The sequence below is a fragment of the Trachymyrmex cornetzi genome, unplaced genomic scaffold (assembly GCF_001594075.2).
Source record: "Trachymyrmex cornetzi isolate Tcor2-1 unplaced genomic scaffold, Tcor1.1 scaffold434, whole genome shotgun sequence".
Classification (NCBI taxonomy): Eukaryota; Metazoa; Arthropoda; class Insecta; order Hymenoptera; family Formicidae; genus Trachymyrmex; species Trachymyrmex cornetzi.
Genome location: NW_017299113.1, coordinates 48937 through 104754, shown reverse-complemented (window position 1 = coordinate 104754; position 55818 = coordinate 48937). Strand labels below are relative to the sequence as shown.

General features: G+C 39.9%; 1 protein-coding gene across 1 annotated transcript; it reads left to right on the top strand.

The window, feature by feature from the left end:
- Positions 1–28614: 28614 nt before the first annotated feature.
- LOC108764533 (Zn finger homeodomain 2) lies at positions 28615–42438 on the top strand. Its single transcript, XM_018512818.1, has 4 exons — positions 28615–31491; positions 35200–38042; positions 39025–41745; positions 41883–42438. Exons 1-4 carry the CDS (start codon positions 28743–28745, stop codon positions 42387–42389), a joined length of 8820 nt encoding a protein of 2939 aa, XP_018368320.1. The 5' UTR covers positions 28615–28742; the 3' UTR covers positions 42390–42438.
- The last annotated feature ends 13380 nt before the right edge of the window (positions 42439–55818 follow it).

Below are 55818 nucleotides of genomic sequence, written 5' to 3'. Positions count from 1 at the left end.
GGGAAGGTATTATTGTATCGGATTTTAATTTCTAAACCATTAAATACATCAAATCGTTTTTCAGTTCTACCCCCGGCCATCTGGGGAAGTGTCAGCAGCACCGACTTTATTCGACTCTACTCGATTTTACTGCTGTACATACCTATGTATAATAATTCTGTGTGTTAATATTTGCGTAATTATCTTATCTCTTTACTGTATATATTCTTGTATCATAATTCTTTGCGCTTCCATTTCAGTGTAATTATCTCATTTATATTCTTTTACTCTTGTATATCTTTTCAGTTCTACCTCTTAAGCTCTTAATCATTATATCTACGAATTTATTCTAATTCTTATTATCGCGTCTCTTTTTTATTGCATATAATTTTTGTATCATATTTCTTAATTTCTGTAATTATCTTATTTTTATTCTTTTATCTTTGTATATCTCCTTAGTTCTACCTTTTATTTTTATCTCTACGAATGTATTCTAATTTTTGTAACAATTTGCGCATTTGTTTTCAGAATTGCCTGCTATGTATAGTACTCGTAAGTTGTATCTTTAGAGGGCATGTCATAGGATATTAATAAAGCTTATATCTATCTATCTCTCTTTCTCTCATGTTTGACATGATACAATCCAAATAGAAATAGATTTTTCTGTGGTCAAGGTTAAGATAGAGAGAAGATAGAGAAACACAGAATACCGTAGGAGAAGGAGTAATCTTCTCGGTCGTTCCACTCTTTTATTTTCTGGCCCAACGCGGTGTGCCCGTCGGAATTGACGCCCCGGCGACTCTCCGATGAACAGCCTTGAAATGTCTATCGGTGATTTAGAACAGGAGGAGCTTTGCGGTGCGCGGTGCGGCATATCGCGCGCTCCAAGTCGACCATGTACACCTGCATAGGTGTGCTTACGTTGCACGTATACGACCGGCCCTTGAGCGACTTTTTGCACGGCGCCCAGAGACCAGCGATAGCCAGCAAGACGAGGACCAAAATCGCCCATCAGCAGCGATCCTCAGCCTCCTTGTCCGGATCTGACGCGACTCATCTGCCGATCCTCATCGCATCGTGTTATCCGCGGCGCTTCCAATCACGAACCTTTCACAACATTTGTGATACAATTGTCGTAAACTCTTTCTCAAAACTGGCTCAATTTTCACTCTTCAAATTCCACTTCAAAGAATTTGATAAATATATTTTTATATTAATTTTAATCAGAATTGAATGACGTTCGAAATTGTACCATCTTACAGGTCTTATTCTATAAAATATTCCAGCACAAGTATATATATATATATATTCTGTTTTGAGAAAAATATAAATCGTTGATTTATTTTCTAGTATTATAATACTGTTTTATTTGAACGTTCTTTTGTAACATCTTCAACTTTGAATATCATTCCACTTCGGACAATCCTCGAATTGTCGTAGAATCGTACTACGAATCGTTCTTGGCACACGTCCTGCACGAGGACGTGTGTCGTGCTTCCCTATTGTAACTCTTTGCGATAATAGTTACACACCCGGCAGTACAACGCATTGACGTTGTTTATCATATAAATTACTTGTCTAAGCGTATCTTTACTCTCTCTGCAAGTAGCAAAGCGTGAACGAACTGTACTAACACGCGAGTCGATATCGGCATGTGAGAATTTTGCATTTCAAAAACGTTTGCGGCAACTTTGGCATCAGAATCGACTCTTTAGTGTGAAATTTCCGCTTCTATTTCTTGTACCCACGTATTCGCTGTAGACTCACGTCAAAACATTGAAATGTCTTCTTTAGAATTACGTGCCGCGGAACATGGCAGGTTCATTCAATATCGAGACAAGTTTATTCTAATGCAATTACCTTACCTAACATGGAGGATAATAACTTTCATATATATTTTTTAATTTTTTAAATTGTTTTTATACCTTAAATAAAAAATAATAAACTAATTTTTGTTAACTAGCTAATATTGTTTATTAGCTTCATAATAAATTTAATATAAATTGTGACATTGCTGGAATGTCGCAATTTATATTAAATCATATTTACAAAAAGTATTGTTATTTATTATGACCACATTGTGGGCAGAACAGTTTTACGTATATTTTTTAAGTATATAAAAATTTAGCTAAATACAAATTTGAAAATAATTTGGTCGAACTATTACATAATTTTGCTCAAGCTATTGATGGACATCAAAATGTTTCGCTGCATTATGCTTGAGTTTCTTACATAATTACTTTGATGATTCAACACAATTATTTTTAGATCTATATCTATAACTAAGATCTTAAATAATTCCGTATACAGATATAAATAAACGTATATTTCGTTTTGCAAAATATTAATGCGTAATCTACATTTTTTCGGTAAAAATGGTTTTTCATTTCCTCGATACGTGTAATAAAGCCATCATGTTGGAATTTATTCAGAAGTTAATCGTCGTCGGATCGCGTCTTCAATAGCGCGGGATTTAAGGACCCTTCCCATCCGTCCAATCCGGCGTCCCTCTCTTCCTCGTTTCTTCATCCTGTGATCACGTCCTCGTTACCGGCGCTTGCAGATTTAACCGTCCACGTATCGTCTAGTGCGCGCATCACTCCGCCGATCGCGCCTCTTCAATCGAGTCCTTTCGATAGGCGCCAAACGCCGTGTCATTCCACTTAATTCCGTGTAAATTTTAGGCGACTCATTAAGTAACTAGAATGAAGCGCCGTGAATGCGCGGACAAACGGGGAGAAGTAACAAACGACACAATTAAATAGCAATCGTCGTTGCGACGCTCGTTAATGGCCGACACGTCGGCCGACGCGCGAAGTTAAAGCTGTTTCACTCCGTCATTATTTGTTTGTACCAATTAAGTAGTACCTTCGGCTGGAACCGGAACGCCGCGTCATTCCGTTTAATTCAAGTCGAAAATTTCAACCGGTTCTGGTGCTGACGAAGGTCGAGACAATAAAAATAGCGAGTACGCTGTTAACGGTGTAATTAAGAATAAATAACGTATTTTCACAAAAGCTGTCCAATATCCATAAGAAACGACAAAAGGCTCGATTTTTCAATATCTTTTCCAAAAAAGGAAGCTCTTAAAACGCTTTTTGAAATGTGCATTTTATGATCATCGCGATATATATCACAATTCAAGCGCGCCTTCAGCTTTGTGAAACGAATATTATCGTCGTATGTTGATTCGAATGGTACTCGTGTACTCATGTACGAGATCGATAAAAATATGCTTCTTTTTGCCATTGCTGCAATTGAACATGTTATTGATGGACATCCGGTAAATTCAGTCGCTTTATTTCTCGTAGAAAGATCTTAAAGAGTAGGCAGAAATTATGCTCTTGTCGTATAAATTCACGTTTTATGCATTCGCGACGCAGTCATAGCAATCAAGCAGCGATTACAATTCCGGTCGTAAAATAAACCGGCGATGATTGGGAGATAGTGAGAGCTCTCGCTTATCGAGGATTTAAAAGAAAAAAAGGAACATAAAAAAAATAATGTTCGATTACCGTGAGATTAGACGGCAGTGATTAACGTAATAGGCGTCATTCATGCTTCCGTTACGCTTTCCGATACTAATCGGGACGACTAGTTCCTCGGAAGGTGACGATAACATAGTTGTAATCAGAACTAATAGGCGATAAGGCAATCTTGACCGCATCGCGGATCATGATGTAATATATTTACAATCTCCACTGAGAAACTATAACGCATAGGTGGACGGTAGTAATAATATTAAAAATTCATTGGAACATGATCAAAATATTTCATAATATCGAAATATTATATATAATCATACAAATATTGAAACACAAATAGATCGAAGCACAAGATTACTCAGAAATGTCAATTTAAGATGTATATCAACAATCATAAATATTTGAAGATAAATTGACAATACACGATGCTTGTCAACTTAACAAATCGTATATATACATCAAATTTTATTGTTTTATCAATCTTTAAACCAAGAATGTAAGAAATCAATAATCATCCATTATTTACAATTTTCACTGACCAACGCGTAAATAGACAGTTGTAATAATATTGAAAATTCGATGAAACAGGATCAAAATATTTCAGGACATTTAAATATTATATTTGTACATACAGATATTGAGACAAATAGATCAAAGCACAAGAAATTCAAAAATAAATGTCTTTAGGATTATGTCTAGTTATATCTAGTATCAATAACTATATGTATATATTGACAATACGTGATGCTTGTTAATTTAATAAACCATCCAGACATAAATTTTCTTCGATTTCTCAATCTTAAAGCCAAGAAAATAACGAACCAACAGACAACCATGATATTTGCTTTGTTTTAATTTAAAGCGATAAAAGAGGTGGTTATTCTCTCGGCATCCGGACCTTGTTAATCTGTTCTCTGAGCACTATACAATTTTCTTGCCTTTGCCACTATGTGTAAATTGCGTACAAAGTACACATGATATACGAAAAAAAAAAAGAAGGAAAGGAAAACGTCGGCAAAGCAGTAGAAGAAGAATAAGAATCAGACGAGAATTACAAATTACAATGGTCGGTGGATCGACGCGGAGAAAACGAATGACTTCTTGCTGTATGCAGACGCGGCGGCGGCGGTGGCAGTGGCGAAACATGAAGAATTTGAACGATTAGTACACGGTGCGACCTTCCTTTCACGAGACGAATACAAATCAACAAGTCGACAACTGCCATGCTACGCACAAAAGTATCCTGCTCACTGTTTAACCAGCCACAAGATATTCACACTTCGGTGTTTTCCTTCTATATTGCCTGTCTGTCTAGGTATCTGTCGGTGCCGGCCGGTGTCTGTAGCCGGGCAGACGCGTGCTATCGAATGAAGCGTCCCGAGTCAAGTCAGCGATACTACTCGCTAGTACCCACCGGTTACCGCTTCGCAGTGAAGTCCGCTTGTCCAGGTGGAACGCGAACGCGATCGAACACCGAGAAGAATACGCTATCGCGAAATTTGCCGTGACGAATTCGCGATGGGCGTCGCGATCATTATCGCGGCTGCTGTTGATTTTCGCGCCCGCGATAATCGATCAGACGTGCTGAAAACACCTCATTTTTTAGCGTTGGTTGTAAAACCAACTAACCTAATTGACTGATACATCGATGAAATTTGTCATCACTGATAGAGCCACGTAAATTATCCAGATGGTCGAAACTACAATCGTACGTGTTCTTTTTACAATTTATATACATGTATACAATTGGAAAATTTCTGTTAAATTTAATTCATTTGTATATTAATTTAAGACGAATATATTAGAAATAAACACAAATTATGTATAACACGTTACGAAAAAATTAACATTTTTATGTTCAGTTAACATATTTTATTCATTTATCTTAGAATTTATATTTTGAAATATATTACTTTTATATTATTTGTTCACTTATTTATAAATTGTATTATTTTAACACTAAAAAATATTAAATATCAATTCAAATAAACATAATCATAAAATATTAAATTATTACTCGGGCATGTTAAAAATTCAACTCAGAAATTTTAACAAAGGAAAGTTTTAACATAAGTACAAAATGTTGTACTATGTAAATATGTCACGTAAGTGACGTAAGTTTAAATTCATTCTCTTAATTTTGTCGAGTTAAGAAAGCGATTTATATGTCACTATGAACAGCAACGTCTGACAGACAGACTTTTTTAATCATTGGATCAGAAATTGTAAGCTTTTATAGAAACAAAACGACCGGTTATAACTACACCGAGAATATCCGCATTGGTTTACACGCACGTTCCTTTGTCGACGCACAATATATAATAGCGAGTAGTTGTGTTCATTATTGCAATCATATCTTTCAGTAGCGAGGCTGCGCTTCCGACTTAGTGGATAAATAACACGCGTGTCAAAGCGCGTGAGACAGGTTGCTCATACGTCACGTCAGGCAAATTAACCGCTAACGATACGCGCTGCATGTCTCGGAAAACGCGAAAAGACCGCGAGAGCACCTTGGAGATGCAACGGTAATGACAAAGCCGCTATATTGTCAATTTGTTTGCAGAACGATCGAGCAACGACATGCACGACGCGTGATTGAATATAATTTCCTCGATAATTTCGCTGGTTTCAATTTGTTACCTCGCTATCTATCCGCGAAACGGTTTTATAATAATTCTGCAAATATTAAATGTTTGCCAATTCCACTCAACACGTAAAACTATGAGACAGAGAAAAAGAAAAGAGCGTATGTTTGTGTGTGTGTGTTGTGTCTAGAATTATAAAAATCAATATCTAGATTTGCGTAGTTTGAAGAACTGGAATATGTATTTTAATAGTTCTCACATGGATATTGTTATTGGACGAGGTTCAACTTCGACCATATTTGGCGTTCCTCTATTTATTTGTATTATTCAATATCTAGAAATAAAGAAATTGATAATCGATGTTTTGAAACGAGAAAGAGTCACATGGCACTCGTTAATCATACGTACAACATAAAACAATAGCGAGAGTACGTTGTTATGTATTCTGGTTACGTTGAAAAAATGTCGAAGGACTCGATCTTATCGCGACAGAATACAATTAATCGCACGAATAAATTAATGGGTTCGTAAGGAATATAGTATGTCCCGAGCAGGAAGTTTCCTTCGTCGGCGTGGGCGACCCTAACTATGTGATTCTACCTTCCGATAAGAGTACTCCACGACTAGGAGAGCGTAACCCTACGACGCGCCACAGGAAACAGGGACATTCCTCACGTCCCGCCTTCGAAATAGGATTACTTTGCTCCATTCATCCCTTTGAGAGTCGTAGAACGTGTCACGTGGGCGACGCGTATTATGCTGGGGATTCTCCTTCGCGTTGAGATCGGAACCTCGTGTCATGGATCGACTCGATTCTTGCTGCTTCAATTCTGAAAAAGTCGTGAGGATTTTCTTGACTTCAATATTTGCAGTACAGAGATGTCCATGCTTCACGGTAATGTAATTGACGCAAGATATCCTGAAGTACATATGGAAATGGATTGCATTTAAGAGATAATTGCACGCAATAAAATACATTTTGTACTTATATTAAAATTGGTCCTTGTAAAAATTTTTGTGTTGAATTTTCAACATATCTAAATGTTAATTTAACATAATGTGATTATATTATCTGAATATTTTATGTTAAATTGATATTTAAAATTTTTAGTGTTAAAATAAAACAGTTGAATGAATGACAAAAATAATAATTTTAAAACGTAAATTCTAAGATAAATAAATAAGAGATGAATGTACATGTCAAGTCAATATATAAATGTTGATTTTACGGAAGAAATACGTTCCATAATTTATTTCCAATGTCTCTAAAGTGTTACAGTTTCTGTGTTAATTTTTACCTAATGTTTGTGTTACATTCTAATATACTTACTTTGTTAAATTTACCACAAATTTTTCAATTGTCTCTATTGGTGTTATTAAATCATTAATGTAAAAAACGTAACTTTCATTTAACTGCCCTTTTTTTTATCTCCGCATATTCGTTCCCATATTATTTTAATTTTCTATATTTTTCTTGAAATTTGCTACTCACGATTAACCGTGCTAATAGACTTACACGATCATAGAAATCGATATATCTATTTCGCTACAGATCCAAGCGTAATTACGTTTACCGCAACAATTATTTCTTATGAAACCGCATATCTTCTTCGAGCGGTAATGGACTCGAATCGAAATTTGCTCTTTCTTCTCCTCGCGCGCGCTCGCACGCTCATCTCGTCTGCGAGTCCTGCGACCTCCGCCGACGATTAAAATCAGCATGATCGTCCAGAATGACGTAAAGATTCCTTGACGCGCACCCGCGTACTGACTCACTAGTCATCCAATCAATCATTCACCGCGTGACTCATTGTACGAGGCGCGGATCATCGACGCCGCTGAGACCGCTATCGATACACCTTTATCGACGGCCACATTACGCTCTTTTCTCCCTCCTTCCTCTCTCCTTCTCCACCTCGTCTCTCTCCCTCTTTCTCTCCTCTTTCCCTGCTTTATGTCTATTTCCTTTCTCATCTTGCTCTCTCCCCCTCTCGCTCTCGGCTTCCCCCGACTCCCCAATAATGACACGTTGTTGGCCGAGGAAATTACACCAGTACTTACGAAACGAGTTGCGCGCGAATCCCTTCGTGTCGCGCACACCCGGTATACGTGCGTCGGCTAATGGTATATGAATAATTGAATATCCGCCTTATCCGGCTCGTATCTGCGAGCCGCGTGAGTACATCGTTCTGCTAGAGCACGGCTAACGGGTGTCCGACAGCGATTCAGATAGCCGAGAGACGCGACGGTGGTTCCTCGTCACCTTATCTCTTCCCCCCTGTAAAATAATACCTTTTACATTCAGCCGCCGAGACCGAGATATGACCCCCGGCCGATCGACTGATCGATCGCAACGAAACGCCGCAAAACCAGCATCGACATGCTCCATGGATTTTAGTCTTCAATTTTGTATTTTTCTTGAACTAGATTTGCAAGTGTAGGTGACAACGAGAAAAATATTCGAATGCTCCTAGGCACTGTCTCGACTTGAATTTAGACTTTTTCTCGTCTTAGGCTGCCACAAAGCCATAATTTATCTTTTTAGATATTTCTGTGTTTAATAATAATAATATCAATCTTATTTATTGCTATAACACAATATTGCTAAGATACAAAAAATGATAAGAGGATAAAATAAATACAGGAAACAGGTAGTGCAATCAAAATGTTTCGCCTTATCTTATTTTTAACACCTGTACTGTTAATTTCAATATTATACCCAATTTCAGTTATTTTTAATCATTTCTATAGGTCGCCACTACTCAATGTGTCATTAATTTGACTAAAACAATGGAGTTAAACCATTTAACTCAAGAAAATGTATTAAATTTGATTTAATATCTATTATAAGTGCATACGTTATAATACATATTTACTTTGATAAACGTTGTTTACTTTGAAATCACAAAAATCGATTGATTTAACATTTTGACATGACAGTTAAAAATAACAAAATGTTATTTAACTCAAAAAATTGGGTTGCTGTTACTCCTTTAATATTTAACAGCGTGAGAAAACGCTATCCTAAAGCATTCAATAAGTAGCAATATCTATCTACTTATCTTACATAAGTTTACTTTTTTTATATTTTTCCAAACTTGTAAAAGTGCATTGCAACACTTTCGAATATTAAACAGTTATTCCAAGAGATTTCAAATAGCGAGCATAAGTAGTCTTCCCACGCGAAGCTAATATCTTCGATAAAAAAAAAACCTGCTAAATTATTTTGAGAATATAGAATCTGTTGATTCTAGATATTTTGCCATCGACTCTCCTTTATGTTATTCATTCCATAAATTGTAATGTGGACAGAAGAACGTGGTACCTAAGAATAGAAGGCACTTGGCAGTTTTCGTACGTTGGAGAGGTAACTGTGACACATCCACGCCAAGCACAGTGATTAGGTATTGATGCGACGTAGATAAACGCGCGTCGTGCCCACGTAATTTTGTGCCTTAATGATTGCGTGTCAGTGGATAATCCTCGTAGGGGACAGTTCCCTAATTCGGGCCCTGCATGGTGACGTACCTTTGCTCGTAACAATCGCGGGGTATCATTGTACGTCTCCGAAAGAGATAGGTCGAAATACAGCGCGATGGACATTCGAATGTTTGCCTTACATATGCAAGATGGGAGACAAATTATCATGGAAATAAATTCGTCGGAATGCCTACCATAAACACGTAAAACAATCATACAGAATTCTATTTAGATATGACTCCTTAAATTAGATTTTTTGATCCTTGAAAATAATTTTTGACTTCAGTATTAAATTTTACTCGTATTTTTACATTATTTTGTTTCATTAAATTCGAATAGTAAAACGATACGCTATGTTGCGAAACGATTTTACGGACGAGTGATTGAGAAATGCCGTAAATAATTACTAAGTATACAATAATTTTTCATTTGAGAATTCGTTCCCTTTAACGTCTATGTCTCAAATGAAAATTCGAGAATTTTTCCCGCGATCACAACTATATAATAAAACTTTCAGATAAATATAACCCAAGCGTAACACGCATTCCCTGGAATAGCGTGTTTCAGCCCTTCAGTCCGTTTCAAGCACATAGCTAGTATAATACGTCTAATATTATGCTATAATACTCCACCATAGTTTCTCCTAACAATTTAACCACCATAATTCATACTGCTTCAGGTTAAATTAATAAATTATGATTGGCGTCTGCTTCTCTCTCTTCCTCTCTCTTTCTCACTATCAATTTTATTTCTTCACATGAATCATTTTGTTTCATTCAATAGGATATGATTCCGACGATTGTTTTTCGAAATAATGCGCCTGTCCCTCGAGTAAGAATGCTCGTAGACAGAGCGGTCGAAGGACGACCGGCAATTAGTAATAATTCCAGCAGACAATGCGCCCGCATATCTCATTCGCGAGCAGGACAATAAAGAGGCGCACACGCGACACTTAATGGGCGCGCAATGACGACGTACCCGCCATTGGACCGTCGTCTTTGCGTATGTACAAAAGACCTCCTCCAATTCGTTCGATGCCTCAAGAGCAAGCCATGTTAGTGTTATCTGCACTTGGCGAACCCCGCAACAATTCTTCTCCGTTGTCGAATTATTTTTGATTTGAGAACGCGCTTGCCTTCTTGCATCATGAAAGAAAATTGTGTAAACCTATTTTATCGATACGACGGATTTACTTCGTGATCGTTCACTTTCCCCGACGCGTCCTTTTTTGGTCCTATGAGAAGCAAGATTAAACATTGTATTTTCACTCTGAATCGCACGAGGGACCATCGTAATGATTTCCTCGCTTGAGAGATGATGCGCGACGCGGTGAGTCGCGTCGCGTTGCGCAGCATCTGCCGATCGTCTCCTAACAGGTGTCATCGACACTTCTGCGGCCCCAGATTGACGGCTTGTTAACGGTGATCGTCCTCCTGTCCATCCTCCTGCACTCTTCTTTCGCTACTTGCGCTCGCCGTGACACGGCGACGCACCGTGGGATTCCTTAACGACGCTTCCCCGTCGAATAATGAACGCGTTCCGATCGATGGAAACGAATGCGGCGACTCAACACGTACGGCTTTCTTGTCCATTCATCTCGACAGCCTCTCTAATGATCTCGTTCGCACACAGGAATTTGATAATTCCTCGCCTAGCAGCGGTCAGTTTTTCGAAGAACCTTGGCGTGGTGTTTTTCAATTGCATCGCATTTTAACGATATCATGGAAAGACAACTTTCTCGATCCTTATCGATTTTAAATGTACTAATAAAAACATCCAGTAGATCGAACAATATATCGAAAGACGCGTTAAAATATTTTAATTATTATCGATGTATTTATTGTCCTTACTCTCTCTCTCTCTCATAGAAGATATATTAATCTTTAATTAAGAGTAATATAAATTTTTAATTAAGTAGTTTAAAGATATATGCAATTTGAGTGGAGTGCTCCCCGAAAAGAGAATACCCTGAAAAGTTTTTAATTTTATAAATTTACGTTAGTTACGTTAGACACTTATGAGATAGAAGACCGTAAAAATAATGAACTTCGAAACTTCTGGACAACACTTTTATTGTCCTTTTTCAGAATAAAGTATTTTACTAGAGATGTTGTGGCCATCCCATTTATCCACTTAGAAGCTAAATATAAATAAATACGATAAATTACAATAAGGAATAAAAAAAATTATTTGTGTGTCTATTTATTGTTACTGCTTCAATCTGTCATGACCAAAAATAAAAGCACTATTAAAAATTAAAGTATTTTTCATCGATTTGTATCCAAGTTATATTTTTGAAAGTTATTTGAGCTCTTAAGGGATTTCAATGAAATGTTCCTAGTTATTATACGTCATGTAAAATATTAGCGAAATTACATCCACCATTTTGCGAAAGCAATAAACTCAAAATTGAAATATTGTTAGTCGCACATCTTTTCACTCCTTTCTACGAAATGCAATCGAACCTTTGCTTCACAATGTTTCTGTGCGACTTGTTTACTTTTAGATTTGCTGAGGATATACTTTTAGGTGAAAAGACGCCAGCAGGATTAATGATACAATGTAGAAGTTACCGAGAATAATAAAGATTTTTGCGGCTTGTAATGTATACAGAGTCGGCGGACATAATTGGGGACGTAATCATCGAAAGGTGAAATCTAGCCATTCGCTTAACTCGATGTGCAACCGAAGTCGATTAGCCCTGACATATGGCCGCTCGATTAATTGCGATTAAGTAGGACGATTAAGTATCGCTAGGAAACCAAGTCGCACAAGCATCGTCTTTAACGTTTGCCCTTTCTCTACTGTCTGTGATAATTACCGCAAAAGAAACACTGTACAAGAAGGATTTTTAGAAGGAATAATGTTAGGGGGGCACAAAAGCGGTTTTGTTCGTTCTATCTTTTTCTTTCCTCTTTTAGGGTTTTTTTTAGATGTTGCTCAGCTGAATATAGTCTTCACAAATATGGTGCTGTTAGCGAGATTTAACGGATCTTTAATCATCTTCTTTGTTGATTCGATGACTATATCTCAGAAAGTTTTAACTTTTGCGAAATTGTTACTTGTAAAAAGAATTAGTTCCACAGATTAGCATTTGGTGGGAAGGTTGATCTTCGTTGTACGAATTTTTAATAGATAGTGAATTCATTTTTTGTTCGTACGAGGTCAATATTTTAAGTTCTGTTTCTTAGAATGATGGCAGGTATAGGAAGTATCGCGGATAATAATATCACGTAATACAAGCGTGCACGTCTGCCGATTACGTTTTGACATTCCTTTAAGTTTTCGAAAACATCGTTTATATTATACTTTTATTTGCTCATTTAGCTCATTTAACATTTTTTGGTATTAACAACTCTTTTCTAACCTCTTAACTCTCAGCCGGCAACTAAAGTCTTTAAAGGTATTAAGAATATTTTGATTGTGAATTTTGGTAAATAAATTGAAATCTATAAGAAATAAATAAAACACAATTCTTCTAAAATTCACTGTTAAAGTTTTGACAAGTATTCCAGAATTTTTTTTAGATTTTTATATAATCTGGAACAATGAAAAATTGTACTGTTTTTCGAAGATCCCTATTACTAACGAAAGAGTTAAAATATATTCATATTGCCAGCGGAGGGTTAAGTGAAATGTAACACGTGTATAATCCCCTTAATTTTTTACTAAATCTAGCAAGATACTTCACTCAAAACACTATCATTACTAAAGAGATTAAAGAAATTTTATATAAATGCGCATTATAGCGAATTACATAAGATAGACTTATTTTATTCAAGTCTAATGTAGCAAGCGATTAGATGGATTTGTAGAACATGTCGTTTGTGACATGCAAAGCAATTTCTTTTCCGCGGAATATTCTCCGGGCGGAGGATTAATTTCATAAATGACCTTCCTATGCTATATATCTTGAAAAACAGGATGTAATAACAAGCGTCGCGCGGAACCGAACTGTGTCCGCTCTTTTTTTTTTTATTCGCGGTGATAAGATATTTTTCTTACTTATCGCAACGATATTCATACACTCATATAAAAGATTTCTGAATCTAATGCTATTATACTCTTCATCTATTAGAAAATAGGATCGAGATAGGAGACAATATCGAAGGATAAAGTGATACAATTTCGAATATGGTACCATTTTGAACAAAATAATTAAGATTTCAAGATTTTCGAGGTGCAAGTTTGGTGACTCTGATCTTATTATGTGTGGAGGGTATTAAAAAATATTAAAGGGGGGGGTGAGAGGTACTAAAGTGGAAAGAACCAATCATCTTATTCTATTTATTGTTGAAAGAGGAATATTTTACAATAATTTTAAATAAATTTTTAAATCTAGAATAGAACACATTCGCGATGTATCGCCAGTAACAAAGGCTTCGTTTGTTCTCGTTCGCACCGATGCCTCTTTTATTCACTTCGGGCGCGAGTTTGGTCCTTCCCTTTTACGAGTCGCCGTTGAAACGACGAAAGAGCACACCGGTATCCATAAAATAATCACACGAGGGCACGGATCATCTATCCCCTACGCGTGCATTCGCACCATAAAGAGTTACGCACGATCAAAAGGGTGAGATGTATATCAGGCGTGGTGACGACGACAATGAAGGAGAGAGGCAAGGCACACTAAATGCAAGAACGTACGAGTCGCTATTATGCTGCGGATTGTTTGCCCGCGCAGTGCCTAATGAGATCACCACTGAGAATTTAATAATGCGACGTTAGATACCAGGATCTAAAGTCACTGTATATATAAAGGCTGCTTTCCAGTAGGAGATATACACTGTTAAATTCATAATGTCAAATTACATTTAACTTCAGTTGTTTTTAACCGTTTCTTTAGGTCGTCACTACTCAATATATATTTTCATTAAAACAATGAAGTTAAACAATTTAACTTAAGAAAATGTATTAAATTAGTTGACTTAAATTTAGTTTATTATTTATTGTAAATACATTAATATGGAGCTAAAATGGCGGACGAATTGTGTTACGTTACATATGTAGATTTTAACCAGAGCAGATCTAACACACGGATTTACAAAACGAAAGTGTACAATGAAACTAACGCGGATTTACATAATTTATATTTTTCAGCACGTATACACAACGCAATATCTGTCTCTAATTTGCATAACTATAGAGTACCAAAATAAAAATACATTTGTTTCTTCCCGTTTCTCCGATGGACGAGGAAAATGTATCGCGCGCTCAATAATCCCGGGTATTGTGCGATTTTGATCTACGACTCTCCCGACCGAAGCATTATCCGTGTCTCTGGCGTGAAAGCGATGCAGATCGTTCCCGACCCGATCGCGGCCATACTCGCGATAGGTGGGTTTGCCCGGTAATGCGTCGGAACGCGGTGTGCCATGCTGTCGAGTGACTAGTAGGTAGGTAGGTGGGTGTGCGGACCGTTTAAATCAATTTGTCGACACGCACGGGTAACACCGCGACGAGCCTTCGCGCGGCGTTTCTAGCCTTCCGCTGACGCGCGACGCGATCCTCATCTGGGACGCCCGATCGAATTAGCTCGGAGGGTTTAATTAACCGAGATAACATCCCTTGCCTCAGCGATCACATCATCACCATCGTGTTACGTTATGCGTCGTGTTCTTAACCCTTTAGGGGTGAGAGTTGCATATTTATAATTGCAATGTTCACTTTAAAATTAAATTTGGAATCTGTGTAAATTGGTTATTTAAGAACCGAAGATGGAACTAGAGCATTGAATGTAATAAGTATAGACAGCGCATTCCCTGATCTTACCATCTATATTTCGTTAGAAAGAATTGAGTATCAGCATCTCTCTTCAACTCAATATTTTAGAAAGAGAGAGCTATATAATTTTAAGCTATCTCTACACTCTTTATTACGTCCATATGTTAAACCCTGAAATATAACACTTTTAATCGCTAGAAAGAATGTATTCTTCACTTACAAGACTTTTTTTTAACAAAGTTAATTAAAAAAATTTGTTTAATAACAGAACGATCCTTCCTCTAGAGGACTAATGTGTGATCAAATATTTTAAAGACAACTTTATATTGAAGGGATGGGAGAGAATGTATGAATATAATAATAGGAATTTATTTTTTTTCTTAAATACAATTATTCATATTTCTTGGCGAGACGGCGAAACAATCATCTCGAAAGCGGAACGTCTGGTTACATTACACATTTTCCGAATCGTCGAAGCTTATCCGACGCCCCCATTTATTTCGCGCCATGGCAGAACGAACAACAGTAAATTGTAAACACCTCGTGGCGCGATTACCAGCGCGATGTTCCGGCTTGCCGCACGCGGTATCACCGGCTGTGTGTATAGACAGCTCTCTTTCTCCCTCATCAATGTTTCCGAGCTTACTTGTGCGTCATCGGCGGGCGAACCCTTTGTCCCGAGGTATAATTAGCCCCGTGTACGCTACACTCGAGCTTATGTGCATAAAAGCGCCTTCTCCATCTATCTCCTTCGAATCGAAGCGCGTACGGTGCCACGTGTCACGCCATGCCATGCCATGCCATGCCATGTCGTCGCGTCGCATCGAGTCGCGTCGCGTCGCGTCACGTCGCGTCGGCTCGCTCGGTTTTATACAAAGTTTTACACCAGGTAAGAAGTCGGCATTGTGCAACCGGCGGACTTCGTTGCGGCTTTGTTCGCGTCGAATAGGAGCTCCAAGTAATTTCGCTGCGTCATAACGCGCGATAATGTTAACCCTAGAACGCGCGGCACAGAAACTGGCGGTCTCCAGTTTTACATTTTTCAAGTTTCATTATTTTTTTCAACGTAATCAAAGCATAATTTGATCTCGTTATAAAAGCGTGCCAGAAACTAGAAGATCAATATTCTATTTAAATTACAAACATATATGCACGCGAAATGTTACAAGTTTCTCCATGATTTTTAATTGCTTCAGATTAAACGATTAAAATTATGCAACTGCATTGTGTGTATCGATTTAATAAGCGGTTATTAGTATAGCCATTGTTTCAAAGCTATTGTCAATTCAATAAAACACAATCGTGCCATCTATATGTATTTAGAAAAAGAAGACATGGATATACGAGCACATCAATTTGCGTATGGAATTTTTTGAATGTAAATGTGAGAATGTACCACTCATTGTCCAAGAATGAGGTTGTTTTTTATTTAGATGAGAACTGATTTTGCGATTATCCGAGCGCACATCTCGACAGATGGACTTACTAGATCGTGCCGTTCTGCGCTTCGGTGGTATGCGCTGCGAATTCGCTGGAATTTTGGGCGACCATAAATCAACTCAGAGCGCCCGCGCGGTTCCCTCGGTGCGAGGCATCTGCTAACAGAGATCATTAGCGCAGCACCTAAAACCGGCCCCGAAACCCAATCAGGGGGCCACCCCGCTCGCTCGCTTCGGATGCTGTGCCACGCGGGGGGGATTGTGCCAATAAAAAATTCTACCGATCGGAGAACAGGCGCGAGTGAAAAATTATATATATTGATATCTTTTCCCGGAACAGGCAAGAAAAAGCGAGGCGACACGGCGCGACGTGCAATACCAGCGTGCGAATAATTAATTCAGCGATTCCGCCGCGGTTGTTTCTCGCTTCAGTTGATGGATCGACCACCTTTTATCCCCTCCGTGACGCATGCGGCGAGCATTGCAACGCGACGTGCATGGGATCGTATCGATCTGTTTGCATCGATGCGTATAAGTCCCGTTTTTGGGCGTGCATCTGGATGTAATCGATACCACGTCATGACCCGATGCGCGAATTCGTCGCATTACGTGGCAAGAGTCATTCATCGATCATTATCAACGGATGAATGTGGTATTTATAGAAGTATCTATGTGTGAGTGCCGTTCAACTACAAGATCTGAAATCGTTCGACCGCTAAATGACATTTTTATATATAACCAAGTAGTAAAAGCAATTTAGAAAATGTCAGGAAGCACAGTCTTACCCGAGCAGAACAAAAAATCATGGTGACGTCAAAATGCCGTTAAAATGGTTTAAAAATGATTAGGTATTAAAAGTCACTTTTCGATTAGCCATGATTTATTTTAATATTTTGATATTATCGTGATCTGCTTGGGTATCCTTTACGAAGACACTTTATTATAAGAGGAAGAATATCTGATTTCCGTGAGAGAAAAAAAGAGAGAATGTAATTTTATTTTCCGAGATTATTTAACTCTTTTCTAAATAAACATTATGTTTGCAATGTTTTAAGATGCTTATTAACATTATTATTGACGATCAATTTCATTTATGATACATATTCCTATTCCAGCTTTAATTTATGATTACGTTTCAAATCAGTAATCAATGGGCAGTTTATAGAACTGGAATCTATAAACTACTACATTAAAAATGTATACATTTATTAAGCAGTACAAGATCCAGTAGTAGTACAAGACTCGACCGTAGCACTTCTCTATTAGTGTTATCTACATAAACGATGTTTATACTGTTTTTTTCATTCTTAGGAAATTAACAGAAATTCCATTAGAATGTACGAAACTCGCGCTATGAGAGAATCGAGGTACTATCGGGGTGAGACGGACAGGCACGAACTATAACGACGAAGCCGTATTGATCATATTAAGGGATGTTTTTACAATAATTTCTCCCCAGCGCAACGGTGGCTCGTGCTCGTATAGGTGCCTGCACACGGACACGGCCACAAGTCGCGATAGATCGCTAGGTAGCGGGTAGGTAGGTAGCCGCCATGTCTAATTATGTCGCATTGATTTTGTCATTAGCCACCCCACGTCGACCGTCGACGGCTCGAGCACAACGTCAGGGCAAAAAGCACTTCCTACAATGCTCGTGCAGAGCCTCGAGGTCGCGTTCTTCTTTTTGATCTTAAGACGTGAGTGTATCCATCGAATCGAGATATCGGGGATTCGGTTGCAAGGTCAAAGTCGATCCGAAAATGAAATTGAAGTGGAGAAACGCGCACCGATGCTCGTCGAAAATCCGGATACACTTCTACAGTACAATAACATTTTCTGGCGTTTAAAAGAATACATTGCGTTGTATTGCAGATACGGAGTTAATCACGCCAAGTCCCTTTGCGGAAAATGTTGCATCTTAAGATAATGTTACGTCCAGCTGACGGATCAAGCTAATATACCTCACGAAGATCCACCCCCAAATACCTCCATATAAATAGCGATCTCGCGAGCCGCAGCGCAGTCAATTCAGCCAATTCAGTTATCCGAGCAATCATTCAGTCAATCCGTGCAATTCAATTTATCCGAGCACTTATTCAAACAGTCGACCAGTCATACAACAGTCGTGCAATCGTTTAATTATTCGAGTCAGTGTCTGACATCCGCCATCTTCTTCGAGGCCACTCTGCACTGACAAGGGAGTTTCTAAGTAACCACGCAAGACTTCAACTAATAAGTCACACATTGTTTTATTTATTTCTTTTTAATTAATTCCTTTTCCAATAGTCTTTGCATATTATACCCTTATTAATAACACCACCTTTCTTCTCAGAGGAGAGTAAGCTCGATAGATCATTTATCGTGCTCGTTCTGCTCCTATCCATTTTCAGTATTCATCGATATATTCAGTGGATTTTATATTCGCTATTTGATATTTAGTAATTCGCTTACACCGCCAACTTCACTCTCCATTCTTCCATTTACCAACCAAATCCTCAAATTTTCTTTCTTATTCAGAAGTTAGTATAGAAACAATTTTCTGTTTTTCTAACTCGAATAATTCTCGTAGTGGGCGACCGACCACTTCATTCCCACCAATCAGACCTTTCTTCTTGTAGAGTGCCTCCCCCTTCAAATCACCGTGCTCTTTCACCCTTAGATTCTTCCCCTCAATCTGTCTCCTCTCCCCCGGTTGTGGTTTCCTTGCCTTTACCTTCTCTCCGTTCTCCTTTACCTCACGCGGAATCAATCTCATTCGTCCTTACACAACGAATTTTCCCTGACACCCCTCCTCTTCCCAACACAATCTTCCTAACTTCCTCTCATCTTCCCTCTCATCCTTCTTCTCCCGCAGATTCCATGACTTCGAGCATGGAGTTTGTAGCGGAATCTCCCTCACTGCGTTCGCGTTATTTCTCAATTCCAAATTTCAACTGACCCTCTTCCTTCGAATGCCTTTACAATCGGCCCCGACAATTTAGATCCCGATCAGGTCCGAATAGCCATAACCGGATAGCCCCCAAATGCCTGCATCTCTATTTTCCTCTCACACTCTCCCCATCCTTATTTAATCTCAGTAGCGTTTTTTTTCTTCTCCCCTCTCCCCCTCTTCAGTCTCAATAAATGAAATCCATTAGTAAGTTAAATTTAATTTCCATCCGTTCCCCAATTTCTTCTGCCAAGTTTGGATATAACAGTAAATTATTATACGCTACGGTTGTGTTCATTTCTACCAATACAGATAGGATAACTTTAATCTCGGTTCAATTATTGTAAAGGGTAATTTACTTTTTTCTAATACTTAGAATTAAAAAAAAGTAAATTAAACTGATTAAAATTAATCTACATTGATAGAAATAGACATTATAGTCTTGTGTTATGTTCCGCAACTTTGTTTAGCGTTGTAAGGGGGGATTTCCCTTGATGGTCTATCCTCTTATTTAAGCTACCGAAGCGCACGCAACAACGCTGCGTGGACGTTCTCTGACGTACGCGGGTCAAGTGTCGCCGGGAAGTTAAATGAGATCGTTATGGAACTCGTCTCGACGTTAACAAGCGAGTCGGTTGCAGATTTCGCATTATCTCTCTCACGCCGCATCCCCGCAATCTACTTCCTACGTATGAGACAGAATTCTTGCTTATCCACTTTTTCTTAAAGAATTCTCAAGTTAGAAATATTCCCTTCATTCTCTAATGATATTAATTACTTTAAGAAAAACATACATAATTAAAAGGAGAATAGCTAATGTACAACGGACAGCAAAACAAACTTGAAAAAATTAAAAATATCGACCACGATATCTAAAATAAGACTTGAATGCATTATGCAAACATGAATTTTATAAAAACTGAACAATAGAATGATATTAGTCACTTTAATTTCATATTTATACTATGTATTTATAATAACCAGTATTCCAAGGTGAGATAAAAGAGGATGAATTAACGGATGACGCATAGCTCGAAGAATGATCATATCTATTACTCTCGCTAATAATCGATAGGTCGTTCGCGTTGCTTGCACGTGTTACACTCAACATTTTCGCTTTCTCTCTCTTCAACGCCTGAATATATATTTATCTCATTTAAAATGCGAACGTTTTTGGATTATCTTAAGCAATGCGAACAACTCTAGTAAGTCTGTTCGTGGTGTTTGCATTTTTTGCACTCAATATCTTCGCTTTCTTTCTTTTCAACATCCGAATATATATTTATGTGTAAATTTTAAGTGTAAAAATTTGAAGAATTTTAAGCAACACGAACAGGTATCTAATGTTCTCTCGCATTGGGAACGGCAAACTTAAAAGAGCAAGGATAGAATATAATCGAGTAACATACGACCTGAATCGATCGAAAAAGATTAACAGCAAAATTTTGACGACGCAGCATCCCGGATCCTCGTTGCGCTGAAAAAGCAAGCCGACGCGGATCGCGCCGGCTCGCTTTTGGATGGATCGGATTTCTCTCACGGCTGGGCTTAATTGCGGATCCTCCACACGCTAACGGGGTTAATTGGCGGATTCGTGTCTGGACCGGATGCCTGCGCGCGGACGACGAAAATTCGATGAAATCTAATAATCGGTGACCGCCAACGAGCGGGCGAACGAACGAAGAGCATGAAAAAGGGGGGGCGGAGGGGGCTGGGGAAGCGGGGCCCCCGGTGTACGTGCGTGCGCGTGCGTGTTACGAGCGAGTTTCTCACGGTGCATTGGGAGGAAATTATAAGGGAATGGGTTAAACCCTGGGTTACCCCCGCGGGGAGAGGGGCGGTCGAACTGGTGGGAGGGTGAGGGAGGGAAGTGAGAGGAGGAAGCCGGTACGAAAAGAGCGACGGAGGTAGAGAGGGCCCCGCGAGGAAGACGATACTGCGCGCTCCTCGCCTTAGTGGGGGGAGGAAAATCATACTTAATTGATATCACAAAGAGGCCCTCCTCGCGCTCAGCACCTAACCCAACCCTAACTTCATAATCGCCGGCTCCACCATCGGATTAAACGCCGCTCGGATCCATGTTGCACGTAAATTACGCGCGCGTTGGTTCGCTCGCTCGCTCGCTCACTCGCTCTCTCCCGCTTACCTTCGTGCGCTCTGCCCTTCACTTATTGCCGTTGTCTTCGAGCGAGAGACTTCACCGCTCTCTCCCATCCATCGGGAGATGGTTCTTCTGCTGCCTCTTGGTCTCCTTACCTTCACAACCTTACTTCTTTATCTTTCTTTCTCTTCGTCCCTTCTCTCGCTCGTTCTCTTTTTCCGTCTGTTCGCGAGCGAATATCGTATGGCGCGGCGCGGAGCGGATTTCTTCGGGCAATCAAAATAATATCGATTAATCGGCACTTATCCGATGCCGCGAAGACGCGTTGCCCTCCGACTAGGTGTAGCAACGAGCGCGAAATATCGATATAAGAGAAGAGGAGAATTCTCGAGGTTGCGAGTCGTCTCGAATTTCCTCCATACTCGATTACGATTATCGTTTACTGGTGAAATCCTAATTTAGAAAATTTGTTCCTCTGAACGACAACGTGAGGAAACGCTCGTTGAATATTCCAGAGAGTGCGAGTTCTCGGTATTAACGCCACCCATCTCCATATAGCGGTATTTCTATAATTCCATGTAAATGTATTATTACCGTATCTCTGTTAAATGCGGAGATAATTATCGATCGCGTGTTACTAGACGAGCTTACGACGAAACTCGCGTTTTCCATCGTGACGAGTTTTACATGCGATCGTATTAGAAACCTCGGGACTGCGCGTTGTTATCGGCAACGATCAATACATTGTTAGATGTCAACGAGTTAATGGTAACACAATCCCTTGAGCTAAATAATTGTTATTTTTAACTTCCATGTGTGTCAAAATGTAAATCAATCTATTTCTGTGATTGAATTGTTCAGTTTCAAAGTAAACCACGTCCATATCAATGTGTAACACTTAGTAACTAATAAACTAAATTTTGGGTCAAATTTAATAATTTCTTAAATTGTTTAATGTTTGATGTGCATGTGAAGAAAGACTCGCTGTGGTTTGCAGCTTGAGAATGAGCGAACCAATTCATATTCTATTTTTCCACCGATGATGATTCGTGATCACAGTAACACACATGGTGCCTAGGAGATTTTATTAAAGACACTTTGTTTTAAATTATTTGCACATCACTAATTACATTTTAACTCTTACAGCTCTATCTAGATTTTTATTGTATTTTATATTTAAGAATGCTTATATATTGATTTACATTAATTTTAATTTATATTTCTACTACTTTAGTTAAATCAACAACATATTGAGTAGAGACACGAAAGGAACGATTGATAAATAAAATTGTTATTTACATTTTTCCCATTCGCAATATCATACGACGAGATACGGCGAGCAGTTCACATAAATGCGAACTGCAGTGCAACGAACGGAATACTTTTCAGCACGATCATCGTAAATCGGTGCATTCCCTTCCTTTCTCCGTCGTCACGACGACGACGAGGACTTGATTGGCGCGCGAAGACACTACGACACCAGCGCGCGGGGTGCAACTATAATTATTTCGAAGCGGCTTGCATTTGCATACAAGCCACGGAGTACATATGCATGCGACTTGCAACGTAGCACTGGCGCGGCGTACGTTTCCGCGTGGCTTCGTATGCGTCTGCTGAAACGTGGTCGTCGTCCGCGGATAGTTCTTATCAGGCCCGCGTATATTAAGTAGAAAGCCGTCCGGCTACGTAATAACAATAATAAGAGAAATACAGCCCCGGTTAATTGTACCACGGAGCCGTAGTGCGTTGTACTTGGCGATTGATGCAATCTAATGCATCGTGCAGCATGCAGCCTCTCGATAATCCTTCTTTTTAAAAAGTAAGATAACTATACTTTTGAAAATGATAGTTACTCGTACCATATTTAACCCGTTTTAATGTATTCCTATGGTATTAAGATTTAGTAACGTTAATAGAAAATAGCATCTCTAAAATACGCTTTTTATTGCAGCTAATTAAGGCAGTATGCTTTAATTGGGCAGTTATTATTTTGAACATAAAATTCGAATTAAATGTTAACTCTAACCATGAAAATCACATCTAACTTCTAAAGTCCTGTTTAAAATACAGAAGCATTGCGGTGATTGGTAAAGGAAGATTCAATGTCTTTTACCTATAATTTAGAACCTTATAATACCAGTTAATTGTATAGATAGATTATACAACCGCCTAAAATTTTCGTTTCAATGTTGAAATGATCCATAATCGAGAATTAATCAGCATTGTAAAGATTCTATATCGCATCTTACGATATGTATATATTGAATACATTTTATATTTGAATAAATAATCCCAAAAAAGTGTTAATTTTTAAAGAATGTTTTTAAACTTTGGGCTTGGAGTGTATATACATATAATAATCGGCAGACTCCTCATAATGCGGATAAATCATCCAAAGGATGTCGTATCAAGATATAATATGTTCTAGTAAGGCGTCTGTTTATTCTGTGCCGTATTTGGAGCACGCGAAAGTCTGCGGTCTCGATTTGCGCGATACGGAATTTCGACGACTTCCGGTTTCGGTATCAGTCCGAACAATGCGTCCCCACACGTCGAGCCGTGTCGAAACCCGCAAGGATAAAAAAAGAAGAAGCCGCGCTCCCGTCGTCTTACCCCCTCGCCACCCTTCGAGAGACACCCTCTTACCACGGCACGCAAACTCACCTGAGAAATAAGCAGGCACGATATTCAATAAATAACGAGACGCGTACGAGATAATTGAGAGGCCCATAATTGCGCGCATCTTGCGTATTTCGTGCCGAATAAACGCGGCCGGGTTCGCCATGTGGGCCCCGTAGAGACTTTTGCCTCCTACCTCCGTTCTGGAGGATACAAAGGGACCTTCGAGCGAAACACCGCGACAAACAAAAGGGCACGGTACACTCCGCGGTCGCTCCTTCGCCGAACATTTAACTCCCATCATCGGAGGCTCTTCTCTCCGCCGAATCGTCCTCGCTCTCCTCCCTCGTGCCTCTCTCGGTCCCACCGCGTGCCCTCCGCCGTCTTTCTTCCCGCTGTGTTATGTCATGCGCTTCCCTTTTCCACTATTGAACACTCATCAACCACCTGTGATCGTCCTCGACTTTCTCCAAAGTTATAATTACGTCGGGCTTCGAGGTGTATCGCTTCGCTGTTACACTTGTAGATTCATCAGTGTTCGTTTTTAGCTTGTCCTACTTGCTTCATGAAATATTTATCGACACTGTTTCTATATCTTGAAAGATTTATCAAATCTTTAAAATTCACTGCTATATATTATCATAATTTAATAAAGTAGACGTATTAGATGGAATAAAAATATTACATTGCCTTCCCACCAATATATCGATAAAATGTAGAACGTAATTTTACAGTTTTCATTATTTTACTTGTTAAATAAACAAATAAAAAGAAAATAATTAAATCTCGTTAAAAAAACTTATTAGTTTTTATATTAATTTGTAATTTGTCATTGTAAATCTCGTGTACCTATTTATTTTTAATGATTCAGATTTAATGTAAAAAGATTTGGAAATTAAAAAATGTTTGTTTAATTGTACAAGAAAATTACTGCAATTAAGATAAATGTGCTCCGTGTGTTCATGAAAAGAATTGTGAAAAATTATTGAATATTTTTTGAAGCGTCCACAGATTTCTGGCGTATAAACAGGAATCATGACGATGCAATATAAGAAAACAGTCGAAACTTGGCGCTCTATCCTCGAAACGATCGCGGCCATGAATCGCCGCGTTAGAATGGTCGGGAGACAATTAAGATGCTATCGTTTAATTAGGGCCAGACCCTGCGAAAACAAAGCCGTTCGACGCCATACGCCTCTAACGTCGACGCGTCGTCGCCCGCCGCTAGATCGTCCTTCCGCTCTTCCTAGCGTTACCGAAATGCGTGATAAATTGACTAGAAATAGGCGAGTCGAGGCAGGTGATGTCAGATTGGCAGATGTTCTTCGTTTGTCCCGATTCCCCTTTGTTACCCTTATTCTTCTTTTCGTATCCATCTCGCGCATACTCTCTGAATATATGATAACGTATCAATATCGTTTATACAGATGACATCGAAGTGAACTGTCCGATTGTCACATTAAATAAATACCAATATTTTTATAATTCTGAAAACTCGGAGAAAAGATATCTTAAATACTTTAATACATGTTCGTAAAGAATAAGATTTTTTTTATTCATACGTGATAAAATAAACGCAAGAGTTCCTCGCGTCTCTAATGCCGAAAGCTAAACTCGATAAGCTTGCATCTTGAAAGCTAAACTCAATTTTGTATCAATTTAAAAAATGCTCTATAAGACGTGACAAAGTTGTACGTGCAACCATCACAAGTTGTAATATTAATGTGGTACAATGTTAGAAGAAAAATCAGATGAAATATTGCAGTTGGTTAATTTGCAATTTGAAAATTTGTACATTTCGATATCATTGCCACATTATAATTCACATCGAGTTATAATTATTAGCCGAAAGAGTGTATCAACGTTAATATCATGAATTACGCCATATTCAAGCAGAACATTTTCGCTACATCTTTACGGGAATACAGTAAAGGTGCATTTTGCTCTCCCTCGTTTAGCACCGATCCAGTAGGCTGCGCAATTATATTCCTCGACGTGTACGATTTTGCTTTAATGAGCGCCGTCGACGAGGCACCCGTTTTATCGGATCGTGGAACGTCTCTCGAACGCGCCGGCACGTGATTGGGCACCGTACAAGGAGGATTCACCTAGGATTGGCGGTATCGATCGATGATAATCCGAGGGAACGATCGCGGCCGGCGTGCCTCACGCATTATAAAAGCGGTATCGTTCGAGAAAGAGATGCCGGGGGATACGGTGACTAGATTATGGCGTTTGCACCGCGGAATTATAACTGTGGCGATGGCGCGGTTCGATGGGGAGAGAGAGAGAGAGAGGAGTGGAAGGTGGAGAGCGGGAGGGAGCCGTGTAATGCCGCGTATACGCGTATGTACCATAATGTCCGGCGATACCGCCCGCGGGCCAGCGGGCGTGAGGGGGGAAAAGAGAAAGAAAGAGAGAAAGAGAGGGAGGAATCGGTTCCAGGCTTCTCTTCCGCAGGATGGGATATACATTCTCTCTCGACGGATCGTCACGCCGTTCCACACCCCCGTACACACGCACGCGAGCCAGCGCATAAATCCCGCGTTACACCCACCCGGCTCATCTTTAATCCGTTAGATTCCGTGAATGCTTGCGGCCGGCCTCCTCACGACGTTGATTCGAGACCGCGATTCCGCGTAATTGGGATTAGATTATTAGAGTCCTGCATTCGCCCTCGCCTCTCGCCCGCGGCAGGAATTCGCATCATCGCGCACGTTTCAGTGGAAACGTGGATTCTGCTCCCCCGTGAGCGTGTGTTTATCCCTCTGTGGTAATCAAACTGGCCGGCGTATCTCGTTTTGGGTGACGCGTCTAGTCCTTCTCGCACGGTTCTCGTTAATTCTCTCTAACCCGGAATCACAACGCACGTACGTTGCCATCTGCTTTCACAGTTTGTAATTTGTCCATTTGCGTAATTTGAAATCGGATTATCTCAACGGCGCGCGTGAAGACCGCGTTATTGCTTGTGCATTGAATCACCGCCTGGGAATCTTTAATTCTATTTGCGCGTCTTTGTAAGTAAAGACACTACTTTTTAGGAATTTTGGATTTTTAGAAGTACCATTTTTAATGAATTTTAAATGGAAACATTTTTAATTTGCAAAATAAAAAAAACCGATTAAATTTACGCGGAAAGTATTGAAATTTACATCCAACAGAGTTAAATAAGAAAAAATTAAAAATATTGGAGATAAAGAAGGTTAATTCAGTGAGCAAACAAACGCCAACAATGCTCTATTTCATACTATATGACGAAACTTCACTTGAAAAAAAAAAGAGAGAAACATGCTTAAAAAGAGACGAAAGATCTTTAATCTGAGCGTGAGCATTTATAGCAAGGCAAGCATTCATAGCGACGACTCGCCATCGAACTTGCTGTTCGCCTTTTCGTCTTTCGCTCTTATATTGTTCGGACAGGAACATTGATATTTCATCGATAGATAAGCTCAGCCGATCGAACGCAAACACAGCTGGGTTCACTCAGGTAATCCGAATACAACGACTCGTTGTGTTACCGCGATGGTTCTCCGCCGCGGCTTTGTGTACCTAACCGCCGTCTTCTCCGGACGATCCTCTGCACACGCAGCTTGCTGCACTTCTGCGTATTTCGCTATCTTTCGGCCGTCCTCGGAAATGTTGACTCTGTTTAACGGATTAGACGACTGAACGACTTCTAAATGTCCCGTCTGCGAATTCATTCTCTCACGAGCGAGCTAACTAGTCTCATCTTACGGATAGAATTCATAATTTTATAAGTTGAGCTGTACGTAATTTCTAATTATTTAAAAATTGTATGCTTATACATATATGATTATATACGAAAACTGTAAAAATTATTGTCAGGGTGTTGTACGTCAGTTTGAATGACCGATCTTTATTTGAATTGTTACAGGTACGACCTGGGCTTGCGTCGGGGTAGCTAGTGAACCGTCTCTTCGTGGTGAAGAAGATAAGACGGGGAGGCAGTCGGCGAGGAAGCGGGCGAATCCGCAGGGAAGAAGAGTCCGTGGAGGAAGTCCGGAGAACGCAGGCGTAGACGCCGTAGGTGATGTGAGGCTGGCGCCCGCCTCACGTCTGGGGTGATGCCCTCCAGTGAGCCTCATCCCCCGTACCACCTTCAGCACCACAACATTCCTCCCTCGCATCTACAACAACACACGCCGAGCGCGATCGAGCATCAGTTCTTTCAGCTGGTGGCGGCCCATCATCAGCAACAGCAACAGCGACAGCAGCAACACGGCGGACCCTTCCAAAATTTTTTTTTCTGGGGCTGCACTACATCAGCCCCATCATCCCCGCACGGCTAGTCCACCTTCGGGCACAGAACCCTGCACCCGCGACGCAATACCAACACCCACACCTATCGCTGACACCACCACTACCACCACCACCACGACTATGACGATGCAGTCGCAAAGTCAGCAGCAACAGCAACAACAGGGTCCCAGCCCGAGCCCGAGCCCGACGGGCGGCGACGTGGAGAAATTTGACGGTAAAATCGTCTACAACCCGGACGGGTCGGCCTATATCATCGAAGGCGAGAGTGAACTCAGTGAAGACGACTCTCTGCCCGACGGTTGTATTGTAGATGGGCGCGGTGTATCGGTTCCTCACTCCTTAGTTTTCCCGCAAATCGCGAGCGCGTACTACGTATCGCGATTATACGCGCATCAGGCCTATCAGCAGCAGCAACAACAGCAGCAACAGCGTTCGGCGTCCCAACAGCACAATCCCGATCTTCCCGTAATGCACAGTTATCGGGTGATCAGTTACAGGAGCGCGGAGGGTAGTAAACAGCCCCCTCCAGCGCCCACAGCACCGCCGCCGCCTGCCGCGTCGGTACCTGTCAAACCTATCCTAATGTGTTTCATATGCAAGCTCAGTTTTGGGTATGCGAAAAGTTTCGTCGCGCACGCCCAGGGCGAGCATCAACTTACTTTAATGGAAGACGAACGACAGGTACTCTCTCACTCAACGGCGTCGGCCATTATACAGGCCGTGGGTAGAGGAAAGCAACCGCTCGTCAGTTTCCTAGAACCCGTCACGAGCTCGACCTGCGCTCAGGCGTCGCCCGCGCAGATCAAAGCTCAACAACAGCAACGTAGCGAGTCCAACGAACACGAGACAACGCCGACCACAACGAGCACCCCAACGAGCACACCCGGCGTACCTAGCAGTCCCCAACAGCAGCAACAACAGCAGCAATCGCAACAGACGCAACAACAGCAACGACCCTCGCCGAGCACTCCCACCACGCCCACGTCACACTCGAGTCATCCTCTCACGTACAATCATCAACAGCAGCATCCGTGGAGCGGTCCGCAAGTAAGTGCTGCGTCCTGGGCCAAAGCTCCTGATGCCATGCATTACAGCTCACCACCGCCGCCAACTTCATCTACCAAAGGATCTCCGTCTTCGTACGCTGCTCTTACTCAGGCTCCACCGAACTTTCTCACCGGCACCACGATAGGCGTTTGTCCGGAACACATGCAAGGTAGACCAAGTGGAGTAGAATGTCCAAAGTGCGAACTTATATTGACGAGTAGTCGACTCGCCGGTCCCGGCGGACCACTCGCTGGAATACACAGTCGAAATTCCTGCAAAACCCTAAAGTGTCCCAAGTGCAACTGGCACTACAAGTATCAAGAGACTCTTGAGATTCACATGAAGGAAAAACATCCAGAAAGCGAGACATCCTGTTTTTATTGCAATGCAGGTCAGCCTCATCCTAGGTTAGCGCGTGGCGAAACCTACACCTGTGGCTACAAGCCGTACAGGTGCGAAGTGTGCAATTACTCCACCACGACGAAAGGCAATCTTAGTATACATATGCAGAGTGACAAACATTTAAACAATATGCAGGAACTGCAACAGGGAGGCGGTGGTGGTACTGGTACTAGCAACCCTTCCTCCTCTCAGGATGCATCCCCAATGCCGACCCGGAGTCCCCATCATCAGCAGAATCATAGCCCACACCGAGCCGCTCAGGGTGGCAATCAAAGTAAACCGAAGCTCTCATTTCGCTGTGACATATGCAACTACGAGACAAACGTGGCGCGTAATTTGAGGATACACATGACGAGTGAAAAGCATACGCACAACTCGATGGTGCTACACCAGAACATCAAGCACATACAGACATTGAACGCGTTGACCCACCATCAACAGGCGCAACACCATCATCAGCAGCAACAACAACAACAACTCGAGCATTTGCTCCACTTAGGCGGTTTGGACAAACCGCAACCTACGGAAGCGGCGTTGGCCGACTTAGCTTACAATCAGGCAGTCTTGATGACAATGATGACCGGCGGTCAAATGCCGCAGTTTCCGCCAGAACTCATAGGCTCCATAGCAAACGCGGCTGCCATGAGCAATCTTGGCGGTGACGTCGGACTTTCGCCGGACAGTATGGAACCGCCACCAGAACCCGCCGATCAGGATCCTAATCATCTGTATCAGTGTTGCATCTGCAATAACTTCGCGACAGATTCGCTCGAGGCTCTTAGTCACCATCTAGCCGTCGACAGAACTAGAACCCGCGAAGGCGATATACTCGCCGTTATGAACGCGAATTTCGTGTGTACACTCTGTTCCTATAAAACCAACCTAAAGGCAAATTTCCAGTTACATTGCAAGACTGACAAACACCTGCAACGGCTGCAACACATGAACCACATAAAGGAGGGTGGGCCGCGTAACGAATGGAAGCTCAAATATTTAGGATCGCCCACGAGTACCGCGCAGTTACGTTGCCACGCGTGTGATTACTACACCAATAGTGCTCATAAATTGGCTCTGCACGCTGCTTTACCAAGGCACGAAGCCGCGTCTCTTCTGTTGCGTCATCTGCTCGAAGCGAGCAGTAACATCCAATCCTCCGGAAAATTGTATCATTGCGTGATATGCGGGTTTAGTGCTCGGCACCGATTGCCGCTTCTACAACACGTGAGATCTTTGCGGCACCTTCACATGGAACAGATACACCACATTCACACCGCCAGAAGAAGCACCCTTCCGGGAAACGAATCTCCGCACACGGATATCAGCGTCATGTTCCAGGTGACGAGTGATCCCGAAGTACCGACCACGCAACAGCCCAGTCCGACCACGCCAACGACACCCAACGCTACGAGTACCAACAATGGTATGTTACAACGAATAAATACATCATGAGTATAATAGTGAATTCGGTCACTCACATTATACTGGATTAATACACATTTAAAAAGTTGCTTTATAAATACAGTGGTAAAATATAATCAACTTTGACAATGAAATATATATATATATATATATATTCTGTAAAATAACGCGTGACAATATTCATATTGTGCATTTAATCGTATAAAATATTTGTGTTTTTACATTGAACTTTGCCAATTTCATATACAGCTTTTTAATGTACACAAATCTAGTAGTGCAAAAGTGATCAAATTCGCTATAAGAAATATTATCCGTTGCTACCATGAAATATTTAAGTAAGTATTTATTTGTATAATTATCGTTATCGTCCGTTAATAGTGACTCTTTTATACAGTGAGGATATTCTGTTGATTAAAGATAATCTTTTGCCAAACGTGTTTTACAAATGGAATGTGTTTTACATTACCAATATGACATTCATTAATATGTCATAATTATAAAGAGCAATCAATAAGTAACAGCAACATACTAAAACTTGTACATTAAGAAAGTTACATAAGGGTGCAAAGTGTGTCAACGTTCAAACAACTTGGTTTCTCTGAAAAAGAAAAAGGCTTCGGTCTGTAATCACGAATATGTCGCGTTTTTCACTTCCTCGTCATTCACAAAAAGCGAACTCCTTTAATCGCTTTTTTTTTTACGTGAGACAGCTGTCGCTATACTGAAAGAACATTGTGGTATTTCTCGATCAATCGACCTGTGGTATCTTTCTTCAAGCTTGTTATTCGTTACAAACTTGCTATTCTCTTTCCGTTATAACGTATTTTATAAATAATAAATTAAATAAAGGTGTCAGTGGGAATTTATTACACAAGATCTACGTGAGTAATGTCCGAAAAAAATGTGAAGATTAAAAACTACGGTACAAAACGGTAATCAGATTTCGTGACGATGAACGTAATTCCTTTTACAGCGAATTCTTTTATGTCGGTCTGCGCCCTACATAAAGTGTACCTAGCAAAGAAAGCTCGCGACTGTGCCCTTATAATGAATTCACTGGTCTCATTATTTTATTATCTCACAATTAGTCGACGATGACGGTAATTTAGCGTGGCATATGGCCGTGGCGTGGCGTGTGCCGCCGCCACCACCGCGGCGTGGCGCGCACAATACCGCGTATTATTATATATCGACGGGCTGTACTTACATAAATATACGAGTGCGGAGAGAATGCAGGAGCGCGAGGTGAAACCAGCAGCACGCGTTTTGCTCCGTGCGCGTTGCGACGTCGCAACTGACGCTGCACGTTGCAAGTGTGCTTTCGGACAATACCGCGCGATGCGTACATGGCTGTCCTCCTTTCGTTTTTTTTCTCTGTTTTCGTTTGTTTCTTTTCTACTTTTTCTCTTCTCGGTCTCTCCTCTCCCTTTTTTTTTTGTAAGAAACCGCTATCGGTGGTTCGATGTCGCCAATCTATAATTTGGCATATTATTGTTGCAAGACCGGCGCGCGAGAGCATCTGCGACGCGTGCAGACACACCAACGTACGTCTTCGTTCTCGGGCCGCCGCGTCGACGGAAAACTTTCTCTCTGCGACGACACCGCGCGTTACGTGCGCGATCGCTTGCGTAAATCTTTCCGTTCGCGCATTGAAAGGACCGGCGTACTTACTTATAATTGCGCTGGATAATTCCGTCGCGAATCGATCCGCAAGTGCGGGTGGAATGCGTGAATCTTGAACGGTCTAATCTAGGATACTTCTTCGCAAGAGATACAGGTGAACAGTATGATACATTTAATTTACATATTGGTCAATCTATCTCTTATTGCCGTTTTTAATAATATAGTAAATATTACGCGTTTATTTGGAAATTTTGTTGAAAGTCAGAATTTCTTTAAATTAGCAATATGAACTATTAATTAAATTCATTTCTTGTTAATAAACTACGTGGATACTGACTTAAACAAGTTCGAAAAATGCGCGCCATAGTTATCTTGAATGTGGCGAATAATAATCTTTTGTTTGAATATTTTTTTCATCTATATAAAATAGCGTCGTTAAAGAACGCTAACAGACGCATGTCGCACATGATATTGAACTTTTTATTATGTGACACTGCGTAGACGTCATAGTTCACCGGTAGTATCTATAATTTACTTTCTCCCATAGAGTTTTGAATTAATGTCTCGGGGAACGAATCGCCGCGAAATGGATGGTTGTCTCGTGCGGTTGTCCGGCTCTGAATATATAATACCGAAGTTTAATATTCGCGCCGGTCAGATGAAGAAGCCGATTTATTGTGGCAAATCTCGGCGATCGTAGGAACGTAAATAATCTTTAGAGTATGCGATAGTTATACGGTGAATCGTAATTGCGGAATTTTCTACGGTGCTTAACTGAAATTGTTATAAACAAACCAGCCCTAAAACTTTTCTCGTCATTTTCCACGCAGACAAGTTATTAATTATATGTCACGTTTATGAAAATTTTATAATTAGTCACTTATTATTGCCGTCGAGCTACGCGGCTTAATATATATGCCGCGATGAATAAATGTCGACTGTAGTAAACAGGTTTAGTAATTTCAAAACACGGTTGATGTTCGTAAATATTACTAATAAACGGATCATAAATTCTCTTCTCTTTTTGTAAATACTCGTGTTATTTTAATTTCATATGGAGATGTTTTGATCATAAAATTAAATATATCGATCAATAAATGTCAATGTTAATAAAAAAATGGATAAATTATAACTTAATTCAAAATTCCATCTAGAAAGTTGCCAGTATTTTACATATATTTTTTAGTGTCAATTTTTTTGCAATTTTAAAGCAGTATATATTGTTATTTAAAAAAAAATAACAGAAAAAATACAGACTGTGCGGAGGAAAGCGAGGATAGTTTGCATTAGGGATGCGCGATCTCCATTAGTGAGTCGATCGCTAAATCGATCCTGAATCAGGTGGATAGAATTTGATTCGCTAAAAAATAAGTACTAAATAAATCGATCTGTTGAAAATCGATTCAAAGAATCTTTTTATTATTTTTAGTTACTAGTTACTGTAGTATGTTTCGGAACACAGCGGGAATATATCTCAACCGTTGTGTCTCCTGAAAATGAACGTAACTCTTATCGAAGAAATTAAAAATCAATCTCTTATTAAATGAATTGGTCTGCCTCGAAATCAATCCTTGACGAATCGATTAAAAAATCTTTTAGGGCAAAGATCGATCTTTTAACGAGTTGAATCGAGATCGCACATCTTAGTCTGCATATTCTATGCGCTGTTTTATTCTTGCTTGTAAAAGATATAAATCTTGGGACCACATGTTCGTTGAGCCCGAGAATCTAGAACAGGGTGAGCAATCTCATAAGCCTAATAGATGATACAGAACTAGGACTGACTGCTTAACTTTGAAAAACAAGCGGGAAGTAATAGAGAGGAATTTTTTATATCTAAATTACGTGTTGAAAACTACTCTAGTCCCACCCACTAATTTCACCACTATTATTACTAAATCATAATTGTAGTGAGATATTGGTCTTTCTGTTGGTTTTTAATAATATTTTATAGCCATAATAATTTATTTCGTTTAAATCATCGTTGTGATAATTTTTATTATTTTGTATGTGTATATAAAAGCCTTCGACAATTGTTGTCATATAAAAATTCTGAAACCAACTTTTTTTTTCCATCTACTTTCAGAACGACGAGAAGAAGGTAGTGATTGCGGCAGTGAAGTGAAACAAGAACCGGACAATGATCCAGAAGCGGAAGCCGAGCCCGAGAATGACCAAGAAGAATTTACGTGCCTATACTGTACGTATCAGCCAACGTCGCGAGAAGAATTACGACAACATTTGCAAGTAGCTCACGTTCAAGATTCGGAGGAGAAAACTGAAACGGTAAAAGAAGAGCCGACGGCGGAATTGTTATGCCCGTTGTGCCAAGATAATTTCAAGGAACGTCCCGCCCTGGAAAAGCACGTGATGCAAATTCACTCCGTTAATACCGACGGTCTACAGAGGCTACTAGTATTGGTGGATCAAAGCCATTGGTTAAATAATAATCGGAATTCCTCGACGCCAGCTGTTACGACCACAACGACGCCAACATCGCCCACGACGACGAAAACCCAACAGGAAGAAGAAATGAGTGAACGGGGTGGCAGTGATGAAATCGAGGAGACAGCTAGGTGTAATGTATGCGGCCGAGTTTGGCGTTCGATCGAGGAACTTCAGCAACATCATCGGGAAGCTCATCCAACCACCACGCCTACTTTGGCAGTTAGCGAGAAACACGTTTACAAGTATCGATGCGTACAGTGCAGCCTTGCGTTCAAAACCTTGGAGAAACTTCAGCAACACTCCCAATATCATGCTATTAGAGATGCAACTAAATGCGCCCTGTGCGGACGATCTTTTCGTTCAGTTCAAGCGCTTCAGAGACATTTGGAATCTGCCCACGATCTCCACGAAGAGGAAATGAATCAGTACAAGCAGAGTTTACTCCAGCATCCTCTTCTTCAGGCATTCACGGAAGAAACGTTGAAGAGACAGGGCCTGGCAAGCGAGCTGCTACACGTGGAAGATGATGCTGGTAGAGGTGATGAGGAAGAAAGTGATGCCAGTGATTCATTGAGTTCTCCGTTGCAGAAGGAACAGCGATTACTGGAGGATTATTTAAATAGCCAAACAATTGCGGAAGATTCCTATCAAGATCCAAATCGAAAATTTAAATGTCATCGATGCAAAGTGGCCTTCACACGTCAGAGCTATCTGACTGGCCACAATAAAACCTTGTTGCATCGTAAAGGTGAGAAAATGTCTTATCCCATGGAAAAATACTTGGATCCTAACAGACCATATAAATGCGACGTTTGTAAGGAAAGCTTCACGCAAAAGAACATACTTCTGGTGCATTACAACAGCGTGAGTCATTTGCACAAGTTAAAGCGGGCGATGCAGGAGCAAGGTAACAACAATACATTGATCTCAGTGGTACCTCCCGCTAGCCCGACTGAATCGCCCGACTCCCAACAAGATCAAGACAAGAAACCATACAAGTGCAACATCTGTAAGGTCGCTTATACTCAAGGCAGCACTTTGGATATTCATATGAGAAGTGTTCTTCATCAAACGCGTGCCAGTAAACTACAAGATCTTGCCGCCAGTGGCCAATTAGATCTAGCTCGACCATTGATTGAACAACCACCGCTAAGTCCGAACAGTCCGCCCGTCAACACAAACACAAGCAATACTGGAGGAATGCTCTCTTGTGCGCGATGCAACAGTGTGTTCGTCAATCAAGATCAACTCGCGGCGCATCAACAATTATGTAACATAATTTTGAACAATCCGGCATTGGCATTGTTTCAGCAATTTGCTGCATCGCAGCAATTAGCTTCGTCCGCCCCGACTAAGACACCACCTCCTACATCTACGACACCAGGACCGCAACAACATATGCAATCAACTACGCAGCACTCATCGCAAACCACGCAAGATATTCTTTCCCAACCACGACATAAGACCTCACAGATGTACAAGCATCTGTTGGAGAGTTTTGGCTTTGATCTCGTCATGCAGTTCAATGAGAATCACCAAAGACGACAGCGCAAGGAGGAGGAAGCTGCCGCCGCTCTTCAAGCGCAACAAGAGCAACAGAAGCAGGAACAACAAAAGCAAGCACTCGCTGCTCAAGCCATGCAGGTAAAAGAGGAAGAAGTCGAAGAGGCTCATATGGATGTGGACGATGTGATACCAGAACTTACGCGTAGTACTTGCCAACACTGTAACAAGGAATTCAGCAGCGTTTGGGTCTTGAAAGCTCATTGTGAGGAGGTCCATCGCGATCTCGTACCGCGTGAATTTCTCGAAAAATATGCGCAACAGTTTAAATGCGAGTACGAGAAGAAAACTGTCGTTGCGACGTCCACCACCACATCCTCCACCACGACGTCGACAAATACCACAGCCGTTACTACACAACCTCAAGATCTCAGCGCTGACAAAGAATTTCGCGAAAAGGAGAAAGACGATAACGCTGAAAGTAAAGAACGTATCAGTCGAACGCCAGAAGCTACATCTACTACTCCAGCGACCACACCGGCGTTGAGCAACACGCCAGTTTCAAGTACAGATTCCACGACACCGACTGTCCTATCTAATCCACAGCATCATATTCCTCAACAGCAGCAACAACAGCAGCAGCAGCAGCTACAGCAACAGCAGCAGCAACAGCAACAGCACACTCAACTTGCATTTGCACAACAAATGACCGAAATGCAAGCTGCCCTAAATGCAATGGCTGCATCACAATTGCAGCAGCAACTACAACAATATCCAGGATTGATGATGGGAATGATGGGATTACCATTAGGATTAAACGTACCCGCTTTAGCCGCTATGAATCTACAACCACCTCTAGTGCCAATGATGCTACCGCCACCACCGTATGATGGTGCTGCTACTGCATATCCATCAATTAATCAAGACCTCCTTGCTAAGCAACATCTTGCCTTGCAACAGCAACAAGCTGCAGCAGCGGTATGTAGCGACATGGTCGCAATTTCAACTTAATATTTATTGCTTTACTTAACTATTGATTTATCCGTTAATGAAATAGAGCTTCTGATAAAAAAAATATCAGCCAACTTATAAAAATATTGAACAAAAAATCAATGAAAACAATTAATTTAATGAAAAGTATTTACATCGTGGGGACTATCTGTTATAATCCAAAGACTGTTTAGGACGTCTTGACTATCAAATGAACGCCTCATTATATCTTGCATATGTCCATTAGATATTCAAATTTATACTCCTTGGGATAATTCTAATTTTCCGAGATTAAAATATTTCACGAAATATTATATCCATTTAACTCCGTTGGTATAAAAATATAGTCATGTCTCGTACTAAATACGAAAACATGTAGAAATAAATTATGATATGTCTACGGTCTAAACTTCGATTATATAGACCTAATTATATGGGGAATTTAACTAAATTTTACATGCGAGAAATGACACAATCAATCTTAAAAGGAAATTCTTATGAATTCAACGCTTTTCGTTATAATACAAACTGATTTCCTTTTTCAGCAGATTCAGTATAAATGTATGTAATTTTTTTTCTTTCAACTATTAATTCCAACATTCATGAACATACGCAAGAGAACACTTGCAAGAGGACCCCTCCCTAAATTTTGGCAAGAAATAATTAAATTATAAAAATCATTGACTGTGTTCAGTAGACGAAGCAGCTTTGCAACTATTGTAAAATTCTTTGATACGATTGATTTTATACATTTCGATTCAGTAAGAAACTAAGGAAAAGTCATTGATAATTCCTTATTTAGATTTTTTAATAGCTCCCCACTGAAGCAGCGATTTTCCGACAAGAACTTACCGGATTTTTTATTATTAACACTACACTCTTTTTTTTTTATAGATATACAATACGTATTTTTTAAATATAAATAAATGTATTAGTTATCAGGAGAAAAGTGATTCTTTTGACCTTTCAGGCAAATGCAGCTGCATCGCAGAAACGAGCGCGTACACGTATCACTGATGAACAACTAAAGATATTACGGGCCCATTTCGATATTAATAATTCTCCTGGCGAAGAGCAAATCCTAGACATGGCCGCTCAGAGTGGTCTGCCTCCTAAAGTTATAAAGCATTGGTTTCGAAATACGTTATTTAAAGAACGACAACGTAACAAAGACAGTCCTTACAATTTTAATAATCCACCAAGTACCACTCTAAATCTCGAAGAGTACGAGAAAACTGGTGAGGCGAAAGTAACCCCATTAAATTCGAGCGTATCCGGTAGCAGTTCCTCTGACGATAAAAGCCCAAATAAGCAAGCCACGCCTCCACCGTCTATGCAAAACACCAACGCATCTCAATCTACCGAGATTAAGCAGGAGGCACTCGAACAATCACAGTGTCAACAGCAACAACAAGCTGTGCAACATCAAGAAGAGCAGCATCACTCGCCCGGCAGTTCAGGTGGACAACAATCGCGACCGCATTCACCCGCGCTCAGTATGAGTTCCGTATTCTCGGCTATCCATCACGATATTTCCTCCCATACTCCATCGACCACAAACAACCCGAGTACTCCGATGTTACCACCGAAATTGACCTCCCAGAACTTTGCCAGTCCTACTCCGGGAGCCGGTGGCGTAGTACCGAGTGCAATTGCTGCAATGGCGCTCACGCCTCAGAGATCTCTAAGCCCGGGTCGCGGACCAACTGATTATTTCGGTGGCAATAGTAACGGCAGCAGCACTTCTGGTGGCAGTTCTGGTAAGCGTGCTAATCGTACGAGATTTACCGATTATCAGATAAAAGTTCTTCAGGAATTCTTTGAAAACAATGCGTATCCAAAAGATGATGATTTGGAATATCTTAGCAAACTCCTCGGTTTGAGTCCACGCGTGATTGTAGTGTGGTTTCAAAACGCTAGGCAGAAAGCACGTAAAGTATATGAAAATCAACCGGCCGCCGAACCCGTGGCACCAGGCGGACGCGAAACCGACGACGGATCTGGTCGATTTCAGAGAACGCCAGGTTTAAATTACCAATGCAAAAAATGCCTATTAGTGTTTCAAAGGTATTACGAACTCATACGCCATCAAAAAACGCATTGTTTCAAAGAAGAAGATGCCAAGAGGAGTGCGCAAGCGCAGGCTGCGGCAGCTCAAGTCGCCGCAGTTCTGAGCTCCGAAGACAGTAACAGTAGCTCCACTACGACTACAAATAATACAGTAACTAACAATCCGTCAACCGCACCCGCGCTTTCCGAACAGTTGCAACAACCATTGAGCACCGCTACGTCACCTCATCAACATCAGCAGCAAACTCTATCTCAGACACACCAGTCGCAACAGCAACAGCAGCAACAACAGCAGCAACAGTCACAGACAGAGTCGAAGGAAGGTAGTTTTCAATGCGAAAAATGCAACCTGATGTTCGGCCGATTTGAACTTTGGCGCGAACATCAGTTAATACATATCATGAACCCGACCTTATTTCCCTCTGCGTATCCACCTGACTCACCATTCGGAATCTTACAGCAGCAAGCGCTTAACGCTAGCCAGGCTGGAGTTGCAACGGACACCACCCCGCATTCGCTCATCAGCATGATACAAAAGAGGAAATTCGAGGATCTCGAGGAGGGAACTGGCAGCGACAACCGTTCGAACTCGGAACACAACGAACAACCCAAGGACAAACGTTTACGAACCACAATACTTCCGGAACAATTAGACTATCTTTATCAGAAATATCAGATCGAGTCTAATCCATCGAGAAAGATGCTGGAGACGATCGCTAGGGAGGTTGGTTTGAAGAAGCGTGTGGTACAGGTGTGGTTTCAGAATACGCGCGCTCGCGAGCGCAAAGGCCAATTCCGCGCTCACAGCCAAGTTATCAATAAGCGCTGTCCATTCTGTCCAGCGCTATTCAAAGTCAAATCCGCTTTAGAATCTCATCTCAGCAGCAAACACGCCGATCAGGTGGCTCGCGGCGAAGTGAACATCGATAACATCCCGGATGAGGAACTTTCGATGGAATCTGTTCCTTCGAATTCTAGCACTCCTCAAATGATGCCACCGTTGTTTCCGCCTAACAGCGACATCATGGAATCATCTTTAAAATCCTTGAAATACTATGACGACATGAGGCGATATTTCAGCGAAATACAAGCGCACGCTAGTAATGGAAAACAAGAAACGTCAAATCATCAAGCCAGCGGAAATAGCTGCGAGTCACCATTGGATCTAAGCAAACCAGTCGATCTCAGCCGGCCAGTAAAATTGTGCTTGAGCAACTTCAGCAGCCTTCTTGAAGAGCAACACGGTGTCCACTTCCGCGGCGGCAGCGATTGCGGGCCTCTAACTGACTTATCCGAACGTAGCATTTGCGATGATGACAGCATGAGCGAGACAACGGAGTTTTTGGATGATGAAAGTGGACCGGTTAGTCCAGCCTCGAGCACGCAGAGCTCGAGGCAAGGACCCGCTAGCGGAAGTACCGGGAATACGCCTGGGACACCAGTGACCAGTGGACAGTCGAGCGGCAATACCGGCCAATCCGGCGGCAAGCGATACCGTACACAGATGTCGGCTACACAAGTGAAGGTGATGAAGTCACTCTTTTCGGACTACAAGACGCCGACGATGGCCGAATGCGAGATGCTTGGCCGGGAGATCGGTCTTCCGAAACGGGTGGTCCAGGTGAGCATCGATAGTCCTCATGTGAGCCGACCTCGAGCTCATAATAACCATTAATATCCACAAGAAGACCATTCCTTGAACGCGTGTGCATCTAATTCACGATCCGAGCTCACGGATACTAATGAGACGAGTTGCAGGTGTGGTTCCAGAACGCCCGTGCTAAGGAGAAGAAGGCCAGATTAGCGGCTGGTTTGCCAGCCGAAGGTTCAGCCGTTCAACCACATCGTGGCCCGACCGGACCAGACGAGTGCAGATTGTGTTCTGTACGCTACTCGGCCAAGACACCGCTACAGGAGCACGTCTTTTCGCGGCGGCACATCGAATCGGTGCGCGTGGCCGTCGAAGAGGGCAGTTTGGTACCACCGACTCCCGGAGCGCCGATCGTGCCCGGCGGCAACAATGCCGCCGGCGTGTCCAGTATCGGCACTTCGCCGGTGGTCACTACGGCCAGTCAACAAGTCAATCAGCAGCAACAACAGCAGTCGGACGAAAATATGATGTACGGATCCGTGTTCCTTCATCCCACGGCAATGTTCCAGTCACAACAGCAGCAGCAGCAGCAGCAGCAGCAGCATCCCGCCGCCGCTGCGGCCAGCGCAGCTAGCACTACGGCCGGTGAGTGTCTGGCTGACTTAAACGATTAAACGAATCATATCGATCATACGACGTCGAATTGAAATTCGTACAGATTTATAACGAGCTATCATATAAATCTATATATATATATATATCTATAAATATATGTACATATATATTTATAAATATTATACATTATATGTACATAGTATATGTACATATATGTTACATATTATATGTGTATATATAAATATATATACACATATATATTTATATCTTGTATTTAATACATACATACATATATTTGTATGATAGATTGTTTGAAAGTTTGCTTTACTCTCATAAGGGAAACTGTTACAACTCTCCGGGATTCAATTTTCCTTGAAATATGTTATTAAACGTAAAAATCTAAAGACGTATTTTTTATATCAGCCCAATCTCTCAGATATAAAGTAGGGATGCATTGGATCGTAAAATTATCGGATACCGGATATCGGATATCCGGTATCACTTCTTTTCGGATACCGATATCTAAGTGGATATCCAGCAGGACAATTATCCAACCGGATACCAGATATTTCTTCGGATATCCGGTCGGATATCTGCAACAAGACTTGCAAAAAAAAGCAAGGGAAAAATATCGATAATAATTTTCTTTACAAAGTCAAGGTTTATATTTTCAGTATTAAGAAGAATTGCGCTAATTGATAACCAGCGTTGACTCCTATTGCCTGTAATATATGTTTTATGGTTTTTCCTAATTTTCTTTATCTCCTTAACGTAAAAAGAAAACAAAGAAAAATGAACTGTGCAAGAAGTATAGCACAGAAGAATAACATTTTGCATCAATAATGCAAACTTTCAATATAAAATTTTAGCTGGATATATTACTGGATATTAATAATTTATATACGGTTATCCGACCGGATAGTAAAAAAGTACCGGATAATACCGGATACCAGATATTACCCGAACATCCAATGCATCCCTAATATAAAGGTTGAAACAACCTCTCAAAGCTATTATTTGATTCCTATTAATTATCAGCGAAACGGTGAGGGGCGCATAATAAAAGGAGTAAGGAACAGAGAACAGAGAATAAGAATTTCAACTTATCAGAAATCGTGTATTGTGGAAAAGAGCATCCCCTGAGATGTACAGAAAAATGTTTTAGACAAAATTTATAGTTTTATATACATACTTTATAATTGTGTTTGGATTTTTAAAAAATCTAATATTTTGGGTTACCCCAAAATATTACAGAAAATGAATTTTGAAATTGCCTGATTTTTGGAGATTTTCTAAACGATAGTGGAGAATTTTTCATGATGAATATCAAATGTGTAATCTTAAATTTTAATAATTAAATAAAAACGGACTGAACAATTTTCGATACAAATAAGTGAAGAAAGTCATACTTGGTCAAGGCGATCTTAGTGTCTAATATTACGATCGAATATCGTGTTAATATTTGAATTTTAAAAATCCATTAGTAGTTAATTTTATTGTTGAAGCGAATTAATGTTACTGATGCTAATAAATATAAATAAGTCGATAATCTAAACGGGTTAGCAAAAAGTAGCAGTGGAAAAATATAAGAGGGACTTGTACACACAGTACGCGAAAACATTTGTATTTGCTGCGTAGAAAGAAAGGATAATAGCCAATAACTTCCAGTTATTATGGAAAAACGGTGTTGCAAACAAGAAATGAACGCAAGAATACCTCAAAAGCGTTCCTTTCTACACTCGAGAAAAAAAGTTGCTGTTTCAAAAAAATATTAGTTGATTTGACTAAATGTAACGGTCACGGACTATCAAGCAAATATTTGTTAATTCAAACAAATAACATGTTTTAAATTACATGATGTTGTTAATCTAAATATATAAACATTTGAATTAAAAAATCATTACAAACTAAACGCATTTAGTTAACGCGTCAAGTTAACAACTTGTAGTAATATGTAAAAAATGTATATAGTGTATAATTTTTTAACGTTTTTATTATAAATGTAGATATAGTTAAAATTAGATATATTAAAAAAATTATAAATACTTTTTAAAATAAGAATATTTAAGAAAACTGTGAGAACAAAATTTTTAATACCAGACTTTTTATTCGATTTGAGCTCGGTTTGAATCAGTCTTTCATTTAAAAAATGCTTTTTAAACCACGATTTAAATCTGATTGGTTCAATCTTTATTTCAAGCCTAGCTCGCCTGAAATAAAGATCAATCGTGGATCGATCTACGACTATGAATACGGACCTAAGTATGGCGACCTTGTATTTGAAAAATACCCTCATTTATTTTGAGGAATTGTTTTATCCCTGAAAACTGAAATTAGGCTGATACAAAAAAAAATATGTGTCTCTTAGATTTTGTGTTTAACAACATATTTCAAGAATCAAATCGTTATGACAGATCCCAAAGGTCAAAGCTGACGTTTATATTTGATTTCTCTCAATATGGAAAAATTCGACGCGCAATTAAAAAAAAAGCAAGGGAAAAATAGCGATAATAATTTTCTTTATCTTCCCAACGTGAAAGGAAGGATGAACTGTGCAAGAAGTTCAGCTAAAAAGAATACAATTTTTCATTAATGACGCAAACTTTCAATATAAAATCTCAACTAGATACGTATTACTAATAATATTCGGCTGTCCGATCGGATAATAAAAAAGGATTACAAATGTGATATATAAATTGACACGGAATTATGAAATCAATTACGAATATTTCTTACTTATTGTAATTATACGGAAAATAAATCGTTTATTATTGATTTTTATAAATTGTCAGCGAAACGATCAGATAGAAAATAGTATAGAAACATGCATCACAACACAATGTGTTACACAAAACTTTTACAGATTTTATATATTTTATAACTAATCATTATAAAATCATTAAAATTAACACTGTGCCAAGGAATTTCGAACTTACCGCCACGAAGTCGTATCAAAGGTCGTATAAATGACTGCAATTACACGTAAGATATAACATGTATTGCAATTATACATAATTTGTTATCTATGTATAATTGGGCACATGAGATTACTTGAATGATCTTTAAAAGAGTCTATTCGGTTTGATAACATAGAGTCTATTTTCTATGAGGCTGAACTAATGTACACTTTTGGTACACTTTGGAACTTAAAGTGAGTTAGGTATATGTTTGATACTTGATGAAAGTGAGAAAGAGAGTTCCAGTTCAGTGAAGTGCAAGAATAAAAAAACATACCTATACACGGAGAGAATTTTTTCTTAGAATTTACTCTAAAAATATGATAGTCGTGGGACAACATTGTATTTCGAAGAATTTTTTAATGTAAATTTTTCTCATTCATTAATAAAACTACAATGAAGTATAAAATAAATTTAATTAATTTTACTGAAGTGCATAGTAAAAATCTTTAAAATATTGTATTGTACCACGACTACCATGTTTTCAGGATGAATTTTAAAGGAAAATTCTCTCCATATATAGTAACAGCATACTATGCTAAATACGATTCATCAACGTTACGATTCGTCCACGTTAGGTACCTATACTTTTCTCGTATCTCGTGTATGTAGCTCTTGTACACACAAAAAATATATATATAATATATACATATATATATATAGAATGTTCAGATACATATTTATCTGAACATAATATATCTAGAACTAGGAAATACTCTTTAAAGTTCCTATCAATGATATGCATTACGATGGTTGATTGTATCGATAATTATGGATGATAAAGAGCTTTCTTTTTGCACATATGAAAGTATGGAAGTAGTATGACAGGGCGAATGAGTGAATGAGAGAGTGAAAGAGAAAAAGTGAAACTAAAGCAAATAATTAAGAAAAAAGTGAAATATGATAGAAAAATACGTGATAATAAACCGTTATACAGAACGTATTATTTAATCTTTATAAGTTTTAATTTTAGATTAGTAAAGCGTTTGAGATATGATTTAATGATTAGTAATTAAATAACTTAAAGAATATCGATATGAGTGAATAGTTGCTTGTGCTTACTTTATTGTACAGTTAAAGACTCAGAGATAAGAATTTTATTATATACTATATTTTATATTGCAAGCTTTAGTATATCTATATAAATTATTAAGTACGAAACCTTAGTGATTATCTGTTTTAACTGATACATTTCTAAGAGTTGATATATTGTTCTTTTATCGTTCTCGTTATCGTCGTCATTATTTGCGAAGCTAACAACTCATTCCGTCAACATCTTGACGTCAACGTCTTGACGCCCTTTACGGATTTCTTGCTGCGCGTTCAGCTTCCATTGTAAATACTGCGCAAGTCTCTCTATCTCCCTGTACAAGTCGAACCCGAAATCCGGATAGGGCCCTTCCTCACAACTAGCCTCGATTCAAGTACACGTAAGCGATTAATTCTACGTGTTAGCTCCAAAACAGCATCGCTGTAGCGCCTTATCTGCCATTAACGACGACGTAATGTAGATGCGACATCGGGAATGATACCGATCATACCTATGACTAGGGGACGTTGTGAAAGTGTTATGCATATGATCCAATATTATTAATTATTATTTTCTTTTATATTAGTTATTTATGAATCTTCTTTGTGATGGTCACGCTCTCGTCTGCCCACGCGTTTTTTTTCCTCCGATTGGAACCGGATGTCTCGCCACAGCTGGCGGTACACACAACGTCCGTTTATTTCTCTCTCTCGAATTTATTTTATTTTACACTCGATCCATGGCTGACGAGGGTGTGGCTTCGCTTCTCGCTTACTTTTCCTACACTCATTCACGCCGGTATTAAGCACTGATATTCATCAATGTTATGTATGTCGATCAATACATTATTTTCCTACCATTCTTATGTATATAGTTTATTATTATTATCTCCATCTTCGTTATATTATTATTATTATTTAATAATTCATTTTCATCATTTTAGTATTGATGAGTAATATTATGTTAATATTCGTTTTTTCTAGTCTTAAATAAATTTACAAACAGGACATTACTTTTTCGTTTTTATTTTATTTCAATTTTTGTGTTCCATCCTGAATATCCTTATCCCCACCATCGCAAGGAGCCATCACGACGGTTACATCAGAAACGTTTTGGTAAGTCGCGATTGTTACGAATCTTATCATTTAATTAAATGCGAATAAGTTAAAATAAATTATATGAATGCGAGATTTTGATTATCTATATGGGAGTTTGAAAGAGATAAGTTTTAGCTTTGCATCTCGGTTAAAGACTGACGTGCGTGTCACACAGATGTTTTGTAAAGGCGACGCATACTTTTAGGTGTTCGATAAAAACGTTTCGTAATTTCCCAATTGAAATAAATCGTATTATAGACGCGACACTACATTTAATTACGGTGAGTCCCTGCGCCATATAATTTGTTACAATGTTGGCTTTTACGATTCTTATCACAGATCGACATACATGGCACCTATAGCCACTAACCAAGCCTGTAACCTCGATCGCATGATGAGATCATAAGTCAAGTTGGTAGCTACAAAACTCTAGGAGACTAACTCGCATCCGCTTAATGAATTAGAAATGACAAGGAAACATTAAGGTGACGTGCTGACTTGTGCTCATCATTTACCACATTCCGATGTCCCATAAATTATTTTTGTTCGACACAAAATCCTTTTTAGTATTCACGATATGTGAGGCAATAAAAAAAATTACTCTTCATTAATTATTAAAGCGAGAGAATGAGTAAGTCTAAATATTGTAAAAACAAAAACAAGTTTTAAATTGCTAAAACTTTGCATTTTTGACAGTAAAATATTCTTGAAATTTTGAGTGTTCCATATTTGGAACTTATTTTTACAGATTTCATTTTAAGTATTCTTACATTTGTATGCGCGAATCGGTAAATCCATAAATTTTGCGATTGCTTTTTGCTGACGAAAATTAAGAGACTTTTATAACTCTTTAAATGAATTTCATGAAATTATACATTTCTATTGTTATTACATTATATTAACGGATGTATTATAGCTGCTAAAACTCTATATTTTTACAACACGATTCGACATAAAAAAATCCGTGTAGATTCAGTAAGTATTTCTGAAAATGTAGCTCGGATAATCCTTGAATATAATTTAGAAACTTTTTAAATTTTTATAGTTTGAACTAAACAAATTTTCTGTACTGCAATTTACGATAAACGAAACATTGAATGGATACTGAAAATGGAGGAGATGGTTGAAATTACCGGATTACGTCGTGATCACAAATTCGACACGCACGTTGCCTCGGCAAAAAGCTCGGATATTAATTAGTCGCGGTGCTTTTTCGAAGCGTCTTAGGCGCGACACAAAAGCTACGTAGATATACGCGGCATCAAAAGCGAAGATACGAAGGATCGCATGAACCATTGTGCGCATGGTCATGGTCGTTCATCGACAGTCCACCTCGACGTTACCGCGGCTGCTTCGATAAAAATCCCCCAAACGACGCGATTGCCGCGATGAATAGGACGAGACATGTGGAAAAAAGGGAACAATAGGCACCGATATTCGCTGGGAAAATTGATTTTCTAGTGATGGAAGCGTTGTCGGCGCTTTTGAGTCGCATTGTCTCGCGTTGTTCGCGGAGCTCCGCCGCGCGTTCGGTTTAATTCCTTCAAGATCGTTATAAAGTTGTTGCTGGTAACCGCGAGAAAAGACGAGAGACTTTATCCTTTGTTTAATATATTTCACAATTTGCTTCTCCAATAAAAAAAACTCGAACGCTCTTGAATACTCATCTGCAGGCACACAAATTACATCGGTGTGACACAAGATTTAATTCATTAATGTACCGAATTCGGAATGATTTCTATTATTTATGAATTATATCTTGTGGAATACCATGGCACACGAATAAGAGAGCCGAATCTCTTATACATTCCATAGTTGTACACACGCGACAGCACTCCGAAAGCGCTGTGAAGAATAAAGGCAGGAAAATGTATACGCTTGCGAGCTGGCATTGAAATCCCATGCTAATGCTGAGTACACAGCGGTGTGGAGCGAGCAAACGTACCGTCGTTTCGCGGCACGTGTCACATCGCGACACTTCCGTATATACACCTCTATATATGTCTAAACATTCATTCAAATTCCTCGATGCAAGTTTCGGCACGGCGCAAAGAAGAAGAGGAAGGGAGACAGAGGGAGGGAGGGGGACTTATAACACGAGGATTCACCGGGCCTCTCAACCCTTCCGGTCGCGTCTCGTGGCGGGGCCACGTGTCGCTTTTGGAGGACAGCAGGCGCGAGGTGTGCACACACGCGTCAAACCTTATGCTAATGTCGGTTGGACTGGTTGGAGTCGCGGGATCGCCCGCGGCACGAAACAACTGTCGCCGGCACGGTTTCGTAGCACCGACGGCGGCGGCGCCGCGGCGGTACGACGGCGGAACGATTATACGCGCGATTCGTGAAATTATGCAAAGTACACGGCGCGCGGTGAGGAAACTGCTCCTCCTCGTCGGTGGCTCGCCGCTCGCGTGCTTCGCCCGACGTCGAGGGGTGCGCGAACGACGCGCACGATAGGCACGTGCGTGGCGCCGCGTTTGCAGCGGAAATGCAAATGGTAACTTCTCTCTCCTCATGGGGTTGAGCCGTTGAGCGTTCCTCTTTGTGTCCCGAGCGGGAGGACGCGTTGCGTGCGCCGAGCTGTCTCGGCGGTGAATATTGAGTCGTCCAACAATCTGAGATTATCCCTTCCGACCGCGCATCCTGCGTAAAATCGCGCTATTTTTTTTTTTCTATTCGTATATTTCTCAGGGGGAACCGGGGCACTATATAAGAAATGTTGCGTAACTCGGCTTTAAGGGTTCGATTGTGTAATCACACAACTTGGTGAAATTACAAAAATGAGCGAATTTACTGGAATATTTATAACTTTACTGATCAATGCTAGAGATGAAAAAAATAGTTTTTTTTACTTCGGCATAAAAAAAACTTTTATCTGTGGTCAAAACTGAATTTTTTTTTTAATCCTGAAAAATGATACAGAATTCATTTTTTTAGATTCATCGTTTTAATATGTATTATTTCGATATCATAATATATTTGATATTATTTGCCTTTATAACGTTAAACAACGAGACGGAGATTCTGAGGTACTTAATTAATGAGTTAATTGATAACGCTTTTTCTAAACTATATCTAACAATAAGCATATTTGTCATTATCGCCACTTAGCTATTGTACTAGATTTTGTACTAGATTGTTTACAACTATGTCTTTACACAAAATCTTGCAGATAATTACAAAAACTAAATTTTTAAACAGTAACGTGGTATCGCATATCCAAATAAAAAGTTTTCAGAGAAAGAGAGAGAGAGAGAGAGACAGAGTAGATACCTGATGTTTTTTTAGATTTTTTACTCAGTTTCTAGTTCTTTTTGATGATTTTTATTATCTTTAGTCAATATCTAGAGATTTTATTCATTTTTATAATTTTCAACAGGCTGTATGATACAAAATCGAACTCTAGATCTCGATCGTAGATTCGATATCGTGTAATGGTGATTTGTACTCATAAATATCTAATGGGATTTATTGATTAAAAAGATACAAAAAACAATAAAACTTGAAAATCTTGTAAATCTTTTGAAAAAATCTATAGATAAAAAATTGGAGCAAATTAAGATATTATTTCATACCTATGTATATATTTATGTCGATAAAAAATTATACATATTCTTTTCGGTATAACATAAAAAATTGTGTACTTAATTGATTCGTATTACAGGTCATGTTAATAACGAAATGTTACGCGTATATAGAAACCTTCTGCAAGTAAAAAAGACAGTGGCTTAGAATTATAAATGTATCCGGTATTGAACATGTTTCAGCCTTAGAATTACTTTATCTTCATTATTATGTCTTAGCTTCCTCGTAGATCAGGATCATGTCAGCTTTATCTTGGTAGTCGATGCCACGTTTGCTAAACGACTTTATATTTCTCGATAAAAGTTCCACATTAATAGAGGACATTCTAAGATTGCAGAAAAGCGTCGGTTCAACTTGCCTAGCATCCTGCTATATATGTTGAAAGAGTAATTGATGGCTCAATCATCCAATAAACAAGGTGTAACGACATAGTCAGTAATGATTTCACTAATGCTATTCCATATATTCATTAACGCTCGTTATAATTTGCTTTCGACGTTAGATCATTAAATCACTACCATTTTACGCCTACATTAAAATAACACATTCCTCCCGCCATGTCCGCTTCGGTGATGCTCAAGGAACAATCAAGGCGATCGTTATATAGGCCAAAGGATTCAAAAGAACGAATATGTCCCTTTGTGGGTAGGTGTAGAGGCCACCAGAATTAGCATGCCGCGAAGCGAATCGTCCTTTTTTCTCGACGTCCGATATTCTCGCAGTCTTCTAATCCCTTTGAATTCAGCGAGCAGAACCGCTCTCTTCCTTTCTTCCGACTAACGTCGAGGCTACGTTGCGGCGAAGGAGGACCGCGAAATCGGTTTCTTCTCACTTTTCGCCCGCGCCTGTCTCCTTGGTGTCCTGTCCCAAGCCATATGTTACCCGATCCATGGCCTAGCTATTAATTATATCGATCTATATAGGCTGCGCGTAGTTAACGACAGCAGCGCGCGAGTCAGACCCGGTGACGCTTTATGGTTGTTCTCTTCCCCCTATACCGACCTTCCTTTTGCTCTTTCTCTCTGTCGTTCTCTTTCATATTCTGATCCTCTCTCCGCTCTCCAACGACGAAGTGAGAGCCTAAAAAAGCTGGAGCCTCACGCATTGCGCAGAAATACATAAAACCCGACCGAAGGCATAAATCATTAGGGCCGATGTAGAGAAACTATTATGTGACTCATGCCTGGGGATCCGGAGAACTAAAGGGGAGGGAGAAAAGAAGATAGCATGGATTATATGAAAAAAAAAAAATGTTTGAGGGGTAACGATGCACTTCCTAGGGGTATCTAACCGTCAGTGAAACTCCAGTTAGCAGATTATTCAAGTCGTTTCGGTGAGATTTTTTTACCGATCTTTAGTCGCGTCCTTTATTGTATTCATATCAGATCACATCGTTGTGTGATTTTCTTCCGAGCAATATTACGTTCCAAAAATAATTTGAAAAGGTTTCAGAAAGTTTTAAGATCTTTCTAGGGAATATAGTAAGTTTTTTATTGGATAAACGTTCACTTGAGATGAACGTTGTTATCCTCCTACAATTTATGAATAAGTGAACAAATAACATAGTTTAAAATATAACTTCTAAACTAAATGAATAAAATATTCATTTAAAAATTATAAATGTTTCAATTTTGTTGAAGAAATATGCTTTCAAAATTGCATACAAATTGCATCAATATTATATTTTTTGTGTTAATTTTTTCGCATAATTTCGTGGTACTTTTTAACATATTTATCTTGTGTTAAATTAACAAAAATTTGCAATCTAATTAAAAGGCATTATTATTAATTACATATTGTATATTATTGATTGTTTTACAATTGATTGGTATCTGAGATCATTATGCATATACATTTACGCAATATTTTTTAAAAATCACTTCAGTTGACTATTCCTGAATTAAAGAAAGTTTCCTCGCAAACTAGTACAGCGTTAATCGCTTAATTTTAATTTCTATTAGTGACAATAAATATCTAAGAAAGCTTATGATGGCACTTCTCATGCGATGCACACATTGTGATAATATTTAATGATTTTTGCAATTTGCTATGTACAATAGACCGTCATTTATCTGACGATATAGCTCATTGTTAGAGAAATATGCTAAAAATATTCATGACTTTCGTTTTCATCTGTACCGCGTGTACGCTACAGCGTTACGTCATCCGGAGAAAGAGGAGGATCGTTCGTAGACGCCGTAAAGTATCGATTCGCTCTCATACGCGGCAGAAGTGAGTCCGGCGCAGCCGGGGACCGTCAGCACGTCACTTTCTCCGCGAACGGGTACTACGTAGACAGGCGCTACATAGAGATGCCTCTGAAGGTTTCTTTGGACCCTCAATGCCACGCGTAGAGCATCACCGAGAGCGGACGCCTCGTCATCCGCTGGGAGAGGAGCTGACGCGGAACGAGTCACGAGATAACCGCACTCATGGATAATCTAGTAAAAGTAGCGAAGAGCGCGGGGCTCTCTTCCCTCCTCTGGTGTTTGTCGAAGGCGCTACTGGAATCCGGCAAAAAACTCGCCGGTCGGCTACCGGCCACTCTAATGCCTCGCTATAATGTGCCACGTTATTTCCAACCGTCGAGCCACGCCGATCCCTACAGCAGAGGCAGAGGTATCCTCGTGACGCGCTACCTTCGGCCCACATATCATCACCTCGTTTCGGACACGATTGAAGAAACGACCGACGCGTTCGCGAAACATGATCACATGTATGAATCGGCACACTTGGAGAAAAGTGTTTGTGATTATAATTGCATGCAAAAAAAATTTATTTTAACATTAGAGTTCCACTTTTATATTATTACTGCTATAATGTTGTTAATAATACTAGTAATGATTAATGGCCAAGATATTTGGATAATCGGAGAAGATCTGATTTGTATAAATTTCAATGAGAAAAAGATATCGAGTGAAATTTTTGTTTGTTAATGAATTGAAATGTCGTTGCTGACTACATTGACACAAATTACTCACGTGAATAATTGAATACTTATTTTTTCAACTTTGTAAGTCGACGATATGAAAAAGTTCGCACTTTAAGCGTATAAATTCTCAGATCTGTCGGTCGCGCGAGCAACGTCGGATTTGGCTGAAAATACGAACGTAATTGTGCGCCGAGGATGCGGCGGCGACCGAATTGTTACGAGCCGAGAGTGCGCGAGAACGAGGGTGCCATAAACTCCGCGAAGGTAACATGGCACGACGAGTTATGGCAATGATGCTGGGAGTTCCACGCATGACTCGGCACGAGGCAAGTACCTCGCGGGCCTTGGGGCCCAGAGTCAAAAAAAAAAAAAAAAAAGAGGCCCCGGTCGTTTAGTGCCACGATACGCACCGCTCGCTACGCCTCGCAAAAACGATCGATCGCTAATTACTAGAAACCGTCCTGATCCTTGATATGTGAAAGCCGATTATATAAAGACGATCTCAAATATACTTAGTAAATCCGAAAGTTAACGGTATCCAGAAGCCTGAGAATGAATCAGCATGGAAGTGACACGACGAAACATATATTTGCGCGTTCGCGAAAATGAATGGCTGGTTATATTTACATTTCCAACTGGATTAGCCTTCCCCACTTGGTGAAGTGAAGAATTAATGATACATATATGTAGAAAATATTATTTTTTAACGATTAAAATATTATACACAATTAGAAAATTTCTATTGAACTCATTTCATGTGTTTCAAATGGTTCACACAAATTTTTATGTTTATTTATTATAAGATAAATACGTTAGAAAGGAACACAAATACTGCATTAAAAATTAGCATAAAAGATATAACACTGACGCAATTTGTAAGTATCAATTTAACATAAAATATTTAAATATCACAAAAATTAACACTCGGTTGAAAATTCAATATAAAAACTTCAACAAAAGAACCAATTTTAATACATACGTAAAAACGTTTTAGAGATAAGAAGAATCTTTGAATTTATTCATTTTCCATAGTTTGAAATTTATTAATATCTCATTTTGATTTAATAGCGAATTAGATGTCATGTACAAATCTAGCAAACATTTTATTTACAAGTGAAATAAAAAAATATCAAAATCGATACTTTTCTAAATAAACACACTTATATTAAAGTTAAGTTTAATTTCTTTCTTCCTTTACTACATTCTGCGTCTAGAAGATATATCATTAAATTGAAAATGACGCACTTTCATGAGTTATCACATATAAGCACATTCAAACTGTCAATATATCCTACGCCGCTCACGCAAGATTGAATTTCCCGGACTTAAAGTACACACGTAACTCGTAGTCCATCATCCGTCATCACGAACTCTGAAAAGGACCTGGTAGGCCAAGGTAAAGAGGCACACGTAGGGTCGGGTGATGTAGCGTCGATGCCTGGCTTGATACCCGGGGACTGCTCCGCTGACGACCGCAGCCTACGAACTCCGGGATTCACCGACAGACTTGTCGGCGGTGGTCGACGGTGGTTGATGTTGTTGTCTGAATTATACTCTGATTATACTGCGAGCGCACGGCGGGTATGATTAAACATTAAACAACGCCATTACGTCGGGGAGAGAGAGAGAGAGAGAGAGAGAGAGAGGAGAGCGGTGCGGCCGAGCCGAGGCGCACGAGACGCGGAACGCCCGTGGTGGACGATGAGGAATAAGGTGGAGGAAGCTGAGGGCGAGGGTGGAAGAACGTGGAAAGAGCACGGCGAGAGAAAGATTCCCCCTCGTCTTCCCCGGGTTGACCGCGGTCGCTCGTGTCCTCCTACGAGTCGAGGATTAGCTTGTAATTCCTCGCGCAGTGCGCCGCGCCGCTGACTATCTTGCCGGGGCTGG

Excerpts from the sequence above, each read along its gene's own strand:
- LOC108764533 (XM_018512818.1), top strand. The coding sequence starts at position 28,743 with ATGACGATGCAGTCGCAAAGTCAGCAGCAACAGCAACAACAGGGTCCC. Across the intron at positions 31,492-35,199 it reads CGCTACGAGTACCAACAATG|AACGACGAGAAGAAGGTAGT; the intron begins GTATGTTACAAC and ends ATCTACTTTCAG. Across the intron at positions 38,043-39,024 it reads AGCAACAAGCTGCAGCAGCG|GCAAATGCAGCTGCATCGCA; the intron begins GTATGTAGCGAC and ends TTGACCTTTCAG.